The sequence below is a fragment of the Equus asinus genome, chromosome 27 (genome assembly GCF_041296235.1).
Source record: "Equus asinus isolate D_3611 breed Donkey chromosome 27, EquAss-T2T_v2, whole genome shotgun sequence".
NCBI lineage: Eukaryota > Metazoa > Chordata > Mammalia > Perissodactyla > Equidae > Equus > Equus asinus.
In genome coordinates this window covers 6373319-6439482 of record NC_091816.1, presented here as the reverse complement: position 1 = coordinate 6439482, position 66164 = coordinate 6373319, and the positions used below count along the sequence as shown (strand labels likewise).

Genomic DNA, 66164 nt, shown 5'->3' with positions numbered 1-66164 from the left:
GCAGAAAGCTCATTTATACAAGACCTCTCTCTCCCTAGGCTCCAAAGATGAGTGTTCCTGTGGAATCACCTGCTTCGCCTGAATCTAAAGAGAATGTGGTAGACTTAGCCCCTCAACTGAAGGGAACTAAGGTCAGACAATCACTTTCATTTGGTTAATTAGGTTAAAAAATGAAAATAACAATGAGTTAATTTTTCTATTTTTAACTCCCTTAATGAAACTGAATTTCAATATAATGCTGTTCTTTCGTAAGGAATCTTTATTGTACTATTTGATCTGCTTCTAAGAAACTTCGGTATTTGTCTATGTGTAATTAGCTTCCAGATTTTCCCTCTTGAATCCTGTGCCAGAACATGAAGTAGTTGTTATGAGTTCCTGGTAGTCATGCTAGTGTGACTATAGATCTAATACACATTTTATTTTAAATCAGTAACACAACTCTCAGTTCTGATGTTTAAGGATGAAGAAGTTATAAAACTACCACCAGTTACATCATCACCCATCACACCATCAACACCTGTTTCGTTACCTAAAGGATCCATCACTTCTGCTAAAGAAGCTGTAAGTATCTAAAAAGAGAAAACCCTTTCCCTCTAGTTATCTTTAAGGGCAGTAAGAATCTAGAGTTGTAACTATTGCAAAACACTGCACAGTTCTTCCTGTCATCCAAACAGGAAGTTGTAGGCTGAACCTTAGTCATCTTATAACCACTACATTTTTTAAACTCAATTATCCAAAAGCGAAAAAAAAATTATCAACCAATGCAACCGTGGATCAGACCTAAACATGTTAAGTCTAGAAGCTAATTACAATATAGGCAGATTCTTATTTTCTTTTGCACCAGATGGAAATAGTTCCCATATGTTGTGTATTTCACACAGGCTTCTGATGTCAGGAAATACTAGCAGGAAAGCAATTTAAATCTTAAGAAAAATGCATGTAAATAAGAAATTACTTATCTATCCACTTTTTCCATTTGGGTGAAGGAATTTGGGGCAAGAACAGAGAGCACAACACAAGTAAACAGTAGGGGTCATGGGAGAGCTGAACTATGGGTTGGCTCTGCTGGCTCCCAAGGACCAAAGAAGAAACCTGTGAACATGCAGATGGGGTAACCAGCCGGGGGCCTTATTTGTGTGTCTTCTTTATTTTTATTACCAACATAAATTATAAACTGAGACTTGACTTTGTAGAATGTCATTATTTTGATTAAGAAAACAAAAGAGGGTCTCCTGAAGAACTTACACATCTAATTGTGACCAGTGCCTAAAGTCTTTATATTTTCTACCTAGACACTCCAGGCCAAATCACAAAAGACAACCCAGAACAGCCAGGCTAGTTCAAAAGGAGCATAAGGACTACTGGAGGATGAAGCTCACTCTCTCCGGCTTCCTGCCCTCAGCAGTGGCATCCGTGAAAGACCTCCCAGCTAAGACTGTCTGTGTCTGGTTTGAGATAGAGGATCAGCCATTTAGTCCTTGAGGAGTCTTTTGAGGCCTCGCAGCCATTCCAGATGATGTCAGCAGTGAGACCAAGTTCAGACCACTTAGGAAAATATAATTGCAAAGTCCATTTCCTCTGTACCATTATGTCATCCCGCCAAAGTTTGTGTAAAGCCCACCCCCCATGCTGTTTTTAAACAGCTCCATATTTGTGTGCATGTCCTTTAAAAGAGGAAATTTTTTGCATAATGGAACCAGCTTGGCACCTTAGCTACCTATGCCTCCTGTAGCTTGGTAACCCAAGTAAGAACTTGGAAACTCCAAAAACCATTGTAACAGCACCTAACCAACTTTTTCAGAGTGATCCATCAGTAAGAATAGCACCCTGGAAACAGAGTACCTTATGAGATGGAATGGATATAATCCCCGGCAAGGTCTTTCTGGTAAAAAGAAGAAAAAGCTTCTTGGAGGAGAAAACGGGGAGTTAACCAGACTGGCAATCGAAAAGGTTTGGCTGCTGCTTGGCTGTTGTGAGACATCCCCCTCTTGGGCCTGCAGAGGCTGCAGGAATCTGGGAGGCTGCCACTATTCTAGCACACATGGCTTTCATTAGCCACCATTTTGCTAGGAAACATAATTAAGGGTTTAAGACTTAACCATTTGTTTGTGCTGGGTGTGTTTTTTTCTGGTCTGTTTGTCTTTCACAAACAAGACTATTTGTTAGTCACAGGGGTTGTTAAAGTCTGGTATAATCCCTATGCTATCCAGTAACAAGTATTATGTTCAGATATTTATGCTCAGTGTTTTCAGTATTGTCAATACTGAAAAAACATAATAAATCGATTGCCATGCACCTGACCAACAGCTTTTTTTCCTTGGGGAGCGCTTAGAAGGGAAAAGGTATTTCAGCCTGCGGGTGACAAAATTAGATTTCTTTACTTGCTGGGAAATTGAAAGCAGTTAGATGGGAGTCAATTAAACCAAGTGAAACTCAAATCTCCCTGTCTGGGGTCACCTAAATGAGGAATGCCATCAGCACTTCACAGCAAGGATGTGCACTTTAAAACGCTTCCTAACTCTCCTCTCCACCAGAGGACAAGCCTCACCATGTCTTGTTAAAGAATTCCAGTTCCTCGAGAATGATGAATCCCTACTATGCAGCATTCCATGGATCTCGCCATTGGCCTAGCAAGGTGATTCACAATAAATTTTCCCATTTTTAAAATGATGGGTGTTTATTTTAATGAGTTCACATTTCAGATGTTGAATGTGGGAAAGAGATTAGTTAGTTAGCTTGCTCAATCCTGTTTGAGCTCAATGATTCATATGAGCTGTTGGGCTGCTCTACAGTTCTTTCTGGCACCGCCCTTGAGCAGAGTGAGAATGGTCAGGTCAAGGAGCCTTGGTCGCTTTTGGCCCCAGCTGGCCTTCACCCCTTTTTGCTTCATTAATAGGTATCTAATACACTTGACACACCTCTCTTCCCATTCTTATGATACTAACTCAGAGAAGCCAAGGTTGTTTCTTTGTTCTTATCACTTAGAGCCTTGGCTGTTGGGTTTCATGGTTGTCAGATGTAGCCCTGTGCTGAAACAGAGCTAGTGGTCTTCTGGTAAATTATTAACAATCAACTCGGTGGGAGTGGGGTGGCCGATTTGTAGCATTTACAGATTCTAGTGATGTAAATACTCCCACATGGCTGATTTCAAGCTACCAACAGGAGATCACTTAACAACACAGAGTTGGGAAGAGATGTACACAATCAGCTCAAGAGCCAGCTCCAGCAGGCCACTGACCCGAGCCTTCCTGGAGTAACAAGAGAATTTGTGTTTATTAAATGTATCACTTCTATGCGCCAATACGAACATCTGGGAGGCAGTGCAGTATAAACGATCCTGAATATCGTTAGGTGCCAACCTAGAGAGAACTTGTTCCAGACTGAGTCTTCCTGAACATCTGGGTTCTTGCTGACCTTCCCTCTCCCTGGCTCTTATCAGCTGAGGGAGTGGGTCTATGCCAGGTTGCTACAAAGCTTTCTCCTTTCCCTGCTCTCTGCTCTTCCTACAGATGCATCAACCTTAGCTGTGCCAGTTGCTAATAATCTCATTGAATATAATTTTAGGCATTTTCTAAAACCCAACCTCAGTGGGGATGTCAGACTCGGCCTGTATCTTAGACATTGAGGATCCTGCTACAGCACAGAGGTGTTGGTGGCTCTTGACATCTGTGGACCTGCACTTGTGCCATGTCTGATTCTGTACTTCAGTCATTACAAGTCATATTGGTGGTATTGAATAAATGCTCTGTGATGCTAAAACCGAGGCTAAAGATTTGAGTCACCACCAGTACACACCTGTAGGTAAGGTCAGACTAATGGGGCTGTTAAGGTAGATTGGCACATTACCAAGTGTTGACTGAGACTTTGACCTGCTGGCTCCTCCCAGTGGTGGTTGATAAACACAGCGACTTCACTGTCATTGAGATGGATTTCTTGCTTCATCTGAGGTTCAATCTTACTTACCTGAGATCAATATATTACATTAGCTGTGCCAAGGGAGTGATGGTCCCCAGCCTATGCCAATTAGAAAAGGCAGAAAGACAGTATTGATTAATGCTATGGTGATCCCAGGCCCCAATCTTTTAACCCTCAGGAAACCAGACAGATCCAGTGCCTTGACAGCATGACGTCTTCATTAGATAAACTGGATTCTTTTCCTCAGGAGACCCAGTCTGGTCATTGAAGTAAAATGCCCATTTCATTTTCTCTCAGGTCAATTTCACTATCTTTTATTTGACAGCCAGCTCAGTCTCTGGGGAAATTCGTGGATGATTTGAGTACTAACAGCAAGGACATCACTGTTATAATAATAGTGCCTTCTATTTCTCCAGCACCTCTTCTGAAGGCCTATAAAGCCCGTTACAGATCCTCTCTCCATTCAGACAACACTGCTTCAAGGGCAGGCCAAGGCAAAAATTATCATCACGATTTTATAAGGAAAGACACCACTATAAGGTCTCAGAGCAAATGGTTTTAAGAGCTAAAATTCATTACCTGGCTCTGTTGACCAAATCATGCCTTCTTTAAACATAAACACAAACTGTAATATGTTGACAGTTGCATATTTACAGAGAGACACAAGGATAAGTGAGAACTTTACAATAGTGGCCAACACTGCAGCGGCCAAAAATAGCTAGCTCAGAAAGGAAACTTAAAGCAGCAATCCCATCTTCCCTACAGAAATGAAAGCACATTGAACTTTCTTTTGTATTCGAAAATAACCCAGCAGAAAGTAAGCTTTCGGTACGGAGGACAAGTCCTGGTCGCCTGAGCACTTAAGGTTCTGAGGAGCCAGGACCCGCCTGGTGAGCACAGTGATAACCAGCAGATGGCAGAGGAAGTAACTTTCCAAGCAGCAGAAAAACAAACATTCAGAGAATTTTTTTCCCTTTCCTGAGGGACAGGGTGGAAGAACTCTAGGAGGCCAAGATCTGTGATGGTCCCAACACACGCAGTCTGGTCACACGGATAAAGAAAGAATGGCGTGGGGAGGATCAGAGTAGGTTGGGAAACATGAAGGGACCTGAATGTGAACGGAGTCTGAGGTGACAAGTTTCCCTCATGTGGAAGCACGGGCAAAACCACCCACACAGAGGGGGTAGGCACATATCTGGGTTTGAGTTTGTAGAAAACTCCTTAGCTTTCCTCTTAATCACTAACTCTACCCCTTGGCTATTCCGAGGTAGGCCTCCAGCTCCCCCTGTGACCCCCGACCCCGCCAGTTTCCCCTGAGGAAGCAATCTGTGGTTGAGAGTGACTGGGCCTTGGCTCTAGGCCCAGAGCCTCTGCTGCACGAACAGGTGGTCCCTGCCCATTACACAGACGTCTTCTTTTCCTGCCTTTCCAAAAGCATCGGAGAGGTGGGAGGTTTGTCCCAGAGGTCTTAGTGCAGGACCCAAGAGGAAGAGGTCAGGAGGAAACCGCAGGGCGCGTGCAGTCCCCTCTGGACAGACAGCCCCAGGGCCCATTAGTCTCGCTCCTTTTCAGTTGACATTCTCTCCCTTGTCACACAGCCCATATAAAAATGAAGCAGCAGCAATTTTTATTGAGGGACCTAAACTGAAAATAGGTTTAGAACATAATTTAAAAAAATAAAACAGCAAAAGTAGCAAAAAATATATGACCTTTTTAAAAACATTTTCCTTTTTTTTCTTTTTTCTTTGTTTTTAATATATAGCAACTGATGCCTCCCAGCCACCAGGAGCATCTTACCCAACGGGTAAATCTCTGGTAACGACCCTTTTAAAAAGACATGTAAATATATACTCAGATTTATACACTTTGTGTTTTCTTCATAGCTATGTACAAAGCCCCCGGTTCGGGGCTGGGCCCCAGGGCCGCGACACTGCTCCCAGCCGTTGCCTCCCCATCCTCTGGTACCAGGTATTTGGTCAGCAAAGCAAATTAGTATCGGAATTAATAAGCCACTGGCACCATCGATCTGGAGCAGAGGTGGCCTTCAAGGAGGCCCAAAGCACTGGCCTCCCCTCACTACTGCTGTAGCCCTAAGGGCGAGGCACCCGCCACCAGAACACAGGGGCTTATGGGTTATGGCGAAGCAGACAAAACCAACACAGAAAAGCTCTGTCGGCTCTCACTTGCATGCCTGCTCACCTCCCACTCCCCAAGCCTCCAGGCAGTGCCAAGTGGCAGGGAGGGGTCTTGGTCCAACATCTGGGAGGGAACAAAGTGGCCATCAGCAAGTCCTGCCTCTCTGCTCCCCTCTCTCACAAGCAGGCTGACAGGAGGAAGAGGAAGAGAGGTGAGCTTAGTGGGGTGAAGGCAGGCCGCATGGGAAGGCCTCACGTGGGCAGCTGGCTCCTGCCAGCAGGAAAGGGGCAAAGGGGAAGGCAGTGAGTCCAGCACAGAGTGGTGGGTGAAGGTTACAGCTGATGATGGAGTTTGGGGAGGGGGAGTGCTGGGGTGCTAGTCAGCGTCGTTTGAGTCCGCCATTGGCAAGCTGGGCTGGGTGTCGGGGCAGACAGGGCTCCTCAGGCAACGGCTCATGAGAGAAAACGGAATCCTCCCCTGAGGAACAGGTAGAGCTTCGGGTGTCAGGAAAGCTGGGAGAGTATTGGTCCAGGGGCATTGACAGGTCCAGATACTCCTGTGATAGGAGGACAAAAGAACAGTGATCCAGAACTCTTCTCCCTGGGGCAGTATTAACTCACAGAGATGGACCCCACTGATGATTGCTGAAGGTCTAGGATTGGACAGCCTCACCTGGTTGGAGGTCAAGGCCACAATGCGGTCCAGGTCTTCCACCAGCTGCTTGAAGGTAGGTCTCTGAGAGGGTACTGCATGCCAACAATCCCGCATCATCATGTACCTGGGTGGGGTTGTCAGGTTGGGGAGGAGGAACATAAGCAGATAGATTCAAAAGCTCATGGTGGAGGGACTATGGGAGGAATGAGCAGGAAGGGCTGCTTTATCTAGCCAAACACCCCTTTCTTCCTCTACCTGTCAAACCCGTCCCTCCCCCAGGGCCAGGCTCAGGACCTCGGGTATCTTCTCATGCTTACAGCTCGTTGGTGCAGTTACTGGGCTTGTCCATTCGATGACCTTCCTTCAGCAGCTTGAAAAGCTCCTCCACAGGCACGCCAGGATATGGGGAGCCACCCAGAGTGAAGATTTCCCACAGGAGCACCCCAAAAGACCATCTGTGAATGAGCATAGAGCCCCTGAGTCTTATGGGCACAGAGGTAGGCCAGTCTAGAGACCTTTCCATCCCTCTTTCACCAGCATGTCAGATACTCATCCTGGACCCACCCTCCCCCACCACAAATCCTTAATTCCAAGGGGGATACAAGGGGACAGAGCTCAAGAACAGATCAGCCTTTCAACCTCTGGGAACAAAGTGAACAGATACATACAATGTTTTGTATTTTCGCTCCAAGATGGAAAGAGACCCTCATCAACCCGGAGGAGAATACAGGACTCTATTGTACTGGAAATTCTCCATCCCAAGTAACTGCATATTGCAAACTCACACATCACTCTGGTGGGTGTAGATCCGGTCAAACAATGCCTCGGGTGCCATCCACTTCACAGGCAGTCGGCCCTGCAAGCAACACATGGGAGACTGGGGGTGGCCCAGGGCAGGGCAAGAGGAGACAAGTAGGGGTCATGCAGGACTGGACTTGGTGGGGCACATTTTCAGCTCATCCCACCGCACCGTTTCTCAGGCAAAGCATGCTACACTGGGTTACAGCAGAGACAGCAAAGTGGGAGAAAGCCTAGAGGAGCAGAGTCCTGGGCAGAGGACATGCACCTAGTGGCATCGTCTGCACTTACATTGGTTGTCTTTTTATAGTAGTCGATGTGGTGAATGTCCCGAGCTAGGCCAAAATCTGCGATCTTCATCACATTGTCCTCTGTCACCAGGACATTCCTCGCGGCCAGGTCTCGGTGTATGCACTGTGGGGAGAGGGGAGGGGATGCCGGGGGAGGGAGAGATGGGAGAGAGGAGGGTGGGATGCAGGGGAGGGGTCAACAGCTGTAAAACGTGCATCAGCATATGTGATTCACCCTGTGCTCCAGCATTCACGTTGGAGCTGGCAGCAGGCCCACTCCCCCTCGCAGGCCTTCTGCCACACCATCCTACCTCCTGAACATTCTAGTTCCCTGCTAGGATGTTCCCTCTCCTCCACTTCAAACCCAGCCATCCAAACACCTGTAGCTCCAAACCTCTCAGTTACTTCAGCGAACCCTCCATATCTGCCTCCTTTCCTGGTCCTCCCAACTGTGAGCTTTGGATCCACACCCAGAAAAGCTGACCCTTCTGCTGCTGTGCAGTCTGTGTGGCGTGTGCTTTGGAGCCAGGGCTCCCTCGGCACAGCACGTCCACACTGGGCTGAGGCTCACACAAAGCCAATATGTCCTGGGCACTCACAACTGTACTTCTACTCTCACAACTTCATCTCACTCCCATACCCACTCATTTTACATGTGAAGAAATACAAGATGTTAAGTAGCCGCCTGAGTCTATGCAGAAAGTGTCAGCACACAGATTTGGACCTAATCCAGTCTGACTCCACGGCCAATAGGTCACACTGGCTCTCCTGACTCTGATGTCCCCTGAGAGCATCTGACAGCACATGTTGTCAGTGCTCAGTATGTCAACGACTCCACCAAAGGATTAAAAGCCAGAAACTGGAGAGCGAGGAGGGCTCTGCTGCCACCCCGACTTCACCCAGGGGAATGTCAGGTGCCACACCTTCTTAGAGGCAAGATATTCCATGCCTCGGGCCACCTGATAGGCACAGGATACCAGGTCCTTGGAGGAGAGCTGCTCTTCGGGGTTGTGGCTGGGGTTGTAACAGTATTCCAGCCCAGGAGGCCTCCGGGCCTGCAGGTACTCCCGTAGGTTGCCCTTGGAGGCATACTCCACGATGACATACAAAGGACCTGGGAGGTGAAGATGAAGAGGCCATCAGATCAGGCAGGCAGGCATGCAGATTTAGCTTCATCCCAAGGAAACCCCACCCCCAAAGGCATGCCACGCATTTGTTCCCCAACCCCAGCTTACCCTTTAGAGAACCAGGGAAACTCACTCCACTACTCAAAGAAAGTCAGGGAAATAATTCTGAGCAAAGTTGGGGGTAACAGCCCTAATCTAAACCACAATTACTCACCTGTTCCTATCCACACTGTGTATGTGAATCTAGGTACCTGTGTTTCAGATGAACACCAATGGGCATCAACCCAGACCCTGAGAAATACATTCCAACTATTGCTAAACCTGCCTCTCTTCTTACCCCACTTCCCTAAGCGTGGCTGAGAGATGACTGGTCACTGACAGCCCTACTCATTACTGTCTTCCTATGTTATTTGAGCAGGAGGCCCAAGTTCCTGTCTGAGACCCTAACCCAGATGGGGTGGGCAAGCCCGTCTGGCTTAGTGCCTACCATCCTGCGTGCAGGCCCCCAGCAGGTTGATGATGTTCTTGTGCTTCCCGATCATCTTCATCATCTCCATTTCTGAGATCAGGTCTGACAGGTCTTTCTCGGTTGCATCCGCTTTACACACAAACCAGAGAAGGAGATGCGACTCATTTACTTTGGAAGGGAGGGGCCAGGAGAAAGGCTAAGGGAGAAGGGATGAGGTCCATGCCCGAGGAGTCCCTTTTCTCCCAGATGTGCTTCTTTCCTCCATTTTCACTTCCAAGTTTATTTTCCCTTTCCTGTCATGAGAGCCGTTTTTGTGATACAGTAGTCCCCCTTATCTGTGGGGGACACATCCAAGACTCCCAGAGGGTGCCTGAAACCATGGACAGTACTGAACTCTATATATAGTACGTTTTTTCCTGTACATACATATTTGAGGTGTGACAGCAAAACTAGCATGAATTTTTTAGTTCTTTATAATTTCGCAGCTAGAAGATTCATTCTTACTGTAGATCTTTGCAACCTTAGCATATGATTTTTTTCCTTTCCTTATTAAATTGAGAACTTTCACTTTTTCACTTAAAGGAAGTACTATATGGTCTCTTTGGCATATCCGAATTGCCAGCATCACTACTCTTGTGCTTTGGGGCCATATTAAGTAAAATAAGGGTTATTTGAACACAAGCACTGTGCTACCGCTACAGTTGATCTGATAACCAAGATGGCTACTAAGTGACTAACAGGGCCGGTGGTGTATACAGCATGGATAAGTAATTCAAGTCCCAGGAGGGATGGAGTGGAACAGTGCGGGATTTCATCATGCTACTCAGAACAGCACACAATTGAAAACTTGACCACCGGTAACTGAAACCACGGAAAGTGAAACTGTGGATAAGGTAGGAGCACTGTACGTGGTAACGAGTGGGGCAGAGGACCTGGTAAGGCAAATCAGCTAGCAGTGGGATCTAGAACAAACACCTCACCCCAATCCAGGCTGACACCAGGGAACAAAGTGAGATTATGGCAGTGTCCGGGTGCACAGTGGCCCCTCTACTCCCAGGCAACCCCAAGCAGGCCATGTAGCAGGTATGGGCAATGAAAGAGCACCAGAGAGGGTGTTATACTTGGCATGAGGCCCACAGTTTGGTTGGAAAGGGAAGGGACCGTTTTTGCAAGGACAGAAACATCACTTACATTTCAGCATCTTCACAGCCACTTTGGTCACACGGTTGGGTTTGTCCTTGTCCAGCCCAATGGCCTCCGCCAACACCACCTGCCCAAAGCAGCCCTCTCCCAGGGGTTTGCCTAAAACCAGTCTTTTGGGGAAACAAAGGATGGTATAAGTTGGGCTGGTGAAGTTCAAACCTTGAGAGGACATCCCATCTCCACCTCTCCATATTTGACCCAACTGAGAGCAGAAAGTGGAAATTATGATTTCTGGACGCATATGGTGCACCTTCACTCCCCTGAAGGTCCTAGTGCAGACAATGTCCACCATCAGGATCAAAGCAGGGGCTCTCCCAGAAGCTGAGAGAGTATTACCTGTCTCGAGGCAGCTCCCAGCGAGGGTCTTCAGGAAGCTCATATTCAGAGACCCCAGCCAGCATGGGGGTTCCGCTGGAGGAGAGACGTGAGGGCCGAACCAGCAGAACCCCAGAGTTCATGGACGCGCTGGAGTCGGCTGACACCTGCAGGGAAGCGTGGGGTCACCTTTCTAGCGAGGATGGGGGAAAGCAGTTTAGATTCCTCCAGTTCCTAGTCAGGGCTTTTCACCAGTGGTGGAGGGATGTATCTGTTATCTGATGTTCCTTCCCCAACAGACTGTCAGAAGGACCACAAGAGGTCAGAAGACCTAAGTTCTAAAGCTGATGTATTTTTACCACCAACTAGCCTTTCTGAGCTTCAGTTCACTCACCTTTAACATAAGCAGACCAAATGTACCTCCTTCCAGGCTCACATTTTATAACTTACTGCAATAACAACTCTATTCTTGTCCTGATTCTTTGGAAAACCGTGCCTCAGATTATAGATTCTTAACTCCCAAAGCCCCTCCAGAATTAGTACAGTTCTGAGTGAATGTTCTCTCATTCCATGTGCCTTCACCTTCTGTTCCATTTCCTTGGACCAGGAGAGGGTGGGCACCCAGGAGAGTTGGGTCTGACTCAGGTCCTAGACTGTATCTTTGCACTTGTAACTGGCCCTTGAGGACAGTTCAAATGCGAAATATCAGCTGCAAATTCAGCCCAGCTAGGGTTTCCCCCGTGCACATGCCAGGACAGCAGGTGACTTGCAGTTGGGGTATGGTGGGTGTATGAAATTTATGGGCTAGAACAGCTTGGAATCTGACTCTGGAGCTCTGGGGTCAGGACAGTCCACTGCCCCCAGGCCAGAAGCCAGAAAGCAAGGCCAGAAGCTGTCGGCTGGGGGCAGTGGAGAGGGCAGGGCATTAGAGGGTCCTGGGGAAGCCCCTGGGCACACAGGGAGGGAAGGTGAGGCAGAGCGTGCAAATCCCCTATCTACTTTCTGTTACCTGTCTGCGCAGAGGGATGCTCTTGGCCAGCTTGTGCACGGCCATCTGGCTGTGGAAGTCACTCTTCTTGGTGCCACTCTTCATCTTGTAGATGATGACAGAGCCCACCATGCAGGAGATGAGGAAGGCCCCCGTGCAATAGATGATGATCTCCAGGTACAGGGGCGAGGTCATCACCGCGGGTCTCTCTTCCAGGGCTGAGTCAGTGTGAACAGGGTGTTAGCAGGCTCTGGGGGCCCAGTCCACTAGGGTCCCAGCTCCATAAGAAAAACAATACCCATCTCTTTTCCTCTGGGAATCTTTAGGGCAGAGAAGAACCAAACCAGGTCCTAGCTAGGATTGGGGTTCCGGCACTGAGTGGATCAGACACCTGGGGTCTTTGAGGCTTCCTGATCCTTACTTGAACCCCTCAAGAGGGATGAATAGAACTATGCTGCTACACGAGGCTCATCCTCATTAATTCAGGAGGCCTCCTTGCCCAGCTGCACTGCTGGGCTAGACAGGCCCCAGGTGCCCTGCAGGGGCCTTTCCCAGTCTCTTCACTGACACATGGCTCTTCTCTGCAGTGTGTCAGCACTGTGTGCATACACCTGTCACATGGGGACAATGAACTGTTTATGAGTATTTTGTCCCTAATAGTCCCTAAGTGCCTTGAGGGTGGGGATGGGGCCTTATTCATTTCCCTAGGCCACAGCGCCTGGCATATAGTGGCACTCACAGAATGAGGGCAAATGAGGGAGGGAAGAAAAGAAGTGTCTGTGTCCTAACTTAATATCTCACCTTTCACATATGTCATCTGTGTCACGTCAGACATGTAAATATTTACACCAAGCCAAACCACAGGCAAAACTGACAATTTCCAAGCATGTCTGGACTGTTCTAGATGAAAATGTAAACTTTTCTGCAGTTCTTAAGAATTCTACTCACAGGCCCTAACTCCTAAAACTGAAGAAGGAAATGTGTGTGTGGGGGGGGTTGTTTTATTCTCATCTCCCACCTTCCAACTAGAATTCACCCCATTCCCACAGGAGCCCATCCAGTTCAGTCCACCTTTCCCTCCCACACAAGACACCAGCAGGGTTTACATCCAACACTGGCAGCGCCAGCTGCACACAACACGCCTTCCCCACCAGTGCCAACGCCCCTCTTCCTTCCACAGCTCTCCTCCCAATCCTTCCCTTCAGAAGACACCAGCCACAGAGGCAGGCATCCCGGGACTTCCCCAGAGAGGCCCCAGGTATGACCCGTCTGAGCCCCAAGACCAGTTCCCGAGGCCTGACAAGGAGGCGGCAGAGCTGATAACAAAGAGAAGTGTTTCTGTTTTTCTCTTTCCCCAGTTATGAGAAACGAAGACAAGTGACTGGGAGCACACACGAGACAGAGACAGTGACAGTGACAAAAACAGAACGCTTCTCAGCCTCAAGCAGGGGCGTTATCAGACCCTGTTGGGCAAGCAGGACAGAGGAGGAGAGAGAAGAGGACAGTGTCAGCAGTGACAAGGACAGCACAGCACCCAGACCCACATGCAGGACACTCAGAGACGCAGCAACAACCAGCTCCAGCCCTGCAGTCACCGGCCCACCACCCTGAGCAGGCTGCAGGCTCCTTCCTTCCTTCCTGGCCCGACACACAGACCTCCCCTCCTGGGAGAGGAGAAATGCCAGTAGCCAAAGAGGATAAAGGGGCACCACCAAGGCCCCCGTGGCTGCCTGAGACAGGCCCCACTTGAAGCAGCTCAAGTTCACTGTCTAGAGGAACCTCTCCTCCTCCGAGGTTAGAGGACAGCAGTATGGGATGGTGGACCAACACTGTTCCTTGCAAGCAGTGAGTCCCTCCTTACAGAGTGCCTACATTCAGCTAGAGGAGGAGTGGGGGCCCTTCCTGAGACTTTGGGGGCTGGCAAAAAGGATCCAACAAGTTAAGGCAGGCTGCTGGACCGAAGGATGGAAGGAGCCTGCCTGGAGGACAGCCCGGCTGCAGGTTAAATCCAGATCCCAGGCATGCATTGCACTGGCTAAGGGGAGAGCGAGATGCAGGTGTGCAGGTGGAGGCCTCCGTGTTCCTGCAAAACGAGGAAAGCTCCCGTGTGAGCCGAGGGGATTCGACCCTCCAGGCTGGACAAACTGCCGGAGCCACCTGCGGGCCCATGGAGCCCATCCATCTACCTCTCCCGGCTCTGTCTCCCGCAGCCCTGCAATGCATGCTCCCCCCGTGCCCGTGGTGAGGGCAGGACACCGAGAGGAGAAGTACAGTGTATACCTTCCAGAACGGTCAACCATGCAGAGTGATGGGAGAGTCCGATAGAGTTACCCGCCAAGCACGTATACTCCCCCGCGTCCTCAAAGGAGACATTCCTTAAGTGAAGCACTTCCATCTCTTTGTCGGTGGTATTAACTCCGGCAGTCTAGAAGAGACAACGGAAGCAAAATGGACAAGCACAGGACATGAGACCTCTCAGAGACACAGAGAAAGGGAGAGAGAAAGAGAAGGGGGAAAAAAACCAGAGGAAGAAATGCTCCCCAGCGTCTCCTTTGCAACAACGAACAGACAAAACCCACCAGGCAGCGAGACCTGTTAGAGGAAGAGAGTGAGACCCTGAGGGAGGAACTCCGGCAGACCTGAGATGAGACGACGATGGCAGGTTACGACCCTTCACCAGCTTCTGGCAGCCCCTGGCCCATCCAAGCATGCGGGCAGTGGGCAGCATGGAGAAATGGGGCCCGGCAGGTAGGGGAGCTGTTTGGTTTCAGGTAAAGAAAGTCAGAAGGCACACACAGAAGGGATGGAAGGGTGCTTCAGTCACACTCACCCACACACACACACACACTCACACACAGCCTGCACACACTTAGTTTGCAAGAGACTGCCTGGTTCCTTCTCTCATCCACCACTCCACCTTCAGTCTGCAGAATCATTCATAACGCAGCAAGACTGTCCCCACAGTGCACACGCAGCCAAGGAAGACACAGAAGGCACAGAGGGAGCAGACACCAACACAGTACCAAACCAAACCAGCCTCCCAGGCCGGGGATTTTTCCATGGCTCTGGGCTCTAGGAACACAGCAGGATAACGGAGAGTTGGGCGCTGGCTCCCCCACCTGCCCCAGCAGCATGGGGCCTAAATCAAACTCCCAGCACAGGGCCCCCTCCAGCTCCCCATTACCTTTCGCCACAGGTCTGGTGACAGTGAGCCACGCAGACTGGTTAGCTTCACCAATATAATTGGAAACCTTACACACATACTCCCCGCTCTGGGCCTCTGTCACATTGAACAGGGTCAGCACCTCCGCATCCGAGCTATTAATCCCCGAATGCTGGAACAAACCAACGACACGCCAATCAGTTGGGGAAACACTGAGATGTGGCCATACTTTGCTCTTGTGTAACATTAAGGCAGGCCCAGGGAGTGAAAGCAAGGGAGTCGTTAAGTGAGATTTATCACCCTTCCCTTTTTACTAGGACAAAACACGCCAACTTCAAACGTCCAAAGCATGTGACTGGAAAATAAACTTAAGAAAAAAATCTCTGCCCCCATCAACTGTTCTGTTTGTGTTAAACCTACTCCTCCAGCACTAGAGGAGGGATTGTGAATGGAGACAGTGGCCAAGGCCCAAGGCCACGGCCCCATTTCCTACACAGCAGTTTCAGCACCAGTAGCAAAGAGAAGGGATGGGCAGTAAATCTTTGGGACAGCCAAGCCAGGGGAGGATGAGTTCTGACTCTGGGACCTGGAGGTAAACAACTTTCCCAGCTTCTGGTTACTTCCTGTTGCAAGATCCACTGGAGAATTAGGCAATTACCTTCCCTGGATTAATGGAGCATTCAGGGACAATCAAAGTCTGGGAGTGAGAGGAAAAAGGAAGAAAATGCCATTACTCCTGTTACTGCTTAGAATTTACCGGTGGCATTTGCTTTTCCAAGGCTACCTAAGCTGTGCCTTTATCATTCGCCCCACTTGCCAGAAAGAACGTGACCTGGGAAGCAGGGCAGTGACTGATAGACGCTTGCTGGAAAGGCTTTGGTGCTGGCAGTGGAAAAGCAGGAGTCCAAAGGCCTTCCTTGAACAGTTGACCCCAAAGCCCAAGCAAAGTCACTCTCAAAGCTCTTTAGAAACCAGCAATGCCCACCCCTAGCCCTCTGTTCCCATTGCACCTCTACTCTGTGACCTGTCACTAGTCTTGAAGAATGTGGCTCGGTCCCTAGTTAAGACAGAGCATGTGCCTGAAGGGTAGGGGATGAGTCCTAGTCGCGGGCGCTGAGCCTGACCACAGCACCTTGGGCCCCGGGAGATCCAGCTCTCCTTCTCAGCACCCAGCCCATGGAGACCGGGGCCAAGATTACCTTCAAGATCTGGACATACGGAAGGTTGTCCGGGCCAATCTTACTCCCATTCACCTCGATGTGCTTTAGCCACTGGATGTGGGGCTGTGGGTCACTGTACACCTTACACATGAACTCCACATTACTGCCCAGGGCCACTGTCTTGTTGGCAGGCAACCCTGCCTGCAGGATGGGCCGGTGAGGAGACCGCTCTGTGGAGGAAGGGAGAGGAGAGGCTCATCAGGCCCTGCTGTGGCCTGCTCCTGGCTGGGATGCTGAGTGAGGGCATCCCAAAGACCACCAAAGAGAAGTACGCTCCCCCTTGGCTTTCCTAGCGATGGGCGTGCACTTTTCCTGGGGCCTCTGCTGAGCTGTACCCCCTCACACCTGAGCTGGAGAAGGGACACTCTCCTCAGGTCCTAAGCTATTAGGAACCTCTTCCTCAAGGCCATGGTCCATGTTCACAGACATAAGAAGTCTCTCCTGCCTCAGTGGAGAACCCTATAACGTAGTCACACTCCCAGACCTCAGCTCAGCCTACCTCTCCCTAACTAAAAGGACAGTCACTTAGACTCTTGCTGTTCAAAGCGTGGTCCAAAAGCAGTAGCACCAGCATCTCCTGGGAGCTTGCTGGAAATGCCGAATCTCAGACCCTATTCCACAGCTCCTGGACCAGGAGCTCCTTTCACACCATATCCTCAAAACCAAGAAAGAATGCTAGCTGTGCAACTCTTTACCTAAAGATTTCTAGAGAACGAGATTCAGACCCTCTAGAAAGAACAGGCTGCAGGAACAGCAGCTAGAAGTGTGATGTTCTTCTTAGTGTCTCATACGACGCGGTGGAATCAGCACGAGCCTGGAGTTCTGCATTAACTCATGTCTGACCTCTCTGAGACTCAGTTTGCTCTTCTGTATAGTGGGAATAATAGTGCCCACCTTGCAGGGGTGTGTACGCATTGCTGGTGAGTGGCGTACTTAAAGCACCTTGCATACTACGGGCATTCACAAAGCAATAGCTATTATTACGCTAAATTCAACATCACGCATCCGGCCACGTTTTGCAGGAGACTGTCACAGCATCTTTCACTTTATGAGGAGTGGCAGTACTGTCTGATCCTCTCAATTCTATTTAAAGGTGAGAAAAGCCAGGCACACAAGAGGAAGGTGACAGAGCTCATCAATGTCATCACCCTCTTGACGCTATCCCTAAGTAAACCTGGACCCCATGGCTGTTTCTTAAAGTCCCTGCTCTGTCCTCTAAGCTCCTTGTCCCTGCGCCTTCATACCCACGACGTCGAGCTGGTAGGTGTGGTTAATGCTGCCATACTCGTTCTCCACGATGCAGGTATAGTTGCCCTTGTCAGAGGGCACCACCGAGTCCATTATGATGCTCCACGTGGCATAACGGACCTGAGGAGAAACATGACAAGGGCTCCATTGAGGGTGCGTAGGAAAACGAGGCTGAAGCCTTGTGACAGCATTGGCATCCTGTGGCACTTACCCTCCAATCAGAGCAGAGAGCGTTGGTGCCCTGTGGCACTCATCCTCCAATCAGAGCAGAGAGCGTTGGCGCCCTGTGGCACTCATCCTCCAATCAGAGCAGAGAGAGTGGGTGCCCTGTGGCACTCACCCTCCAATCAGAGCAGAGAGCGTTGGCGCCCTGTGGCACTTACCCTCCCATCAGAGTACAGAGTAGGCGGCCCCTGCTGCACAATGAGTCCAGCCTGCCCGCCCCTAGCCCATTCACACTCTGAAAAACCACCTCAGGAAACTGGCAGACAGGTGTGAGGAACTCTGAAGTCTGCCCACAACAGCCAAGGCTGCCTGTGATCTGGACAAACATGCCGCTGCACTCTCCCAAGTACAGCGGGGACTCTCCCAGCTCTGCACCGCTGTCCACGCCGTTCCTGTGCTGGAACAGCTCCTGCCGAGAGTCTGGCCCTGTCTGCCTTTGACATCTCATTCCCAAAACCATCTCCTCCGGCCCCATCTCCAGTCTGAACTGTCCTCCTGTCCCTCCCTCCCCCTGATGAAGCACTGATCACAGGCTGCTCCTCATGGCAGTGCTCAGGGACGTCTCCCTCCCAGGAGACTGGAAATGATTAGGGCAGGAGGGCTGCCTCCTACCCTCATAACAGTGCCTGGCATACAGTAAGTGTTTGGTGAATTAATTTAAAATGTTTCCCTGTTTCTACTGATTTCCCCTGCTTTTCTCATACAAGATTAATGAGAAAAGAGCAGCTAAGTGTTTGGTGAATTAACTTAAAATGTTTCCCTATTTTTTCTGATCTCCTCTGCTTTTCTTATACAAGATTAATGAGAAAAGAGCAGTTGGGTGAGATGGGAGAGGAAGAAGGATTATAAGGCTGATCAGAGACTCTAAAGAAGGGATTACAATGAAGGTGTTCTTCCTAGAAATGTACATGGGCAAAGGACATGAACAGACAATGGACATAATAGGAAATCAAAATCACTTATTAACACACGAAAATTCTAAGTTTGTTAATAAGCAAAATAACACACAAGAGAACAATGAGATACTTTCATCTATCAAATTTGTTGGCAAAGGTATAGTGAGCTTGTCATTCCCATATTCTGCCAAGGGAGGGCAAATTAATTTTCCCTTTTAAGAAAGTAATTGTTATCATGATAAAATCACACCCCAACTCATTACCCACATCATCCTCCCTTAGAGCAAACAGCACAGTGAGATTTTATGTCATCCTGTTGTACTTTGAACTCTACTGCCTAGTATACTTCCTGGAAAGACGTGTTCAAGAAATGGCCAGGTAATAAATGAATAGGTAAATGAATGAACAAAATTACCTAATTACCAGGGGGAAAAAAATTAAGTAATACTCATCAAAGGCTTAAAAAATGCTTATACTTAGATCCAGTAACTTCACTTCTAGCAATGTTTCCTAAGGAAGAATGTTTAAAAATGCTGACAGAGATTTGAGTACACAGATATTCATGGCAACGTTATTTGAAAATAGTGAAAAATTAGAAAATAACTAATATCCCCAAATTGTTTATTAAATTATGGGACATTGAGATAATAGAATATTATGCAGCCATGAAAAATTATCTTTCAAACGCTTGGCAAAAGACTCATGTTTTAATGTTAAGGACTGACAAGAAATTATATATACAATGTGATCGACTATGTAAAAACCACATACATATAAAAAAGACTGAAAAAAATTTCACATTATTTGCACTTTTTTTGTATTTCAAAATTTTCTAAAATGCATTACTTTTATTTTATTTTTATATTTTATAAAATTATATAAAATATATATTTGTTTTATATTATTACTTTTAGAAAGCATTATTTAAAACAATTAACGGCGCACAATAAGGATTTTCTAAGTCACCCTCTCCTGTTTCTCTTACTCTAACTTTCACATATACACGTACCTTGTAGCCTCCGATCCTGTGGTCAGGTTTGAATTCTTTGCCATTTTTCAGCCAGCGCAGTGTAGGGTTAGGAGTCCCACTGGAAGGGCACTTGAACTTCACTGTCTTAGCAGCTGGCACTGCATGCAATTTCTTTTCCATCTTTTCCGGGGACGTCCAATATGGAGCCACGGCTGCCCAGGGAAAGCCAAGAGAGACAGGCAGGGGGGCTGGTCAGACTCAGGAGGGAGGGCCCAGGCCAGGGCCTGGAGGCACCTCGCCCACCTGCCCAACACCTGTGAAGGATGCCTGCACTCATCCAGATGTCTGAAGGATCCCATGGCCAAGCATCATGACCTCACCTGCCCACTCCTCCTCCCATTCTCCAAGCCTCCCCCTTCCCACTCAAACCCAACGCCCAGGCCCAAGGGCAGTAAGGTAGGAAACAGCGTCTCACGCATACGGTTTGGTTTGGTGTTATCTGTCTCCTTCTCCTCTGAAGAGGAGTCATCATCATCATCGTCGTCCTCCGAGGAAGGGAGAGCATCTATGGGAAGGAGAAGGGGGCACTGAGGTCCCTTCAAGGGAAAAGGGGCTCTCTACATTTCCATCCGTATCAACAGCCACCCCATGAACATCAAGGCCAGTCCAGTGATAGATGAATGCAGACACTCCTCCCCATACTGACTCCCAGTCCCATTCCTCCCTCAGTGACTGTCTCTGTGGGATAGAAATGGTTTATTTAGGAACTGCATGCTCTGTGCTTGTCCTCTTCCTTCCCCAACCCAATGCACTGGCCCTCTCTGTCCAGAAGCTTTTACACCAGGCAGTTCCATCAGGGGCAGTGGGTCGTCTTTAATTCCTCCCTGCATTCACTGGCTCTCTCATGGTACCACCCGGATGCGCTGGGTCTCAACCAGCACCCAGGGAACCTGCATCCTTCTTTGGACTGCCAACCTTTGGCCAAACACACTGCGGCCAGAAGCTATTTCCAAAGCCATGAGCTGAACAACTGTCAGCCAGAATTTTTCTAGCACTTGTCTGCTAAGGTTTGGGAGCTGCCCTTCTTAACCAGAGCAGATAGGGAGACCATCACAGAGTCTGCAGCTGTCAACACGTCTCCCCAAAAGCATCCACCCTTTTTAAGAGGAGGCTTGACACACACGTGGTCACCAATCAGGGTTTATGCCAGGCGTTCTCCCAGTCCTTCCTAGTGCTTTTGGGGGTCTGGAGGGAAACAGAGGAGGCAAGTCCCTCAGTTAGGGGCAGGTCCTAAATCACGCCTGAGGGGAGGAGCTGCCAAGCCCACACCCCGGGATGCACAAATGGCATAAAGAAAATTTCGTCTCTACTTCGCTTAATCCTAGTTTTGTGAAAGTTGCATTCTAAAAGTGGCAGATTTCCAAAGTCACAGCGCTCTAGGTTCCCTGGCTGCCCTAACGCAGCTCCGGAAGCTGCAGGGCAGATGTTTTCCATAAAGCTGTGGACATGGCGGTGCACCTGGATCCTTCCCCACCGCAGGAGGGACCTCACCACGTACTCTGGGGCTCTAATCATTAAGCTGAGTACCAAGTCCAAATGGCAAGAGAATACAGGATGGAGCTGAGTCCTGTGGAGCGCTCTGGAGACCTGGGCAAACTGAGGGAGAGAAGTCACAGTGACTTACTGCCCCAAGAGTATCAGCCATCATCACCTCCGAGGTAGATCCTGGAAGCCCCAGAACTCTGGCCTGGGGCCCGCACACCTGGTCACCCCTCTGAGAGCTAAGCCACGCGGCGGGCAGGGAGCGATGTTAGTGGGCAGCAGTTTCTGAAGCAGAGTGGGGGCAGATCACGGAAGGGGAGGAGGCTCACCTCCCCCTGAAACTGGCAGAGAGGTTTGGAGAGGTGGGTCCAGGGAGAGGGTGAGGGCGGGGCTTTGCTACCAACCTGAGACATTGACGGAGAAGTAGGTGGTGTCGCTGCCTGAGGGGCTGCTGGTCACGCAAGCGTAGAGGCCGGAGTCAGCGGGCACGGAATCCCGCACCTCCACCTCCTCCCCCGTGATGCGGGTACGGTTGCTTTCCACCAGCTGTACCCCGTCCCGCAGCCAGTTGATGCTCTGGACATCGTCCCGCAGCCGACAGCGAAGCTGCAGCAGGTCACCAGGGTGGACCAGGAAGGACTCCACTTCCACAGGGGCTCCCCAGGGCTGGGCTGCAGCCACCCACAGGGCCGGGAAGAGGAACCAAGGAATGGGAGAGGAAGAGTGGGAGAGGGAAGAAGGAGAGAGACAAAGGGAATTACGCTAGCCGCACTGAGCTGCAACATCCCAGGGCCTACAGAGCTGGGGAGGTGGGAATTGGAATATGGGTCAGTGGGGAAACGGCTGGCTACCTGGGCACCCCCATCTCTTCTTCTCTACCCCACTCCTCCAAAGGTCAAAGGAAGAAAGAGGCAAAGTTAGGAAGCAGCTGTAGCAGCATTAAGCGGTTCACATTGCACTTCCCTCCATCCTGGGGGGGAAGGACGCCCCTCCCCAGGACTTCTGTGTGTCCAGAGTGCCCCTCCCCACATACTCAGTTCTTTGCCAAGAATGGCCACTTCCCAGAGAAACACCCCATTTCCTTTGGCCTACGTCAGCCTTGCCCCTTTCCCCAATAACAGTTAAACAAACTCCACCCCTCAAAAATCCAGCAGCCCCAGGCCAAGTTGAGAGAAGGCAATTTGTCAACCAGGGCTCTCAGTTCAAGTGATTCAGCAGGGAGGGGTGGCCCCCCAGTGAGTCAGATGCATAAGATGCATATGTGGGAGAGACAGCCCAAGGAGAGGTCAGCTCAGGGGAACCTCCAGCTAACAGGTGTCAGGCCAGAGGCTTTGGAGCTTTTGACTATATTAGGAACGGCGGCCTGCAGCTGCCACAAAACCCACACTTGCTCTGGCAGCATAAGCCGCTGCACACAAAGCTCCTTTCTCCTCGTCCCACTGCAGGGCTCCCCTCTCAAGCCCCCCACGTTCCTCTCCCCTCTCCTCTAGCAATGCACTATCACACACATCCACTCCCCCTCACCTCTCTTTCTCCAGACCCCGGGTGGTTCACCAGCTCACAAAATCTGATCTCGCACATCCATCCCTCTCACCACCAGGAACTCTGTACTCACTCTAGTAAGAAGGCCTGGAGCTGCCACACCACCATCTCGGGCTGTTACCCACCTCCTGAGCATGCCCCTCTTCACTAATGAGGAGGAAATTTCTATTTCCCCCCAGGATGTTCAAACATGCTCCCAGCATCTTCTGCCAACTGTCCATCCCTTACCAGAAGAATGCACTTGTTGCAGCTCCCATCCACCACCTGACTCATGTCTCCACTGCCTTGGGGGCTTTTTTTCTTTCTCACCAGCGGTTCACCACCAGAGGCTCACACAGGTTTCCCTGCAGGTCCCTGACGCACCAGGCTCTGAAACACACATGCTCACCCCCTCACCCCACCATTGCTCTGCAGGGCTCTCTCCACTCACCCTCCAGTTCTCAGCCTGGCTGCTAATTCTGCCTCAAAGCCTTTTCTCACTCCCAGTTTGGGTCAGGTGCCCTCCTACCACTCTTGTCACACTGCAAGAAAGTCCCCTTTCTTGACTGAGTTGTGAGGGTGGGGACGTGTCATATTTATCTTTAAACCCCCCAGCACCTAGAAGGATGCCTGGTACACAAGAGTTGCTCAATAAATGCTTGCTGAATAACGCAATAATGACATATGCAGAGTCACACTTCTCTCTTCATTGTCTCCCTTTCTAAACTCCCTTTTGTCCCTCAGCTTCCTCATTTTAAGGAACTCTTTCCGAAGTGCCAAACAAGTTTCTGCCAGAAACCTTACAAAAGAAGAAATGGGTGTCCTGGGCATCAGATGGCAGCAGGGACTAACAGTAATTTTCCTCAGAGGGGCCTCAGATGAGGCTCAAGGGCCACGGTCCTGACCCACTTCAATCCAAGGGCTCTGTCTCAGATATTGCGTAAATATTGAGTCACCAGAAGGGGGGTGCTGCTGTCAAAGGGTCTGGAAACCACTAGGCTGGCACTCATTTATTTTTGTGAATCAGGTCAAGAGGAACACCACAAAGGTGAGCAGACCACACAACTCATTAAAAATAAGCTTTTGTGGGTCTTAAAAAAAGTTATTCTTTCCATTTTTAATAGTTTGTGGTTTTGCCAAAAGAAGGTAGGAGAAAAGCAGTTCAGACTTGATGCTTAAGGAAAACAGCAGACACTCCTATTGATCAAATCTCATTTCCCTCCAATGACCTCACTGATTAAATATTTTGCAGCTCATGATCTGTACCAGCCACTGGTCAAACAGTAAACTCAGGACGCTCAAATTCTTAGCCTCTGGCATCACAGCCTATGTTGACAGATCCCCGAGACAAAAAGGTGGCAAGGAGAACAGGGCATTTGCTGGGCATTTCCCCCAGAGAAAGCAGCAGAGGGGCCCTGGCTGTGCTGCAACCAGCTCAGGCTGAGTCTAACTTGGATCCATAACTTCCCACTCATCCTAACCAGGATGCGCAAACAAAATTCTTCTATGTGATGGGGCTGGCGCCGCGGCCGAGTGGTTAAGTTCTCCTGCTCCGCTGCAGGCAGCCCAGTGTTTCGTTGGTTCGAATCCTGGGCGCGGACATGGCACTGCTCATCAAACCATGCTGAGGCGGCATCCCACGTGCCACAACTAGAAGGACCCACAACAAAGAATGTACAATTATTTACCAGGGGGCTTTGGGGAGAAAAAGGAAAAAAATAAAATCTTAAAAAAAAAATTTCTTCTATGTGATCTATATAAAAAGCCTCAAGAACCAGCTTTCTTTTCCCTGCCCTTGGAGTTGCAACTCACCCTGATGCTCCAGGCCTTGCTGCACTTTGTCCCATTATTCTCCTACTCACTGTGAAGAGGATAAAATCTAACCCCCTGCTTGGCAATCAAGGCTCCTCACAATCTGTTCCCACCCTCCATGTAACCTCCTTCTACCTTCCACTCCAAGTCTGGCTGTTCTCCACAACAATTGCATTCTCCCCCCACAACAAAACACACTTCTGCTCAAGACTGTCAGCCATCTCTCTGGAGTCGTCCTACCCTGCATGTCTCAAAGTGCACCATCAAGATGTCCAGGCAGCCTTCTATTGGCACTAGTGTCTTTACTCTAATTTTATGCAAAACAGCTACTGACTGAACCACACAAATTCGCCCTCACATACCATCTTGTATTGTTTCTTTCTTTAACCTCTTTATTCAGATACAATTCACATGCCATAAAATTCACCCATGTACAATATATAATTCAGTGTTTTTTAGTATATTCAGAGTTATGCAACCATGACCACAATCTAACTTTAGAACATTTTTATCACCCCCAAAAGAAACCACATACACATTAGCCATCATCCGCCACCCTCTTTCCCTCCCCTCAGTCCAGGCAACCACTGATTTGCTTTCTGTCTCTATAGATTTGCCTATACTGGATATTTCATATCAATGGAATCATATACTGTATGGTCTTTTGTGACCGGCTTCTTTCATTTAGCATAATGTTTTCAAGGTTCTTCCATGCTGTCACATGTCTCATTACTTCACTCCTTTTAACGGCTGAATAGTATTCCATTGTATGGATATACCAGATTTATTTATCCATTCATTGGTTGATGGACATGTGGGTGTACTGTTTCCTGTCAAAAGCGTCCCTGTCTTGCCTCGCCTAAGGAATAGCAAGCAACTCAGAGCAGAATTGCCTACAATTTTCCCACAGTGCTAACGATGTCAGAAACACTGAAAATATTCAATAGGTCTTGAACTGAATTTAGCATCTGGCAAAGGCTAATCTTCAGAGGAACCAAAAATCACCCTATGGCTCCTGGCTTATAGTGAATTTTTTCGTGGCTAATAGGGCTCTTGGATATGTGTTGAAGGCTCCATTTACGAAGCAGGGATAATGCCACTTTCTTCTAGGAGGTGATGGAGAGGTAACCAACCACTTGCTGGTTTACTAGGTCCTGCCTGTCTGCATCACTACCCTGAATAGAGGTCCTGGCCTTGGGGAGTCCGATGTAAGCTGGCTGATGCGAGGACATCGCTGCTCACTGGTAGCCTGCAACAATCAAGCCACTACTCTTCATTCTCTTTTTTTCTTTTTTATATTTTTAATTTTTTTGCTGGGAAAGATTCACCCTGAACTAACATCTGTTGCCAATATTTCTCTCTTTTTTTTTCTCCCCAAAGCCCCAGTACGTAGTTGTATATTCTAGTCATAAGTCCTTCTAGTCCTTCTATGTGAGCCACCACCAGAGCATGGCTACTGAAGAGTGGTGTGGTTCTGAGCCTGGGCTGCAGACGTGGACCACATCAAACTTTATGCACTAGGCCATCAGGGCTGGCTCTACTCTTCAATCTCTTTTGGACTTTTCAGTGTCCCCCATTTATGTTCTCATTAGAAATGTCCTTATAGCTGTGGTTTCACCTCCTCTGAGCTGGCCTTTCTCTGATCAAAACCAACAGGCCAGACCACACTAGTTGTTAGGTGTCAGTTAGCAAGAAAAGGAGCTAACTGACACCTTTATTGAGCTGGCAATGAAAGAGGAAGAAAAGAAAGCCAGTTTATTGCTCAGCCACTTGAAACCAATGTTCTTTCTCTTGGAGAACCTGATTAATTGGAATGGAGATGCTACGAGGGAAGCGGCAAACCAAAATATTTACTTTATGTATCTTGTATCCTGAGAGATGAGGTAGAAATGGAGACTAAGGACATCTGGTATCTGGATTCTGTGGTGACCTAGCCTGAGGCTGAAAATGTTCGGCATGAGTCAGATTACAGCATTCACTCTCACAGGCCCTAGGTGCAATGTGTTCAGAGTGCATTGTGGAAAAATGGCGCGTTGTGCTCTGATGCCCACAGCACAGAGTCACTACTACCATCCGCAAGAGCGGGAAGGTTAGAGTTAGGGCTTGACTTGAACGTCCCCAGAGGACTAAGGCTGCCAACACCTTGGCCAACTCTCCAGAAAACAGGAGCACAAAGGCTCCTGTTTAGCTGCCTGAATCTGAGACTGAGGTCTCTGGTCCTGAGGCAGGTTCCCAGCATGGTGCACACGGCAGGTGGACCACGGAAGGCTGTGCAGGCTGGATCTGGTACCCAATTTGGTGGGAGAGAAAGGGATTCATACACCAATCAACAATCCCATCCTGCTTCTTTGACAGAGCCTCTTTAATCCCCCAGGGGAAACTAGGAGCAGATCGGGGACCCACACTTTTTAGTAATCCACAAGGAAGCAGCTAGAAAGACAGAGAGGTGAGGGGCACTGTTTCCCATGGTGCTCTCAGGTCTAGGAACATGACCAATGTTAATGGAGTCTTACTGAGTCCCTCTCCCTTCCTACTTGTCTCCAAAATACCAGGGTGTTGTAATTCCCAAAAAGCCAACAGAAGGTATGGCAGGACTGGCCAGAAACCTGCCACTGTCATGTAGCAGGCAGTTCGGTCCTGGGTACATCACATCAGATCCAAGTTCTTGATTATAAATCTCTGAGTCTTCCGCCAGCCCTGGGCACTGTATAGGGCAGGGGACTGGAGCCCTGAGGAGGCCTAAACCATATGAACCTTGTCATTCTTATAAGGAGATGAGACCCCGAGTTCCCAAAATCCAAGGAGAAGACAGGGAGCTTTCTTCAAAACAGCTATCATTAGGTGCCTCCGTGAACTCTTGTTACTGCGCGAGGAGAAGAAATGGACTAAACAGAGGAGCAGAAAACCTATGCCTTGCCCTAACCAGGGTGATGAGATTTACATAACACCTTAATGTGTACGAAGCACTATGACATGAGGCAACTGAAGAATATGAGAATCCAACACAGGCTCTGCCGTTACAGAACTTAAAAGTACCAGTGGTCGGAGCAGGTAGCAGGATTCACGGCAGAGTCTGGACACAATGGTAGAAAAAGGGGAGGAAGCAAATAAGGATTTAGGTTGCGACTGAAAACTTTGGAGGGAGCAGAAAAGGATGAGGTGCTTATAGCAGGGTTGTGCCTTGGGATGAAGGGGAGTGGGAGATGAGGTCAGTCTGTATGGCCTGCTTGGAACAGAAGGTTCATGGTAGAAAATAGCAAAAAAATAATGATTTCAACTTGAAAGGCGTGGACTAGAACAGAACCACTAACAGAGTCCCAGGGAACACATTTCTCTGCAGAGATGATGAATGCTGGCCTTTCATGCCCCATGGACAAATATACCTGAAAATGTATTTTGAAATACCACTTACCAGCCCCGGTCCCATAAGAGCCAATTTGGTCTGGAAGTTATCCATCCCCAAACCCCACAACTTAACATGAACCTGGTGCAGAATAACAACATATTTGCATAGCACTTTGCAAATTACCATGTGCCTTCCCATATATTATCTTGGGATCCTTAAACAACTCTGAAAACGGTAATACTAATATTGGCCAATATTTACAGCATGCTTACTAATATCCCATACATTGTGAAAGCTTTTAACACAGACTATCATTTAGTCCTCACAGCAATGCTATGAGGTTGACACTATTATTATCTCCACCCTAACGGACTCAGAAGCTTACCGTATGTTGAGCACAACTGGTTCACAACAACCCTGTGAAGCAGGCACTATGACACTGAGGCACAAAGAGGTTTGTATTTGTCTAAGACAGCCCACCTAGTTAGTGAGTAGCTGAGCTGGGACTCAAACCCAGGTGGCCTGGCTCTCCGGAATCCACACACATCCAGAGCCAGGTCTACCGCTTTGAAACACAGCCCGTACCCTCGCTGTCTTCACAATCTTTGACTCCCAAAAAGTGACTGAAACCCTCTCTGTCCAGCCCCTTGATCCCATCCAATGGCACCCATGTCTCCCACCTCATCGCGTGAGATTCTGAAATTGGTTGTTTTGGCCTTACCCTCCCTTTCTCTTTCCCCCAGCCCCACAGCCTGAAAATTTAGTGCTTTTAATTTGTAAGTGCACTTTCCCATGCATGCTCATCTACCGTTGAAAGTCGAGTGGGTATGACGGTGCACATCTGGCAGGTGAGGAAGTGGGGGGGGGGGCGCGCTGTGATAACAGCAGGCACAGGACTCATAACAACGCCCCATTTTGGTATAGGACTTGGAACTCTACAAGGCATGTTCATTCATGTTCATGTTATTTATGTTCATTCTCATCTAAATACGAGAAAATGAAAGTTGATGGACTTCTCCCAGTCACAAAACGGGTCAGCATTGGCTCTGGATGCTGGGTCTGCTGGGCCCCTCCAGAGCATCTCACTTCTCACCCAGCACAGGAGACGATGAGAAGTGACCCACTCAAGGTGAGAGGTACATACAGCTCTGCCCTGGCCACAGGTAGACAGCACAGCCCCTCCCTCTCTCCGTGTCCCCGGCTCAATCCTGGATCAGTCACCTGACACCTTCTCCTGTCCCAAGCCCCTCACTCTTGATTACAGCTTACAGCTGAGTTGATGACCTCTGATGACCCCTGCCTGACTCCACTGAGAAGATTAAAAACATTGGGCAAAGGGGCTCAAAAACCTTTTCCCTCAGCCAGCTCTCCTGATGGCACATCCTCAGACCGTCTGAGCTCTCGAGCCCTGCCCGCTCTGCACAGGCACTGTGCATCTACCCCATGCCCTCACACTCCTGAGGGCCTCTATTTATTTCCTACTCCTCCAGAACCTGGAGACTCTGCACTACCTCCCCTCCCCCACCTCAGCGGTCCAGTCTCCCAGCTCCGCCTCTTCAGCTGAGCCAATACCCTGCCTGCCCCTTTTATTTTGCTTTCTCCTACAATGCCCTTCTCCTCCCATCTCCCCATCACTTCCCTAGACATTAAAACTCATTCTCCAACTATCTTCTTCATCCCATTCTTAGTGTGACTTACAAACGTTCATGGCTTTATCCTGCACTTATTCACGCTGCTTGGCTGTGGCTTGGTCCTGTCTGCCCTCTCAGGTCAGGAGCGGTGTCATCTACATTCTACACTCCAAAGGGCGCAGGACTGGAATAACTGGCCCCCGACACAATCCAGGCAGATGTCTCAGGGTCGCGATTTCTGTCATCCCTACGAAATGTTTTTGATTTTGGATTTCTGGGTTAAGAAAATTAGGGGAGAGTGGCCACCCTCTTCAGTAACGGAGGGGAACTGGTGGTCCAGGAATGTTTACAGTCTTGGTACAAACTCCCCAGAGATAAATGAGGGGGCAATTGTGGGTGGGGGAGGAGCTCGGGGTGGCATTAAAAACAACTTAAAAGGAACACAGAACAGCACAGCAGGGCTCCAGGAGCCCTCTGCAGAGGTTTTTTCTTAAGTTATTTTGGCTTTGAAATGGAACTGAAAACTTAGTTTGGCAAGGCCAGGCCAGGCCAGAGAGGGATCTCACCAAAATCCTGGGGAACAACTATTACCAAGCAAGGATTGGGGCCCAGAGAGGAAGCCCTAATGATACGTGATTCTCTGAACCCACGATGTACCAAGATACGGGGCAAGCTGCGGAAATGGGGAGCACAGGCATGTGCCATGTGTGGTAGGGGAGACAGGAGCCCCAAGTCAATTAGTGGGGTCTGACACCCAGATCCGGCGGCAGTCACCAGTCCCCCGACCCAGGGGATTTGGAGGGTAGAGTTTTTTTAAATAGAAAAAGGGAAAGAAGTAAGAAGGACCATTTTGCATGCAAATGGACAACTGCCAGAAGAGCCCATTAAAATGTAAAAACCCCACATTCAGCCTGACAAAACAGTGCAAACTGCTGTGTTTGCCAGAGGGGCAGCAATACAGCTCCCGACAAAGGGGCTGAGGAACAATGGCGGGCTGAATGGCCTCTGTCAGCAGGTCCCCTCGTGCGTTGCCATGGGGACCCCACCGGGGCTCACTAAAGGTATTTCCTGAGGAGAAAGGCAGTGCACACTGCCCAGGCAGCCCGGCTAATCCTGACAGGAAGCCATCGCCATTCACCAGCCCAGGGGCTTGGGCCCGAGTTTTGTTTTGTTTTTATTAAAAAAAGATTTCGGTCTTTTGTGTGTCTCACCTCGTCACTGTAATTTAGTGCAGAGCCGCCTGCGCTGGCCCAAGCCACAGCCAGGGCCCTGTGCCTGGCCCAAGACCCCCCAAAAGGAGCTCGTGAGGAGCAGGGCAGGAGGAGGCCCAGGCACGCAGCACCCCTCTCAGGAGAGCCAGGCTGAGAGCGCGCGGGCCGAGTTTGGTGTAAACCTTCAAACAGATGTTGCGAGGGCAGCACAGCATCACACTGGAGCCTGGGGTTCAAGCCCCTGTGCCTGCTTCTACTGGCTGCTCCTCCATACCTGTACTTTTTCCCACCCGGGGATGGTGGCCCTGATCAGCACCAGGTCCCCCACCTCCCCATTGCCTCCCACCACGGGGAGAGCCTGCTCAGGCCTGGAGAAGGGCTGTAATTAAGTGATTAACAAAGGAATGCGCCCAGGAGTTGTCTTAAAAGAAATTTCCCTTCTCTCTCCCCAGCAAAAGCTCTCACCCCAACTGTTTACTGACACCCTATGGACAGAGGCGAAAGAAACCTCTTCCTACACCCGTTTCCTGAAACTGTTCCCAGACACCCTGCTTCTCTCCGCCTACCTGCCCAGGAAGGCAGAGTTGCTCAGGGGAGAGGAAAGGTCACGGAAGACGAGCAGGAAGCGCCGAGCCCCTCGCCCGGAAGATACCCAAGATGGATGCACTGCAGCCGCGGGCAAGGGTGGTCTGAGCTCCCAGTTCCTAGAAGTTCGTGTCACCGTTCCACATTTGGCACCAGGGGAATCCGGCCTTGGCAGATTCAGGGAAGAAAGCCAAGAACACAGCTGGCAGTGGAGACAGAAACTCCTGTGTGACAAGTGCCCCCCTAGGACACAGTTTAGGGTAAACTAACATTTCCTGAGCAAACATGTATGTGGAAGGAGACGGCCCCAGTAAAGACGGAAAAGGGAAGGAGGCTCTCCCTACCCACTCATTACGATTTGAACCCAGGTCTCTGTGTTTGCAAAGCCGTGCTCTTGCATCTAGGCCTCCACCCAAAACAGGTTTTGAACCTGAGATTTTTGACAGAATCATAAGGAGGAAAGTTGATGGTTTCAGAGGTATAAGACTGCCCAGCAACTCCCCTGGACAGGCGGGAGGCTTCTGAAGCCACGGTGGCGGGTCCTATTTTGCAGAAAGGACCTAGAGAGCCTCTGTTCAAAGAGGAAAACCTTCCCCAAAGAACCCAGTAAGGACCACTATGTGGGCTGTAAGCTGAGCGGGTCTAGACACTCAGCTGACGGTCTTCTCCTGCCTTTACTAAAAAGCGCTTCCTAAACTCAAGGCAAAAGTACAAGTGACCACCAACCGTTCGAACACAGAGGGATAACACCTTCCTCTAAGTTGTAAGGGAAAAGCTGGGCAACTAGCTGAAGCGGTGTATGTGTGTGCACGCACACGTGTGTGTGTGTGTGTAGGGGTCCCGCTGCTAGAAGGGGAGCTCAGACCCTCCCACCACTGGCCCGGAGCCCAGGCCTCCCAGCCATGTGTCTGCAGCTGCGACCTGTCATGCACTTCCTGGTCTGGGTTCTGTAATGGAAAGATCATTAAGAGTGGGGGAGGGAGGAGAGGGAGATGAATCAACAGCGGGGAGGTGCCCCCGCAGCTCCCACTCCACTGCGCTCTGACCTTAAAGTCCGGTCAGGTTCCTTAAAGGAAAGAATGCACTGCCCTCCCCCCACCCCACCCCCACTAGGGCCTCTGGGCACCCCCTCCCCCATGCTCAGCAGAGCTGTTGGGGAAGGAAACACCAGCAGCTGGGCAGGAAAAAGTTGCCGCTCCCTAAACTTGCTGATGAATTAGCAGAGGGCTCAGCTGTTTTGGAATTTGCCTTTGGGCCCCCCAAACCTCAAAGGGTGCTTAAGAGCACAACTCACCAGAGCTCTCAGCACCCCAACATGCCTGCCATCTCCCCTACCTGTCCAGTCCCACTGATGCAATGGTGGGTCTGGGTCACAGAGCCCTGGGCAAGGAGCGTCCCTGCCCACTGCAGTGGGGAAAGGAATGGGCTCCTCATAAAGTTAATTTTTTTTCAATGTTAAAGAAATGCCCCTTATTTTTACATTATGAGAATAAAATCAATAAGCATCCTTTTAAAATGAAATGATGTAGCAGCCGCCCCCGACCCCGTGGCCAAGTAGTTAAGTTCGTGCGCTCCGCTTCGGCGGCCCAGGGTTTCACTGGTTCGAATCCTGGGCATGGACATGGCACCACTCATCAGGCCATGCTGAGGCGGCGTCCCACATGCCACAACTAGAAGGACTCACAACTAAAAAATATGCAACTACGTACTGGGGGGATTTGGGGAGAAAAAAAGCAGGAAAAAAAAAAGATTGGCAACAGTTAGTTCAAGTGCCAATCTTAAAAAAAAAAAAAAAGAAATGGTGTAGAAAGTTGGTTGCCAGGGGCTGGGGGGGGCGGGTGGGGAGATTGGGGAGTTAGCGTTTAAAGGGTACTGAGTTTCAGTCAGGGAAGGTGAAGAAGCTCTGGAGATGGATGGTGGTGATGGCTGCACAAGTGTGAATATACTTAACGCCATTGAACTGTACACTTAAAAATGGCCAATTTTATGTTATGTATATTTACCACAATAAAAAAAAATGGTAATGGTAGTAGACAGCGTTGGTTTTTAAAAAATGTTCTTACATGGCAAAACAAGTTGTCAACCTCATGTAGGTTCCGAAGAATTGGAGGGAAATTTGGCCCATGAAATCTAAAAATCTGGGACCACTGGTCTGTGCCACAGATTTACAGGATAGCAAGGACCCAGAGGATCCACTGATGCACCACGTAGTCATTCTTCAATCTCTCCTTCATGCGTTCCATGAAAGTTGAGCATTTAGTTCTCTCTTTGTTTTAAGAAATTAAAATAACATGGTTTAGGGATTTTTCTACCTGCGATGGCCTAGCTCTCAGGTAGAGAGCAGGAGGAAGAAGCAGGATGAAAGGCTTGGGGGAAGGAAAGGGCAATATCAACACTGGGGCCTCCTCTGTTCAGAGGACCTAGGGGATCTTGAACAATTAGAATCCTAAGGGAGAGACGCCTACTCTGGGCAATGTCAACATTCCAGATAGCCTAAAGGATGACAGCCTAGTTTGAAATCCTTGTAAAAATCACTTGGTCCTAAGCTCTTCTTGAGCCACAGGTGGTTGTAACTGGCCGGGTGCAGCAAAAAGAGCATCTGAGTGGAAATCACTCAGAAGACAGGCCCTACCCCGAACTGCGTGACCCTGGACAAGTCACCTCCCCTCTTGGGCTTCAGTTTCCTCAACTGTGAAATGGGAAGGCTGATTGGCTTGACAAGCTCTAGGCCCCCTTCAGCTCTAACCAATATTCTAAGTTTCAATTGGGCTTACAAGTTGAGCATCACTCACTCCCCTCGCCTTCTGCCCCCAAGAGCACAGGGCTCCCTCTGGTTTGAGAGAAGACAGCAGCCCTCAAGTTAATTTTCCTTAAGAAGAGGGGATTCTGTTGTCTACACACAGCTCTGGCCACCGGCACCTTCAATAAATGCTTCTCTTCATCCCTTTTCTCTGGCTCGCGACGTTCTGGTCAGAAGCCTTAGAATGTGGAGCAGCCGAGAGGCTGTGCCCAGCAGAAAGCTGGGAGCCCAGGTATTCTAGAAGGATTTCAATGTCTTTTTTTGATGCTCATGATATATTCTCCCATAAGAACTAGCTAGGCAAATCAATTTTAAAAACAGACTGGGAGTCTGAGGGTAGTGGAGAAGCGGAACATTATAAAATAAATACCACTTCCAAATGTACCCTTTGGGCATTAATAAAGTTTTGATTGCACAAATAACATTGATAAAAGTTTTGAATGCCAAAGGGAGAACTTCGTTCAGTAGTTAGTTAAGGAACCTGACTCTTCCAAGGCTCAAAAGCTAGCTAACTCCTAAAACCTAAGGAAAATAAACCTTAATTCCAAAGGTAAACTCTGAAGTTTGACAATAAAGGAGCAGAGATTTCTGAATGCAAAAGGACTCTTCTAACTGGCTGGAGAGCTGATCAGCATTCCAAAGGCGGGAGTAATTGACTTAAAGCCCCAAGCTTCAGCGAAGCCTGAGGGTGAGCAGGCTCTAGGAAGAGGGTCTCCATCTTTCCAAGAAAGCTTCTAGACCCACTTCCCACTCCCTGTCGTTCCTCCCCCCCAACACCCCCAGGCAAACTGACTCAGCGCTCTTCCACCTTTCCCAGCTCCCTCCCTGCTTAATTTGTCTTTCTTTTCCTAGACTCTGATATTCCACCTTCCTCACCTCTCACCCCTCCCAGTACAGTGGGTAGAGCTATAGGCATTGATTTCAGATAGACCTGACTGTGAACTCCAGCTCTACCATTTATTAGCTGTTTAACCTTGACGGGTTCTTGTTTGACCTCCCTGAGTCAGTGTCCTAAACTGCTAAATGGAAATAACACCTAAACTTTTTTGGGCGAGAATTTATTGCTATCAGAGATTCTCAAAGTGCAGTGCCGGACCGGCAGCTTCAGCATCCTCTGGGAACTTGTTAGGATCCCCAAGCGCAGACCTCGCTTCAGAACGAAGAGCTCTGTGAGTGGAGAGCGGCACTGGGTTTTAACAGGCCTGCCAAGTGATGTCTGTGCCCCGAAAACCAGAGAACCACTGCATTTGATGATGCAACAGCTCAATACAAGGTAACAATAACAATTTCTCACCTATTTCCCTTACCTTCCTTTGAAAAGGATTTTATTCCTATCTTCTTTTTAAAACTAGAAAATTTCAGTATCTTTTTGAAAAAGAAAATGTATTGTTACCTGTGTGTTCACGCATGCATTCATTTATTCAAAAAGTGTCAACTGAGCACCTAATATGTATCAGCCATTGTTCTAAGGTGCTGGAGTGAACAAAAGACAAAAGCTCTGCCTTCATGCTGTATGTGGATATGTAGACATGTGCACGCACACACATCACAGCCCACAGATGATGGTCAATTTGTCTCTTCACTTCAGAGAAGAGGACCTCTCCTGTGGTTTCAGATGTCCTCATAACCTGGGTTTTATGTCCTCATTTGATGTTGTCTTAGGATGACACTTAAATGAGTCTCATATTGTGTAGTCAACGTAAAACCTGTGGATACCGGGGGTCCTACTGTGGTCATTGCACTACGCCATTTATATAAGGGACTTAAGCATCCTGCAGGCAGTGGGGGGGGGGGGGGGGGGGGAGGGCGGCCCTGGAATCAACCCCCATGGAGATGAGGGATGACTGTATTTGCATATGTCTAGTGAGAGTAATCTGGCCCTAACCCATGGTGAAGCTAGGGGTAGGGATGGCATGTATCCTGGGCCTCCCATTCAAGAGGGGCCTCCAAGAGTTTTGGTGTTTTTTCCCCCAAAAGTCTACACAGGTAGTTACTGACAGACTGGAAGAAAATATTTACCACACAACTTTCAGTAGATCTGTGTTCTATTTCTGGGGCACACTTCAGACAGTACACCACAAATTAATATATATTTTTAAAATCCTGTAATTATTCTGTGACTAGCCCAACTACATTGTAATATATATTTTTGTTTAAAACATTAGTTTGTTAAATGTAAACACTAAGAAAAACAAAATTTCAGGACACCCCCCCCCCTTCTTTTGCATGTTTTAAAAATATATATACTGGTAGCCTCAAAACAATGCTAACGCTGCAGCCTCTCTGAACCTTCTGACACGTTTGTTTCCATCCATCAGACACTGTTGGACCACAGCCCTTTCAGAAGCAATCTAGGTGGTGCACGTGTCTGGACAATACCATTGCATTCTAGAATAAGTATGACCTACAAAGAAGACTCAGGTGTGGTATCTGACACTTTGCAGACCTCTGATCCTAGACCTTTTCCAAGTAGGAGGTCTCAGCTACAGTGGAAAAGGCACAATAGGGTTTTTGTTCTATTGATTATTCTAGGCTAGGGAACCACCCTCATTAGGGCAGCTCACAGACCTGTGACCAATGCATAACCTCACAGTAAAGAGCAGAAAGTCACTCAAGAAACGGCACAGCTGCCCTTACCCCACTCACACACATGCACACACCACCCCAGAAGGGAGGTGAAGGCTGACTTCCGTGAGATAAAGGGGACAGACTCAGCAATGTTTAAATTCAAATGTTGGTCTGCCTGAATTTTGGGGGGAAACCCAATTTTATATAAGGACACAGCATAATACACTGGAAAAAATACTGGAGTCAAACCTGAGTCTGAATCCCAGTTCCACTTCTCACCAACTATAAGACCTTATTAGACAGTTATTTAACTCCTTGATCTTCAGTTTCCTCATCTGATTACAGGAATAAAACCTATGGCTACGTGATCAGTGTAAAGATGTAAAAATGGAAAGTATGCAGAGTGTAAAGACGCATTAAATAGTATCTATTATTACTTTACTTATTAACTTATTTTTGTTGTTGTTTTTGAGGAAGATTAGCCCTGAGCTAACATCTGCTGCCAATCTTCCTCTTTTTGCTGAGGAAGGCTGGCCCTGAGCTAACATCCGTGCCCATCTTCCTCCACTTTATATGTGGGACGCCTGCCACAGCATGGCTTGCCAAGTGATGCCATGTCCACACCCGGGATCCGAACCGGTGAACATAGGGCTGCCAAAGCAGAACGTGTGCACTTAACCACTGCGCCACTGGGCTGGCCCCTGATTATGACTTTAAAAGACCCTTACTGGTATAACCTTTCTGGGGCAATTTGGCACAATGTAATTAAAACTTTTAGAAAGTAAATAGCCTTGGATACAAGGACTAATTTTATTTGTAAAAATATGTTTACATAAGTGCAAACTATTGAAAATAACTTAAATGCCCAACAGAAGACGAGGTAAATAAATTTTGCATACCCACACAGCGGAATACTATGTAGCTATTAGACATGATAAAAAATTTTCTCTGCATGGCAATAAATACATGATTAAGTTATAAACCAGTGTACAGTCATGCAACGTATAATGATGTTTCAGTCAATGACGGACCACATATGTGATGGTGGTCCCATAAGATGAGTACCACATAGCCTAGGTGTGTAGTAGGCTAGACCATCTGGGTATGCATAAGTACACTCTATATGACGTTCACACAACAACGAAATCGCTTAACGACATATTTCTCAGAATGTATATTCCCATTGTTAAGTGACGCATGGTATACTGTATAAATCCCATTTATGAAAAGTCACGTTTGTACAAATGCAAGACAAAAGTTTAAATGAATAGATTCACAGTTAACAGTGATTATTTTTAAATGATGGGGATATAAGTTTTTCTTTTTCTCTTTACAAGTCTATATTTTCCAAATTTTCTTTGATGAACCTAGATTACATATCAAAATATCCATGTTTTAAAAGAACAAAAAAAAATTCTTTCTGATTGCATAGAACTTTGCTCTAGTGGAAGAAACAGCCATATATTAAAAACCCCATAAAATGTAAGGCAGAGTAAAATAAGAGCTAGATTGTAAGTTAAACAGGAAGGGAAAAAGGAGTGATTAATGTGAAGACAGAGGAAGTCTTCAAGAGGGAGGTGGCCCTTAAGCTGAGCCTTAAGCTAAACCTTAAACTAAGAGTAGGAATTTTAAAAAGGGAAAAGAGGAAAGGATAAGGATGGACATTTCCGGCTTAGGGACCAGGATAAACAATGGTTATATATGGAATGTATAGGTTGTTTTCAACCAGGAATAAGGAAGAGTCTTGTTTGGCCAGATGGATGGAGGGATGGATGGATGGATGGATGGATGAATGGATGGCGGGGAAAGAGAGACAGACAGACAGACAGAGGCAGAGAAAGACAGAGAGAGAGAGAGAGGGAGAGAGAAGGAAGGAAAGAAGAAAGAAGGAAAGAAAAGAACCGAAGAAAGAAAATTAAATCAGCAAATGAATGGTGAAGGGACCGTTAGCCAGAGGCTAGTTTTTGATCTTGAAGAGAACCCAGGAAGGGCTAAGCTCTAAATTCATCTTTCTTTGTTGGTATTTGAAACTTCAGTGTTGATGGTTTTAACCTATATCTCTGCCCAAGCTCATACCCACTACGGTCCACTCTTTGCCGAACTCCTTGACCCTCTTACCCACTTGAGACTCAATGTGCCTACACAACCAGAGCCTGGGAAACACAGCTGCAATCACTCAAATGGCAGGGCCCACTGGCCCAACATTCACCTCCTTTTACACAACCCATCCCAGGAGACTGGGCCACGCCACAACTTGTGCGATAAGGACGTTGAGTTCCAAGCTCCGCCCGAACTGAACTTTCTCAGTTGCCTGGATCTAACTGGACTGTCTCCTCACCCTAGCATTCCTTGGTTTGCAAAGAGGAAAGCCTTTAAACAAAGGCACTGGGCACCTCATTTGGCAAGCGGAAAGGTGAGAGTCGGCCTGAACTGAGAACCAGGAGAGGGGAATTCTGAGGGCAGGAGCTCAGCATCTTGTGCCATACTATGGCCCCACTAAGGGGCAACAAGCCTGCCATGGGGACTTCGGGCAACTTCCCCTCTTGTTGGCCATCGCCAGCTGGAAGTCAGAGCAAACACCAAGTTCAGGGGCAGCCCCGACTCCAGAAGGCTTCTCCTAAGAGGGAACAGGGATTTACTCCAGGCCCTTAAGAGCCCAGGTAGAGCAGTTAACTTTCAGCTGATCACTTGGGGCCTGGGGAGGGGGAAGGGTGGGCGGAGAGAAGAGAATGTTTGCAGTAAGTCTGTGAATGAGGCATCCTCCAGAATGAATAGGGAGGCCTGGGCAGCTGAACTGGGGAGACGAGCAGCGCCAGAGCAGCTGGACCTTCCCCGGTCAGCAGGGAAACAGTTGTCTCATTTCCAGGCTTCGGGGAAGGAAGGAAGAGGCAAAGGTGGTGTCTACAGGGTGAGCTGGAGCCCCCAGCGGCCCCAGAGGAATGAGGCACTGTAAAAACAGGGCGCAGCTGCTGGTCAGGCTCTCTGACCCTGGACCTCGCCCTCCCGGATAATGACTCCCCAGAACTCACTTCTCCCAAAGTCATCCATCACCGCCCCAGACACAAGCCATCACTCACTGCTTCTGCCTGACCAGCAGCAGGCACCTGGCAGAGCCCTGCTGATCCACCTCTGAGCTGGGGCCACAGGCTCCAAAGGAATCCCTGATATGCTCTCTCCAGTTCCTGCCCACCCTAGACTCCAGGTAGTGACAGAAACCAGGTGACAGAATCCTGGCCTGATTCTTTGTTTGGGCTCCCTCCCCTCCCCCACTGGAGCCATTTGTTCTTCCCTGAGAAATTCCTCCTCCCTGACTTCGGGGAGCTGGCTGGCAAAGCCAGAGTGGAAAATCAGTGAAGCTAATGGTGTAGCAATGCAGAAGCCAGAGCCAAGAACACAGCCCTGGAGTGGCTTTGCTGCACTTGCCCAGTGTGGTCAAGCAGGACACGTGAGCGCTCCTCCCTCACATTCCCTCACATGCTGAGATGGGTCCTCCCTGCCCCCACCCCGCTCAGCTCAGCTCCGGGAACACTTGCAAACACACCCTTTCAAAGGCACCCTAGTCACTTCTCTCTGGGGAGGGGGTTGTGGGGCCGAGCAGATCCTCTGGGGAGACTCAGTAGCTAAGCACCCTGAGATTTCCACAGACCTAAATCCTCCACCCTGGTCTCCAGTGGGTCATCCAATAGCACCTTTTGCTCCATGTAATTCCACTCGCCTTCTGGCAGAGGGTGACGAAACTCCCCTTAAATGTTCAGTGTGAATTAGAAGTCAACGGGTTCTTTTCACAAGAAGAAATTACACTGGGGATGGGTGGGGCAGAGGAACACTCCTGCATATGTCCCAGGGCAGCCATCAACACTGCTCCTGCCGCCACAACCAATCGGCTGCAGCCAGTGGGATCACAGCCTGTCTGAGGCTGGTAGTGGATACCCTCTGGCACCTATTTGAGGCTCCCCTATAGCCAGGCTGAAATGCATACCCCTTTGGGCCAAAGACGGCTGCAGGAGCCCTTGGGGGGCTTGCCTGGGGCAGCCAGGGCCCTACAACTTGAAGCTGGGGCAATGTCTCTAGCACCACTGGCAGCCTCTCCCCCATGGGCGCAGGTTTCTGCAGAACACAAAGACAAAGCCTTGCTTTGTGGCGCCCGGCATCCAGGGGGCTTGCAGCCAGAAATGGAATCGTGCGGCTTTTCCATTAAGTGTAACCTCTCCCCCTTCAACCGGCCACCAGACTCCTTCAAATCTGGGTAGGTGGGAGGAGCTGTAAAACCTCAGCCCATTAAATCGCTTATTAGTTGCAGGTTTCTGAGCATGTAGGCAAGTATTTTGAGACTGCCAGTCTCATACTGTCCTCTCGACCAAGGAGTCTGGGGTGTTTAACCCACATGACTGCTGAAAAGGAGGCAGGACCCCGACTCCCAACAGCAAGAAGTGGCCTTGCAAGCAGTTTCAGATTCACCTACTTGCTTTTCCCCAAGACTTATTCAAAAAGAGAGAAAAATAGTAGAAACAGCCCCCCCCAAGCTCAAAATGTCTTTCAAGTTGGTGCTTATCTTTTCAAAGGCGCATTCTACCCCTCAGCCCCTGACCCAGCTTCAGTCTATCCACACACAACTCCCTTCTCCCTCAAAGCCTGATCTGAAACAAGCTTAGCCTCTTTAAGATCCCAAACCAGAGAAGGGAAAGGAGAGCGAGGGAAGGCGGGAGGCTGGTTTTCCTGGAACCCTTATTAACTCAACTTTCCAAGGACAGCCAGAAACTCCAGGCCCTCCCCACTCCCTCAGGAGCATTTGCAGACTGGGGGAAGGGCTCCCAACACACACACACACACACACACACACACTCTCTGCAAAGCCTTTCTAAAGGCGAAAAGCTCTCAGTGTGGGCAGGATTTGGGGTAGTTTGCTTTAAACTTTTAGACAAACTTTTTGTACACAAATTATGGTCTTTTCTGAAGAGAACAGCAGCATTATTATTTAACAATCAGCAGGGCCAAGACTATACAATAATGCCTTACATTTGTGAGATACCTTGTGGCTTACAAAGCCTGGAGATAGATTCTCCCTGTGACTTCGCAGCAGTTCCCTGAACATGGCAGGGCACGTGTTCTGCAGTCACAAAACTCAGCAGGGAGAGGAGAGGGACCTAACCAAACAGAGAGCCCGGACTTGATCTCCAAGTCCAGTGGATTTCCATTTCTGTGTCTGAAGGCATTCCAAGTCTCCCCATGAAGCAAGAAGCCCCTCAGCATGTGGTGTCTTCTGTGGGGTCCCAGGAAAAGGGATCCACAACCGCCATTTGTCACTCATTGACTATGTACCAGGCACTGTTCTAAGAGCTTTGCATATGTTCTCATTTGATATTCACAATGACCTTAGGAGCAGACGTTCATTATCGATATATTTTAAAGAGCATAGAGAGGAACTTTCCAAAGAGCCAACAGTCAGCAAAAAGCGGAGCCAAAATCAAAGCCAAGGAACTCCAGGGAAAACACACGCCCACACAAAGACACGTACACGAATGGTCACAGGCGTTTTAGTAATAACAGCCCAAACTGTTAACAACCCAAATGGCCATCAACAGGTGAATGGATACACATTCACCATATAATTCTGTTATATGAAATTCTGGAATAGGCAAAACGAATCTATCGTGACAGAAAGTGGATCAGCGGTTGCCTGGGGTCAGTGCTGTGAAGGGGACTGATGCAAGGGGCATGAGGGAAGTTTTGGGGGTGATGAAAATGTCCCATATCCTGACTGGGGTGGTAGTTACATGGGACATTACATTTACCAGAACCTACTGAATTGTCACTTGAAATTGGTGTACTTAATAGAATGCAAATTATACCTCAGTTAAGTTGATTTTCTTTTTAAATGGCAGTCTAGCTTCCATCTTCGCGGCCGCACAGCCTCCTAACAGCCCCGTCCACCTGGCCTACTCCCGCCCTGTCCTTCACAGAGCCGGTACTTCATCCTCATCAAGTCCTTCAGCCCCTGGCTCCACCCTCCATCACTGCCTCAGCTTCCTTTCCCAGTTTGCAACCAGCAGCTTCAATGACACCCTCCGCCCCCATCCCCTAGATTCCTTATGCTCGTGCCCTCAGACATCCCCTTCCTGCTTACAAGTGTCCAGGCCTGGGTTCCATACTGTTTACTTTCTCCACCCTCCATTCTCGGGCTGCAAGAGTTTGTCAGACAAAGTTTAAAAATAAAAAAGTACTTTCGGGTCCATCATAAATCCATCTTCTCAAACTGCATCCAAGCCCTCATTGCTTTTGGACTCCCATCACCGTCTACACCGTGGCTGATCCGAAGCTTCCCCATTCCTCACAGACCTCCCGCCCCAATTCACTCCCTTTCCTCTCATCTCATCCTGTCTTTGTCTCTATTCACCCAGAGTTGATACCCAACTTACTTAAAGATTCTATTTCTATAGTATCTCTGCTATTCTTCCTTCCTTTACACTCTCACTGCTCCCATCCTAGTTCATTCCTTACTTCCTCTTGCTAGACGTTCAAAACAACTGTCTAAAGCCTTTCTGGCAATAATGGTAGCAGCAGAAATAATCACTAACACTTTACTGTAAGTGCCTCTCTGGATTATCTCATTTAATCTTGTATTATTGACATCATTTTAAGGATGAGCTTAGTGGGTTTGAGTAATTTGTCAAAGCAAGTAATGCAGCTATGAAGTGGCCGAGCGGTATTCAAACACAGATCCATCTGACTTCTTCCTCCCATCCACCCAAATTCAGCTGTCAGATTAATTTTCTGAAAGCTGGATCATGTCACCACCTGCTCAAAACTTTTCAAGATTCCCAGTGTCGGTCCATTTAAGTGTAGCTCCCTTAGCAGGACGTTGAGACCTTTCATGTGCTAACTCTACCCAATTTTCCACTCAATCCAGAATTTTCCAATCCAATTCTTCTCACAACTACCTACTCATCAGGCAAATCATTCTCTATATACCTTATACATCCTGCCTCAGTATCTTCATTCATGCTGTTCCACATGGAATGCCCTTCATTTCTCCCTTCCAGACCCCTCCCCCTCCTTCTAGACTCATCTCAGATGTTCTCTGCTCCCCTCTTCCTCCGCATTCCCACTTATTTTGTTAGAACTCCACTGTGTGGTTTACACACTGTCTATCTTGTATTTTGTTACCTCTGTACTTGTCTCCCCCTACCTGATGGTGAACTCCCTCTGGGCAGAGATGGTCTCTCCCTCTTCGGGTCTCCAGTATGCTCTAGCTCAGGTCTTGCCTTCAGTTCTGTTACTGAATGAAACAGAAACCTGCCTGCTCCAGCCAGTGCACCTTCTAGAAAATCTCACACACCCTTCCCTCCTCCTTCTCCATCACCACAGAAGTGGACAAATATTCTGACTCATCATTCAAACAGGTCCTGATAGCCGAGACTGATGGCCCTTTAAATGCAGCTACCACGTCACATGCACACCTGAGCCTTCCACCCACTGCCTGCCAACCCTCTCTATTTATGTGATCAGCCACTGAGTCACGAGCCACACTGCCCTTTGGCAGCAGAAATGCCCAAGTATTAGTTCTCAAAGCCTCAAAAACCACCAGGTGTGCTGTACCCCTAATTTCGATGAAGTATCTTCAAACTACAGCAAATCCCATAAACAATGTGGCCAGTCCCTCCTGTTACTAATAATCTCTCTGAATTCCCAACAAGATACAGATCTCTACCAGCTCCACACCCCATAATGCTCCCTGGTTCTCAACCTCTTCCAAATCCCTCCAGCAGGACACATCCAAAGCAAACCGCCGCTCAGCAGGCCTCGCAACAGGGCCTGTGAGATGTGGGAAAGGAAGGCAGAACGGCAGGCATGTGGCCATGACTGCCGACCCTCCTAGAAGACATGTCCTTGAAACAATTTTCCAGAAGCCAGAGGTCTTTCTCAAGCTCCCACATCCCTCAACATCTCCTGTAGTCTGATCTCCAAGTTCTAAACGCAAATTCATTGGTCACTCGCTCCCCATTGTATCACCCAACCCCATTTTATACATAATTGAGGTTAGGGAGCCAGCTCTTGGGTCCCAGTCAGAAGTTCTTTTTTCAGGAAGAGAAAAGCATAAACTCACCCTGAGTATATCACCTCTAGCAAACAGATGTCACCAGCATTCATGACCCAAACTCTGATGAAGTTGGTGACATTTATAAGCAGGCCCAAACCAGCCCAGGTATCTTGGGAGTCTCTCCTACAGGAAAGGACCCTTTGCTTGACCTGGGATGGTTTACCACATGACCTCCAATCACATCACCTCCATCCCAGCCTGCCCTGTTTCCAAGGACCAGGAGTCCAGGCCAGGAGTCCGGGCTGACCCTCAGATCATGCTGTACCTTGTTCAGGCAAAGTTGGGGCCGGCCTGGCGGTGCAGAGTGTGGCTGTGACCAGCACAGCCCAGAAGAGGAGGCACTTCCAGCTCCACATCCCAGTTCTGCAGTTAGAGGTGGGTGACAAGGCTCCACACCTCCATGGAGACTCCGCCTTGAGCCTGATCCTCCTTTTCAAGCAGACTCTGAGGAAGAAGAAAACCAAAAAGTTAGGAGGGTCTTCACAGGGATGGAAGACAAGGAAAAAAAGAAGGCACAGCATGTCGCAGAGTCGCCCTGTCCAGAAGGGTGCTTGAAGCAATAACTGACTCAGGCCCTAATTAGACAAAGGAGAGCTTTAGCTCAGTTCTACAACTATTGATTGCGTGTGGACCATGTGGAAGCCTTGCTGGGAAAACCATCACGAGGTTCTCCAAGGCACAAGCCCCAAGATCACTTGTGCTGGGAAAGCAAACGGCCTCATAAAGTCGCAAACAGTTGTACCTCGTTGTGCGCAAGGGCATCAGAGCGTGGTGGGACTGCAGGAGGCTCGAGCACGCTGACAATCCCCCAGTAGAAGACTGCACTCACTCTAGGGCAAACCCCGCCTTAGGTGAGGGATAAAGAGAGAGGACTTATGGAACAAGCCAAGGACAAGGAAATGGGAGCCAAGTAAGAGCCTGACCCTCCTGGACCTATGTGATGAGGAAGCTATGAAATAAGTGATCTCGGCAGCTCTTTCTCTTTGTCTCTAAAACTGGATGCATCACAGGGATCTGTGGTTCTACCAGCTTCCCTCACAGATAGAACACAACTCGCACCAACTGCTTAAAAAGGGCCTTGGAGTGTGGAACCAGGAGGTGGCCCCCGCTCTCCTCTCACGCTGAAAGGTGACAGCTGACGTCCAACAGAAATGAGTCCAGAAGTGGGGAAAAAGGTCAGAGTCAAAGGGCTCTTGCAAAGGCTGACTGGAAGATGGCTCATGCCAGGCCCGGCTAAAAGGACAGCCCTTTACCCTTCTCAGTCTGAGTGGTAACATCAAAGACAATTCCCTAGGGTGTCAAGGAACAACAGATCCTCACTGCTAAACATTTACCAAGTGATAAGACTTTCTCAGCACCGTTTGGGCTACGTGGGGGTGACCATCTCTGTCTTCCAGGTGGCTTTTGTCCTAAATACTCCAGGGAACCATCCAAGTTATTCAGAGAATCCACTTCCCCGGAACATGCCCTAATGTGGAGCTTCAGCCCGGCCTCCCCCGGAGCCAGACAGGGCCCCTGTGAGTGAGTCAGCCCTGGCTGGCAGAAACCCCCAGATTCCTGGCTTCGTTCACATGTGCTTGCCAGCAGGAACAGGCATGCACTGCCACTAGCTCCCTCCTAAGGCTTTCCTAAAATTTTTTAATGATTTCAAATCAAAGAAAAACTAAACATTTCTCTTTTATTTTTTTAAATTTAGAAAAGGGATTAGAAGAGACAGAATAGAACGACTATTTACCGAACACCTATGTGCCAAGCATCTACTAGGTAAAATTTATAACTATAAAACTTGATTTCTTCCTCACTATAAACTTATGAGGAGTAGGAATTATTATTCCCCGTTAAGCAATGGGGAAACTGAGCCTCACAGAGGTTAAGTACTCTGCCCAAGCACCTGCAGCCGTAAGCAGCTGCCTGGGACTCTCACCACCTGGGTTTTCAGATGCTAGAGGACAGGGTGGGAGGAAGCAAATACCAGGCTGATCAAGCCTGGCTCTATCTGACACAAACTCATTGTCTCCAAAGGGCATCCCTGTGCCATAAAGAAACCAAGCAGAAAAGGACAGATCCGAGGTAACCCTGGAAATGGGAGAGTCTCAATTCTCAGTTCCTTTGGTTGAGGGAAAAGATCCTTGGAAGCAGCTCACAGATGTGCCATCTAGGATATGATTCCTGGTGTGGGACAGAAGCAATGCTTGCCATGGGACATCCCTAAACCACAACCCACATCTCATTACATCCCAAAGATACACCAAACGGATGCAGGCCTGTCACCCAGAAAGGTACACCTGCCGAAGAGCCTAAGTCCCACAGGAATCACCACAGTAATGAATGCATTTTTAGTATCCAATGGGCAAGGGTGGTGTCATCTTGAGATGACTGAGCTTGTTTCCAAATGAGGCAGACAGACAGCTTCCACCACCACTCAGTGTACTTCAAACTAATCTGGAAGCTTCCCTGCAAGAACCTCTTCCTCTCCTTGCATTCTTGGCCTCAAGCCCCACATCTGTAAAACCAAGGATGTTAAGAAATCCCTCCTCCTGGCACCAGCTCCTGGAATGAGAAGGTAAGTGGGCACACAATCCATTGCAGAAAACACAGTGACATAAACCACTAGTCCACACGCTGTCCGGGACCCTAAGGACGGACACCTCCTCCTTCACCTCACCTTCTCATTCGACTAATTAATGCATTCTTAAAATCCCCAGGGAACCGTCTCCTTCCTTCACTGCTTGACAGGTGTGACCTGCAGCCCCGCAGGTGTACACAGCAGCTTCCTCACAGAGCCTGCGGCTGGCTCGACATCGACCTCTCCCGCATCAGTCAGGCCTCCTGGGACTGGCAGCCCAACTCCACCTGGGTGCATTTCCCTCACTGGGAATCAGGGGCACGCACACACAGCATCTCAGTTTCCCACTTGTCAGAGCTAAAATATTTGTCCTGCCTACAACACAGGTGGTCGTGAGGCTCGAACAGGCAGCATGGGTGAAAGTGCCTGCTGTCTCCTCTCTAAAGCACTAATCAAATGTAAGGAATCACGAACACTGTGCTCGAGGCACTCCTCGACAGCACTCTCGGGAGACTGTGGTAATGACGGTGGGAAGACACGAACTTCCTCCCTTTAGGAAGGATTGCTCACTATCCGTCTTTAAGCCCTATACTCCAGACTTCGCTGCCCCATATGGTGGCCACTAGCCACTTGTGGCTATTGAGTTCTTGAAGCGTGGCTAGTACAAACTGGGATGTGCTAGAAATGAAAAACACACACCAGATTTTGAAAGTCTGGTATGAAAAGAAGAATGTAAAGTATCTCAATTGTTACATTGATTACATGTTCAAATGATAATATTTTGGAGACATTGGGCTCAATCAAATATATTATTAAAATCTAAATAAATGAATTAATAAAAAAGAATTTCACTTGTTTCTTTTTACGTAATTTCAAACACGGGGACTGGAAAATCTAAGATTACATGTGGCTTGTGTTATATTTCTATGGAACAGCACAGCTCCAGGCAACCTCTATGGCTGACCAAGCGCTGCTTCTTTGCCCTTCCTCCATCTTCAGTGGTCCAAGCTTTCCTACTCCCTGAGCCTCACCTAAAAAAGCCGCCTCTTCCACAAGTCTTTCTTGAGGTTTCTAGATGAGGATCTCATCCCTCTGAATTTCCAAAACACCATGGGACTGCAAGCTCCTTAAGAGCGGAGTCTACACCTGAACTAACCTTTGTTAATACCCTTAGCACGTAATAGGCACACAGCAGATGCTGATATATTTGTTAATTGGATGAATAAATGAATGAAAGAAAGAAAGGCTGATTGAAAAGAAACCCATATACATCCTCTTGCAGAAAAGAGGCTGAAAATGCCAGAGAAAAGCAATAGTCAAGGGCTCCTTGTTCCCCAGCCACCTCTATTTCAAAGCAAATCAACTGAGACATTTTCTAAACATCTTAATTTCTTAGAATTGAGGAAGTAACAACAAAACATTAATTCCTTTAGACGGGAATAAGACTTACTTCTTAATAGAAATGGTCGCTTTCCCCAAAAATGAGTGTCCTCTACTCACTGTTGAGAGTTGACAGGGTAAGTACTTAATAAACATCTAAAAAAGTTATGCAGCTCAGCTTGCAAAATTTTAGTTGGTCCAAGGGATAATGCTAATTATTAAATTTTGAGTCCCTGTAAAAAAAGTTTCCAAATGTCCTTGAGGGTGAGGTATATAAAAAATTAGTAATGATAAATGAAACACTAACTGATCCAACACAATCTAGGAACCTTTGCTTTTGAAGACTGGATGGGCTAGTGGACCACTACCACATTCTTGGAGTTGTTCACCCAGGTGAGTGCTACTTACTTGGGGACCAGATGTAGCTTCTTTAATCGCAAGGGGAGAGGCGGTGAGGAGAGAATTTCTGTTTAAGGTAGATGCAACCTTACGGAAAAAAGCAAATATCTTAGCCGAAGTCTGGTATTTAATCCCTCTGGAAACCCAGAATCTTCTCTAAAGCTCTACATCTGGACTCCCACAAGTCCCTGGTGCATTCAGACCTTTTGCAAAGCTCTTGGGAAGACAAATGCAAGACAAATTTCCCAAGAGGAAATTAAACTCATCTCAAGTGAGGCCTTTTCAGAACAAGACGTTTGAATTTTTTCTACCTCCTTTTCCTCCAGCAGCAACAGGCTCAAACTTATCTAGGAAGCTCTTAACTAAGAGCCATTTTGATACAAGAGATTTAAAAAGTGGAGGTAAGGGGGCCAGCCTGGTGGCCCAGCGGTTAGGTTCACACGTTTTGCTTAGGCAGCCTGGGGTTCACTCGTTCGAATCCCGGGTGAGGACCTACGCACCACTTGTCAAGCCATGCTGTGGCAGGCGTCCCACATATAAAATAGAGGAAGGTGGGCACGGATGATAGCTTAGGGGCAGTCTTCCTCAGCAAGAAGAGGAGGATTGGCTGCAGATGTTAGCTCAGGACTAATCTCCCTCAAACCCCGCCCCCCCAAAAAAACAAAAAAAAAAATGGAGGCAAGAAGAAAGCATTCAGAGAAGCTGGTTGTTAAAACCCCAAGCTCACAGGAGCAAATCTCCTATTTTAGGAGTCTTGTTTCAGGTCAACACCCAAAACAAGCAAAAAGCATACAACTAAAAGCAAAAACCCATGGACTTTTCTTGGTCTCCATGGCTGGAGTCTGCCTACTCAATGCTCAACTCGATTTTCCTGCCCTCTGGAGTCCGTCAGGAATAAAGCTAGCCCAGGCTGAGGGATGCCTGGACATATTCTAATCCTCTCCCTCAGTAGGGGTGGGACCATAGCATCTGCGATGCTCTTCTTCATGTCTTCCTGTGTGTTGCTTCACTTGCTATTCTAAGGAGGCCTAACGGAACTTTCTAACATCCTCCATGGCCAGAGGCCAAGGAAAAGAAGCACTCAAGACTGTCTACTTTGGAACCAAAGGAAGTAGTGCCCACTCTGGCGGAAATCCCATTTGTGAAAAGGCCTCCGAAAAGGACATTTCTACTGGCATGGTAAAAGCAGGCAGTGAAAGTACACATGTCCAAGTGGCTCTCCATCTGGATGGCCCTCATTAAAAAGCTGACCCTCAGCTATGACTAAGAGTCAGTGCAACAGATATTTCAAGGAGCTCCTCACTGATGCAGTACCCAACCATCCCAGCTGAAGCCAGGCCCCAGCAGCCTCCCCGTCCCCACATACCCTGTGCTCCCCTGGGGGTCAGCAGCAGCCCTGGAGCTTCTCCCAACCACCTGGGGGGAAATATGTAAACGAGTCATTAGGGAGGCAAGTCATGGGGACAGAAGGCTGGCAATGGCTCTCCCTCGGTCACTGAAAGGAAGGGAGATGACCCAGGCGTGGGGGTAATTAGCCAGACAGAGGCACCTCCCATGGAGCCCTGCTACTTTGCTTTAAACAAGCCTCAGAGAGGAAACTGGGAGCCTGGGTCAATGGGGGAAAATGGCCACCTTCTGTTAAACAGTCTCAAGGCTAGGGTTCTACAATTTAGACGGTATTCCAAAAAAAGCGCTGGTCCGGAGGTGCAAAGGGCAGGGCACATGTGGGAGGAAACAGGCACCTTAATTACCATGTCTAGAGAAAGTGCGATTTCATTACAGCCTCCAAAACTACCGCCCAAAGGAGGAAACCAGAGAAGTGTTTTCAATTTGAAAGAGACTGGACAGGAGAAGGTGAGAAAGACCAACTCTCCCCACCTCCCGCACCTTTGGACCAGAAGGGGCTTTCCTACCTCAAAGCATTTTACCAAAAAATCCAACCCCTGCTTTCAAACCTGGAGCCGTTATTTAAATGGTAAACTGTCCCACTTTAGTTTCCGGGGACTGCAGCCCAAATAACTCCTTAAAAATGCACAAGGAGCGTCTCTGGTAGCAACAGCCCCCGCCGCCCCCCGCCCCCCCCCGCTGCGCCCCGGGCTCGCTCCAGGGAGGGTGGAAAAGGGACGCGTGACGCCACCGCCGGGCGGCCGGAGACCGGACGGCGGGCTCCGGACAGGGTCAGACGCTCCCGCTGCTCCAGCTATAACTGAAGGGACGAAAAAGCAACGCTTTGGTTCCAGAAACTTCCGTCAGGGCCAGTTCTGGGTCAGACCCATGGCCAGAGGCCACCCCTGACAGATGAACCATTCGCAAGTGCCACCCCCAAGATCTTGGCCCCAGCTCCGACGATCCTGCATACGATGCCTCTTTTCCGCACAAGCTAGAAAACACCACCACCCTCCGATCCTAAGTAACTTGAGATCTAGGGTAACTTTCTTTTCTCCCCAAATCCCAAAGCCTCATCTCCACGTCTTAAGAAATTTTAAAGAGGGAGGTGGTAAGGACAAGTTGAAGAACCCCAGTCTTAATGAGGGGGAGAGGGAAGGGAGGAAGAGGGATGCTAACAATGTGACTGCGGTGTACCCGTGTGGGGAGAAACGGAACCAGATGCGACCGCTACATCTGGAAAATGGGGGGGAAAGTGTTGGGGGTGAAAGACACCACAGAAACTTTTAAATGGGCTAATAGCTTCTGGGCCCAGAAAGGAGAAGCTGGTTTCACACCGCCCCCCCGCCCCCAAGGCGTCTGGCTGCCTTCAGAGGATATGTGTTAAATTAACTCCATCTATAACGTCAATAAATTCCTCTGCACATGAGGGTTCTAGCCCCTCTTCTCCCAACCCCAAACATAATGGGAGAGGGGAGCGGGGGGCAGAGGGGTCTGGGCCAGAGAACCAACATGCATTGCTGCCGAGTGAACCGCACCGGACAAAACCCTCATCCCTTCCCCCACCTCCTAGAACCAGATTGGAACTGAACATTCCCCTCCCCCCGACCCCATAATGGGGCTTAACATCACCCGCTGGGCGCCCTCCCCTTCCCCAAACTTCCGACCCTTTCTGAGATGGAGCAAGTAGAAGATAACCCCCTCTGGAAAAGGGAATTCCTTTCTCGCTCTCCGCTAAAGCAGATTCAGCCATTTGGTGACGACACCTCCTTAAGTCCTCTTCGGAGAGAGGCTAACCTACCCCCCCCCCCACTTCCTTCCCTCATCCTACCCCCACCTACCCACCCACTCCCAACCCCGACCCCAGACTCTCCCGGAGGTGGACAAGGACTTAGAAATACCCCGGATTTTGAGCGTTCCGCCCAAAGCTACCTGCTGAATTGGGGTGAGTCCCCACGAGTGGACTAAAAAGAGATGGAGTGGAATGCAACACACACACACACGCACGCACTCCTCGCTGCCCACTCCCACCCTCCTCCCCAGTCCGAGGAGACCGAGGGCCGCCGCCGCCTTCGCCCCGGCCCTGTCCCTCCCGGACTCACCGCGGAGCCGCCGCCGCCTCGCCAGCTCCCCGGCGCGAGTTGGCGGAAAAGTTGGGCGGCAGGAGGAGCGGCGGGACGGGCGCGGGGAGGGGGCGCAGAAGGCGACGCGAGCGGAGCGCAGGGAGGGGAGACAAAAGGGGGGCGCAGAGCGCTGGGGGGAGTCTGGAGGTGGAGGGGGGCGGGTAGCGAGTAGAGGGAGGCGCCGGATACGACTGGGCTTCGGTGCCGAGAGCGCGCAGCCAGGAGGCTCCGGCGCCGGGGGCCGCTCGGGACGCCAAGCCCGCCCCGGATCCGGGGGCGCCGCGGCTCTTACCTCACTCGGCGCTGCGGTTCCGCCTCTGGAGAGTCCGCCGTGGCTTGTGCGGGCGGGCGGGCGCCCGCGTCCCCGGCTCCGGCCCGCCGCCCCCGGGCTCCGCTCGGGTCCTGGCTGGGCCGCGAGAGCCCGGCGGCAGGCGCTCGAGTCCCAGTGGCGCTCGGTGCGCGGCGCCTCCAGCCCGGGCGGGAACAATGGAGCCGAGGCTGGTGCCCCGGAGGCGGGGCGGGGGGAGGGCTCCGGTCCGCCGCCCGGGGTCTCCAGACCCTGCGGCCCCCTCTCCAGAACCGGGCGGCGGCGCCTCACGCTTCTTGCAGACTGGGCTCCATCGCCCCGGCGCCGCGGCGCGCCCGACTGCAGCACTGGTGCGGTGCGCCCTGCGGGGCGCCCCTTGGAGCAGAGAAAAGTCCTCGGTCTCCGCTGCTCTTCCAGCTGCGGCGCGCGCTCGCGGCCGGGGAAGGCGAGGTCGCCGCAATGCGCTAAGCAGAGTAGCGGTGCTGTCCGGACGTTGCCGCCCAGCGCCGGGCACAGCCCGGGCTCCTCCGCGCGCTGCGGCCGCCCCAGAGTTCGGGCTCCCGCTCGCCGCCGCCGCTGCCGAGGCCGCCGCACCAGTGCCCGCAGGAGCGCTCCGAGCGCTGTGCGCCGGCGAGGCGCGAGGGCTCGCTCTCTCGCTCCCACCCCGCGCTAGTCCCACCTCCTCCTCCTCCCCCTGCAGCGGCCTGCTGGGCCTTGTAGTTCCTGAGCCGCGGCCCCCGAGAAGGGGGGAGCCGGCTGAGTTGCCCCGAGCTCTGCCGCTCCTCTCCTGCAGGCTGGTCTCCTTGGGCGCGCGTGCCCCTCCATCTGAGCACCGCCAGAGGGGCGCCCGAATTTCAGGCCGTGGACAGATGAGCAGTTTGGGGGGGTGAGGTGAGGCTGTAGCCCTGAGGTTGCCCATGGTGGCACGGGAGTCTTTGGAGGCTGACTGTGTGCCTTGGAGAAATGATTCTCGCTCTTCATCTCAGTTTTCTCATCTGTAAAAGGGGGATAATAGTACTTTCCGTATAGAGTTGAGGATTAAGTGAGGAAGGAACTGGCACATAGTTACTCAATAAATACAAGCTATTTTTATTCGTGAGAAGCTCGATCCCCCGTTCCTCAGACCCTTTCCTTCCATCTCACTTTCCCCACCTCGTAGTTTAGGTTTGGGGGTCCACGGGAGCTGGGTCCTGTGAGTTCTACAGCGTCCTTCTTGGCCTCCGGAAGTCTCCAGCCTGCAGTGAATGTTTCGAAAGCAAAGAGTGAGCGGGGGCAGCTGCGGGTTGTTGTTGGGCTAGAAATTAGTAAGAGCCCACCCAGAGCACTCTCCAGTGCTCTATGGGACTCGAGGAAAAGTGGCTAAAATGCTCTCTCCCCTGGGTCCCTCCATAGCGTAGTATAATCAAGCAGTTCCCTAATTCAAATGGACACGAGTCCTCAGGAGAACTTCTGAAAAACACAAATTCTTGGCCTGCTCGAGGCTGAGGAATCAGTCTGTCCCAGGAAGGAGCAAAGAGTCTGTATTTTTTTAAGCTCCCATAGTGCCACTGGTAGGGTGAGAAGGATGCCACACTAGGTCTGAAAGATACCTCCATTCTGGTCCCTTTACTTATGAACTGTTTGATTTTGCAGAAGTCTTGCATCTGAAAACATCAAGACCTGTCCACACATTTCCCCCAGTTGATTGGGAGTCCCTTACAAGGTTGTCATGAGACTCAAACACAACAGGGATGTCAGGGCACCAAGAGTGTTACACAAACAGAAGTCACTATGTAAGTTAACGGTGGGGCCTGTTCCCTCATCCTCACCCCACCCAAACCCACTGGTTGTGGAAGCTCCAACACCGAAGGAGATACCCCCGCCCCCCCAGTTTAAGGAAAGAGTCCCTAAGTTACTTCTCTATTTGATCAGCAGGAAAGAATAGTGACCAACACAGTGTCATTCACATAGTAAGAGCTCAATAAATTTCTATGGCCTGACTGAAGAATATGTGTTTAATAAATATTGAGTAAATTTAAAACTAAATAAAAAGCAGAAACTCACATATTTGTGAAATAAATGAACTTCAGCCATTGGTTATAGGGTTAGTCTGCCTATAAGCTTCTCTCTTCACCCTGAAACCCTTCAGCTCCTGATCAGGATCTATTTATCCTGCCATATAAGCTGCCCACACATTAGGCCTCCTTTATTTTAAATAACACTCATTCCAGGCCTATAAGAAGGCCAAACTCACACCCCTCCCTCTTGGAGAGGCCTTCCCTGCCAATCCCAGCTCTGTGAGTCCCTGGAGCCCTGGTGTACCCCACTGATTTGATACTTAACTTTGTTAGTTGTCTTTTTCACTCTTTCTCTCTAACTAGCTCCTAAACTATACTATGGCAAGGATCCCATCTATGTATCTGATGTAGCTCAGGACTCTACTCAGGAGGTATCTCATTTGTATTTGTTGTTGATGGACTTGATGAGGATGACAAACCTGGGTGACCAGAGGAGGCAAATACAATTGGAGGGAATGTGATTGGGAAGTCAAGCTATGGAAAACCCAGCATTTAACGCCAACAGCCAGTTACTATTTTCCTACTTTATTACTAAAAGAGAATATATCACCCTTCCTCTCTATGATTCTTCTAATACAGGGGGTCTTAAATCCAGTCCTTTTTTCTTTTGATTTGGAAACATTTTAGGAGCGTCTTGAACCCCAAAGAGGAGGCTGAAGGATGCGTCCTTGATTTAAACAGAAGGAGAAAGATCTAGATGTCTGTCTGTTTGGCATCGAGGGGCATAGACGCTGCTGAACAAATCTCCTTATAGACTTAGCAAGAAACCAAAATGAAAGCAAGTGGCCAACGGATAGCTCTCCCTGCCCCAATTGTCCAGGAAACAGCCAAAGACAGCGGAACAGAGAAGGTGAGAAACCCAGGAAAGGAACGGGCGATCCACGGACCACAGACATGGCTCCAGAATAATTGAGAGCTGGCTGCTCTTATCCGTCCAGCCCAGCTCCCCGTCCGTGCTCTTCCTCCCCACCCCTCTTTCTGAAATGCAGACCCTCCACTTCAGGGCAGGCCCCAGGCCAGTGGAAGGAGAGCATCCCCAGGGCAGCCCTCAGCAGCTCCAGGCGAAGGGGGTCAGCCAGCCACTCTGCCTGCTTCTGTCCCACTCGGCGGACTCCTGGCACCTTGCCTCCCCACACAGAAATGTAATCTTCCCTCCGAGATAACAAAGAGCTGGGAGGGTCAGCGAGGATTTGTAGGCCCCTGGCCCTGCCAGCTAGTTGTCTGAGGGGGAGACAAAGGCCCTCACACTGGAGGACCTGATAACCAGTTGGGGGCCTGTTGCCTCCTGGCTTTGTGGGAGGAGGGGAACAGTGCTGAATGGAACAGAGGGAAACAGAGCTCTCCCCAAAACCTGATCAGTTCTCTTTGTTTGGGAACACTGCAGAAAATCCCCCTCTGTTCCTCCAGCTTCTTGTGTGTCTTCAGAGTTCTACGGATGGACAAGGGAGCTCTACCTCTCTTTCCAGTGCTCCCCTGCTCTATCCAAGTTTAGTTATTTCAGGGCTCAGCTGTGCCCACCAGGGATGAGCACCCCTACTATGCAGGATTGGTCCTGCAGAGTTAGCACCTCCCTGTTGCAGAAGTGGGGGGAGGCAAGCAACATCTATGCTGGGGCGAGGTTGGGCCATAGAGCTGCTCCAGCCAGCTTTGGGGGTCCCTCAGTCTGGTTGCACACGGCAGAGGTTCCACTCTGGGGGCTGATTGGAGGAGGGGATTCAGGAGGAGGGAACTGTCTGGGTTTTTCCCTACAAAGTGGATGTTCACAGGTCCCTGAGAGCAGGTGGGTGGCCAGGCCTTTTGCCCCAGGCCCCTGGAGTTAGGGAGCAGCAGTCAGTTACCATCTGGCTGCCATTTGTTGACCCCTGGCTGTTCTCAGCACAGCCATAGCATATCAGGGAAGGGAGGGTCTTGTTTGGCTTGGCGTTTTTGTAAATAACATTTCACTCTCTCCTACCAACTGAGAGTGGGAAAGGGAGCCTGCAGTGGTGGCAGCTCAGCTAGTCTGGCCCTAAGGCAACATTTATTCACTGAGCATTGTGGGGGCCACTTCTCATGTGTCAGGCACTGTGCTGGACACAGTGGATCCAAAGATGAAAGAGACGAGGGTGCAGCCTCAGGGAGCTCAGTCTTGGAGGGGAGACCAAACATTACATGTAGTCCACACCGCGGGCACCTGCAGGGTGTTTGGGGTGGAGAGATCAGGAAAGGAGCTGACTCAGGGGAAGTGATGCCTGAATTTTAAGGATGACAAACAGCATGCGAAAATCCACAAACCCGCCTGGGATCATTGAGGACGGCAAGACTGGAGTACATGTGGGGGGCTTGAAGGTTCTGTACTATCTTGCTCTGAAGGGGTGAACGCAGTGCCTGGCACACAGTAAGTCCTCAATAAATGGCAGCCATTGTTTTTATATTTTAGCACAGAAACTTTCCTTTGACCCAGGACACCTCTTTTGGAGCCTATTTTCCAGGTGTCTTTGTGGTGTTACTATCCAATCACCATCACCACCCTTAGATTCTCTATCCCTCAAGACCCGCTGCAGAAAAGGATATATTTTTCCCATAATCTCCTCCTTCCTTGCTGACCCTCCAAGATAAGCAACCCTTTTGCTATAGGTTTTATTGTGAAACAGGAAGAAAACAACAAGAACGCATATGGAGAAATTAACAAGGCATATAAAACCTCAGCAGATCCTTACAGCCACAGTCCCTGGTCTAGCTTTCAGACTCCCTTCAGAATGCTTACTGCAAACCAGCTGGCCTTTTCCCCTCTGCTTTGCTTCAGAGCTCCCTCAACTCCCCCCTCTTTCTGACCCCAACTCACAAACCCTCTCCCAGTACAAGCGGGCTCATCCACAGCACTGTGCTGGGAACTGGAGAGGTGACAGTGGGGGCAGAAGAAGAAGAGTGGACAATTTGCATTTCTGAGGACTCCCCAGGAGTGAGGACCTGGGTCCTTAGGATTCTGCCCTGCCCAGGGACAAAGATCAAAGTTGCAGGGTTGGACTGGGATTCTAGAGGACTCAACTTTGAAGTGGATTCCATCCAAGGATATGCTAACCAAGTTGCAGACGCCTCCTCCTGTGTTGTTAAGAACTTTTGGTGATATTAGGATGGGTGGGGTCAGAGAAAGAGAATTGAAAAGTAGACAGTGTTCTCCCAGATAGCTTAAAAAAGATAGATATGCATTTTAAAAGACTGGAAGATAAAGGTGAGGGTGTGGGGAAATGAGCACTAAAAACCATTGTTGGTGGGAATGCTGATCGAATAGCCACTTTGAGGGACCAAATGATAATGTTTATCAACATTTAATAGGTATGTACTTTACATGTTCTTTGACCCAATAATTCTTCTTCTAGGAATTTCATATACAGATGTCCTTTAATATGCATAGAAAGACTGTATATATAATAATAGATATACAGTGATTATCATTGCTGTATTGTTTGTGGCTGCAAAACAATGTACATGTCCACCATCTGACTGGTCCTTAGGGGGCTTGGTGAAATAAATCATGGTACACCTGTGAATGCAAAATCGCACATCTGTTAAAAGGAATAAGACGGATCTAGATTTACTAACATGGAGGAAAAAGAACAAGAAGCTTTTACCTATGTAGATAAGAATCACTTGTGTAAAAAAAGACAGGGCCACACGCACGCTCACACATAGAGATACCTACATACATATATGCTCATCCATCTGTAGATTACCTGGAAGGAAACTCGTACGTACACAACTGGTGAATTGAATGACTAGGGGTTCAGAGGTGGGAAGGGGACTTTTAGACTATGCCCTTGGCACTATTTTAAAGTTCATCAAGTACCTATATTTTTGGCCTCTAATTTTATTATTTTGTTTAAAACAAAACACAGGTCTATTAACCAAACTTTTAATAGCGGTTTTCTTTGGGATGTGATTATAGGAGGCTTACACGTTCTTTTTTACATAACTCTGTATTGTTTGAGTTTTCTGCAGAGAGTGTGTGTACAGGGTCATCTGTGTGGTTGAACAGGTGGTGTCCAGAGTTGCAGGGGCTGAAGTTCTGTGAAGTTCAGTTACATCTGCCCAGAGGAAGCGACCCTTTCTTCCAACTTGCTCAAAGACACCCTGGCCCGGACCATGTACTTTTTTTTTTTTAAAGATTTAATTTTTTCCTTTTTCTCCCCAAAGCCCCCCGCTACATAGTTGTATATTCTTCGTTGTGGGTCCTTCTATGTGGGACGCTGCCTCAGCGTGGTTTGATGAGCAGTGCCATGTCCGCGCCCAGGATTCGAACCAACGAAACACTGGGCCGCCAGCAGCGGAGAGCGCGAACTTAACCACTCGCCACGGGGCCAGCCCCCCGGACCATGTACTTTTATAATCAGCAAAATAATGATAATAATTGCATATTTAGGAAAAGCAACATACACTGAGTGACATGATTTTATCTTCAGGCAAGAAGGGAGATCAGGAAGAAATGCCCTGCCGGGTGCAAGTCCATTTGGACAGCATTTAAGTGACCACTCTCGAGCCTTCACAGACCCCCAGAATCCTCACCCATAGGGACCCCAACCCCAACCCCCTGCACAATGACCCCTCCTGTGAAGAGAGGGGGAGAGAGACAACACGAAAGCTGATCTGAAATCTCACATGACTGAAGGATGCTTTGGGTTGAGGAGGGGCTGGAGACCCCTCTGATCATTACTCTTTCCAGAAATCTGCTTTCCTCCATGCCAGCAAGTGCAGAGCCCTTGCAAGGCACCCCTGTGAGGCCTGCCTGAGTCAGCAGCCGGGCCGTCTCCCACAGTGCCTTGTAGCCCCTATGTGGCTTTGGTCAGCAGCTGAAGGAGGGATCCACAGGCATTTCTCTGCTGAGTCAGCTGGGTGGATTTCTGTTCCCTATCTAGAAAGCAATCTGGATGGGTGCTGGGTCCTCTTGGGTCTTCCAGGAAGTTTTTACCAAGGCTAGATAGAGGCTGATAATTCACTGCTATGTTCCTGAAGCCACTTGTTTGATAACTTTCCAAGCATGTGAGCTTCTTTTCTAAGAAGTGTAGAGAAAATACAAAGAGCAGTGTTAGATTTTATCTCTCTGCTCGAGGCTTTTTAAAAAATGTTTTCTTTTGAGGCCATAATAGCTAATATTTAATGAATGCTTACTATGAGCAGGCACCTTGCGGAACACTCTTACCTGGGTCATCTCATTTAAACCTCACAAGAATGAGATAGATGCTACTGTTGGCTCCCGTTTCACAGGTGAGCAAACTGAGGCTTACAGAGGCTAAACAGAGCCCCAAGCAGCTAGGTAAGGAAGCAAGGCTCCAAACCCGGAGAGTCTGACTCCAGAGCCTTTGTTGCCAGCCATTTCACCTCGGGAGAAGGGGCTGCTCTTGATTAACAGTGTCTGCAGAAGGGAATTTAAAACTGCTCTTTCTTTAAAAATTTAATTATTAAAAAAACAGGTTCAACCACACCAAACAGAATTGTAACAGTGTGTGTTTTAAAGAGAACTTGTTACTAATCTGTTTGAATCAACACCAGTGCCATTTTTCTGAAGCAGCTCTGCCTTGTCGGATCTTGTGACTCGTGTGTGTGTGTGTGTGTGTGTGTGTGTGTGTGTGTGTGTGTGTACTGAGGATAGGGAGTGGGGTGGTAGGGAAAAGACTGAAATCTGATACCTATGGGCCCAAGTCTCAGTGTCACTTAGGGGTGTCCCTCAGTTTCAGAATCACTGTGTTTGCTCAAGTTCGACTGGTCCTACTGGAGGCGTTGTTGTGCGGGAATTATGAGTTAATGCTGAAGCAGGGGTGAGTGAAACTATGGAAGGCATTTTTAAGGAGACTCAACCAGCCAATGTAGAAACTGTATCTCTGTTATGAATAGGCCCACAGAGAATTGAGATGGAAAGAATCTTTCAAATCAAATGTGCTTTCTGCTAGGTATGTTTCAAGTTTATTTTCCATTTTAATCTTTTTTTCAAACCCCTACCTCTGCCCGCTTATAATTCCACCTCCTTCTGTCTTTCAGAGTTTCGAGCAGAGGAGCAGGGGCAGTATTTTGAGGAGAGAAATGGTTTAGCCTTCTACTCCACAGCCAGCTTAGCTTCACTAGAAACTCTTGTTTGGCCCTCGTGTTTCCTCACCTCTATAAAAGATTCCAGAAACAGCCCCCGCCCCCACCTCCCACCTCCCCGAGAGTGTAATTTCGGCCCCTAGTTGCCCAAATTAGAGCTGTGCTTACAATACTAGGACTCCAAACCAAGGTTTTAAATGCAGGAAACATTATTAAAACAGTCAGGGAGAAAGTGTGTTATGGCAAAAAGGCAAATATAGGAGTGAAGAAAGACAGCAATCCAGGAAGAGACGTACCCAACTCATGCTTGGTGTCCCCATCTGTCACTAAGCCTGTCCCTCCACCAGAAGGGCCACCCTCCACAGCAGCACCCTGGCAATCCGCACTGGAGCTACAAAGTCCTCTCTTAATGACTTAATGGAGATCCAGGGAAGACTTGCTGATGCGGCCTCAGCTCTGTGACTTCTTCCTTCCTGCGTTTTTATTGAAGCTCCGGGAAGGGAGCCAGGACATTTGATGAGGTTTGTTTCTACAGATTCTCCACTCTCTTTTTTTCCTTCCAGATCAGATTATCGTGTGTTGGTGGCAGCAAAAAACAGAGTATTGATGACAGGTGGGGACTTGCTGGGAACACCCGGGGACAATGAATGCACGCCCGACTTTATCCAGACCACAGGTCGTGTTGCTCCTGGCCCTGGTTGAAGGCTCTTTGTCCTGGGACTGTGGGCAGTCATGCCCCCTTCCTGCCCTCCTTTTCCTGTTTCTGCTTCAGGTGGCCTTTTATTTAAACTCTAAAGCCCATTGGAGGATCTAAATGAGACTTTCTCTAGCCTTGATCAAAAATACAGAATAGCCAGAGAACTCCTTATCCTTTTGCTTCGCTGACTTTCCACTATTGCCCTGTGGCTAGGTAAGCGTTGGTCTATTTTTAATTTTGTCACCTTGGCAAGTTTAGCACCCTCTCTGGCCTCAGTTTCCTCAACTATAAAATGGATATATAGGGTCTTGAGGATATAAAAAACCATCCGTTGAGCCCTGTGCATGGTGACTGACACACAGATGGTGCTCATTAAATGTGGACTGTCTTTTCCTGAGCACAGTGTCCTAGGAGTCACCCATGGGCCAGAAGCCCTGAACAACGCTCTAGCTTACAGTTCAGACCTTTAGGGAGTGGGCATCAGGCTTGCTCCCCCACTGAGCAATTCTAAAGCTATCGCCCAGATTTATCCCAGTTTGGGTCAAAAGAGGCGGGGGACTTCTCCTTTCCTTTGCCTTCCTTATTCTGGCTTACCACCATCAGTGGTCTTTATCTGTCCCCATCCCCTCTCAGCGTTTCATCCTGAAACGCACCTGCAGCGCCTAGCTTTCATAAAGACGCATCTTAAAGACAAAGTGACTGAGACAGAGAAGAAAAGGTGAATAATCAAGGAGAATGGAACAGATTGGTGATTCTCAAATTCCTTTTTCTCAATAACCTCCTTGGCAATCTCTCTCTCTCTCTCTTTCTCTGGCCTCAGATTCTCCTTCTCTTCGTGCCTCACAGCCAGGTTTTAAATGAATGATGTAAAGCTAAAGATTTATGGAGTGTCCACAAGGTTCCCGGCCCTGGCTCCCGCCTTCTGCCTCCCTTCTCCCCTCTGGATGGAACCTGCTGCCCTGCTTCTTTTGGAAGGCCCCTTTCCATCCCTCCTTGATCGCATTATCCTCCTCCAGGGAGCCCGCTGGTGAACTAAGGAGGACCCTCAGTATTTCCTGACCATGATTTGTAAAACACAGAGCCCCACGATCCCCATTCATCAAGACTGACTTTTCCACAGCTCTGGTTCCCGAGAGGTGCTATGGTGGTGAGGAGCGCAGGCAGAGGGATGAATGGTGAAGGAAAGCCGGCAGTGGCAGAGGCTGACCCTCCCCAGCAGCGGGGCTTCTTACAGCCCCTTTGGCTGCCCCAAGCCAGACAGCCAGGCTGGAGGGAAGGCACCCAGGGGAGGCCCTAAATGTGACCTCGTGCCCATGGTTGGTCAGCCACAGCTGCACGGGGTCTTGTTCACTGCAAATCAAGGAGGTGAGAGCAGGAAGGCAAATGTACCCCACTGTGCACCTTCTGGATCAGACCTTTCCAATTTTTCCTAATATCAGAGAAAAAGAGGCTGTCTTGCTCCTTTCTAGGGGAACTTCAACTTGGGGGAATGGCAGCACTTATGATGAACTTACCTTACAGGTTCTTTTTATTTTCAATCACTAAAGCTTGCTGACTCCCCCACACCTCCAGCAGCAGGGAAAGCAAGATTTAAAAGCAGCCTCCTTGGGGTGGAAGGGCAGGGAAGGGAGAGCCGTGTGATCCAGGAGCGGGGTGGCCACATGGCATAGGGAAGGGTGATCTGGGGTCGAAGAGGGCATGACAGAAGACAGAGCAGAAATAGGGGGTGTGGAGGAGAAGGAAGAGGTCAAAAAGGAACAAGAGAATTAAAGTAGCTAAGAGACAAAGAGGACAAGAAAGCAAGGAAAGGAGGGGAGAGGAGAGCAGGGAGAGAATGAGGGAGGAGGTTGCCACACAGCCACTGTCTGCTGAGAAGAGAGAGATCTATTCAGGGAGCCTCTGCTGCTTGGCCATTGTGGGATTCCAGAAGGGACTCATTAGGGCCTGTCACATGGGCCGCATTGTCTCCAGACAACAGTTCTGCCAGACTGTCCCACCGTGGTTTGTGCAGCCAGGACAGCTGTCCCTCTGCTGGGCCCGGGCTCCTGCGGCTGTGTGGGGAGCTGCTCCCCGAGTTGTTTCTGTTACCAACGTTACAGTTCTGGGGAAGAGCACCTCCCTGACCCCTGGCTGATCTGGTGCTAAATTCCAGAGTCTGTGGCCTCTTTGGGGTGGGGTCTACTAAAACTGTGCACGTACATTCATTTGTGTAGACCCTAGACTCTCTGGACCTCAGGGTACAGGAATTGAATCCATATCTATTAATGGAAAGACTTTGCGTACAAGTCCCTCAAGGGTGTCCAAGATGAGTGAAGCACTGCTCCTGCCCCTGGTGACCTACTGCCTCCAGTGGAAGAGGAAAGGAGGTGTCTCTCAGCTTTCTGCCTGCGGCAGCCCCCCAGGTCCTGTCCCAGTGACAGGACCTCCAGAGGGAGCTTCCTTTGCACCTCAGGAGGCAGGAGAAAGTTGATGGCTAAGGAAGCGGATGAGAACTTGCATTGCAGGTATCAGGGGTCCCCTGCACAGAGCGTAGCAGCCACCATTCATTGAGCATCACTATGCTTCAGGCTTTGGAGAGCACCAAGGATGGGTCAAAGGGAAGTTGGGTAATTTGCCCAGTGTGGATCCAAATCATGGAGTCTTAGGAGCCAGGAAGCTCCTCTGAGTCATCTATTAGTTCCCAAATTCTTGATTTGGTTTCCCTCTGTGATGAGGCTTTCAATAGTCTGCAACGAAATGAGAAAAATGGGATCCTGCAGTGGAGCTTTCCATGTTTCTTTAAAGGGCTCTCCTTAGTATTCTAAGATTATGTCTCTTCTTTTTTAGTACTGAAATGTGCTTTCTTTTCTAAACTGACAGTGAGAGTAGTTGGCGATATTTTAAAAATATTCTTATTTGGCAATATAAAAAGCTTTAGTATGGCGCCGGCTGGGTGGCATAGAGGTTAAGTTCACATGTTCCATTTCAGCGGCCCGGGGTTTGTGGGTTTGGATCCTGGGCGCAGACCTACACATCACTCATCAAACCGTGCTGGGGTGGCATCTCACATACAAAATAGAGGACGATTGGCACAGATGTTAGCTCAGGGACAGTCTTCCTCAGGTAAAAAGAGGAAGACTGGCAATGGATGTTAGCTCTGGGCCAATCTTCCTCACCAAAAAAAAAAAAAAAAAAGTTTTAGTAAACTTTTAGTCAATTGGACTGGTCCAAAATTTAGGAAACATTCATCAGATCCAACCCCCTCCTAATGTAGGTGAGAAAACGGAGCCCCAACAAGCTCAAGGGACTTGTCCAAGGTCACACAACAGGTAAGCAGTCTCTGCCGTGCTCTGCCTATTTTTGTTGTGTTCCCCATCCTGGGGATTTTGTGCAGCTGGGCCTGTGGAATGTGTGACAAACACTGTGTGGTCCCTGAAGTGCAATGACCTCCCTCTGTTAAACCCCCCCCCCCACACCCTTTGAGTCTCATATTAGAGCCTCAGTCTCTCTTTTCTAACCAGCTGCCACCAGCTCTTTGCATTTGTTCCTTTGCGTAGTGCACCTGGTCTCCCCTTATACACCAGACAGCAGCCCAGCACTCCCCTTCACAACAGGTAAGAGTCAGCCTCCTCCACAAAGTCATCCTGAGAAGGTAGAGAGGAAACTCGTCCTCAGCAGTGATCCTGGGTCCCACCTGCACTGGAGGTGCTTTGTGCTACACACTGGCTCATCAATTCTGTATTTAACTGGCTTAGCTTTGTGCTTACCTGATCTAAATTAAACTTCCTGAGGGAAAAAACCGTTTCTTCTCTTTGTTCTGTAACTCTCCACCCTTTCGGGTCTATTATCTATAACAATGCAATGCGCTCTGTTCTGAGTTCCATAAAGGTCAGATGGATTGAATAATATGGCAGACTGGAACTAGGAGGTGGGGGAGGAGGGGAGAAGTGGATGGTCGAAGGAAGGATTCTTGAAGCAAAGCTTGAGATGAGAGAGGAAACCCTGGTCCTAGCAAACCTCAGGGCTTAAAGAGCCCCATTCTTCAGTCCCAGGACAAGGCTGCATTGGGAAGGACCTGAGTCCTGACACTTCTGGACATGAACGAGAGAGTTTGAAGCCCCCCTGAAGTCAGAGAAAGGCTGGTAGAGAGTGGGCACGGCTCCTTCCTATTCTGGAAGCTTCCCAGCTTCTTCTTTCTGGCAAGCCCCTGAACTGGGGAGTGGATTCATCCAGCCCTCCAGCTCCTAAGCAAAAACAAAGATCCTGTTCCACCCCCATCGGCATTGTTACTGTCTAGGGGAACTGTGGCCAGCTTTATGTTTACGTGTCCTAACCAAGGAGGGTGGGGCTCAGACTAAAACAGAAGTTACATTTAGCCTTGGGGCAAAAAAAAAAAAAAAAAAAGTGAAAAGAAGAGCACAGAGCTCTCCTCTCGCTGAGGCTCCTTCCCAGCCAGCTTAAAGGGCTCTCAGCCCAGTCTGC

The 66164-nt window shown here is 49.2% G+C and overlaps 2 protein-coding genes across 15 annotated transcripts in view; one reads left to right on the top strand and one right to left on the bottom strand.

Annotated features, from left to right (window-relative positions):
- LETM2 (leucine zipper and EF-hand containing transmembrane protein 2) overlaps window positions 1-2663 on the top strand; it is a 17256-nt gene extending 14593 nt beyond the window's left edge. For all 3 annotated transcript variants that reach the window (XM_014831095.3, XM_014831096.3, XM_014831099.3), the window contains 3 exons: window positions 39-131; window positions 460-561; window positions 1293-2663. In XM_014831095.3, the coding sequence (XP_014686581.2) occupies window positions 39-131; window positions 460-561; window positions 1293-1355 (258 nt within the window). In that variant the 3' untranslated portion in view covers window positions 1356-2663. The remainder of the gene's footprint in view (window positions 1-38; window positions 132-459; window positions 562-1292) is intronic.
- Window positions 2664-5519: 2856 nt separating this feature from the next.
- On the bottom strand, window positions 5520-53015 carry FGFR1 (fibroblast growth factor receptor 1). 12 transcript variants are annotated; one of them, XM_070500163.1, is made up of 20 exons: window positions 52565-52857; window positions 50443-50492; window positions 49086-49163; window positions 44997-45175; window positions 21564-21830; window positions 20099-20182; window positions 19657-19829; window positions 17523-17646; window positions 16258-16448; window positions 14176-14320; window positions 11917-12113; window positions 10929-11074; window positions 10581-10702; window positions 9408-9518; window positions 8717-8907; window positions 7795-7917; window positions 7491-7561; window positions 7023-7160; window positions 6724-6829; window positions 5520-6607 (listed from the first exon to the last, which is right to left on the bottom strand). In XM_070500163.1, the coding sequence occupies exons 4-20, from the start codon at window positions 45085-45087 to the stop codon at window positions 6431-6433; spliced, it is 2457 nt and encodes an 818-aa protein (XP_070356264.1). In that variant the 5' UTR covers window positions 45088-45175; window positions 49086-49163; window positions 50443-50492; window positions 52565-52857; the 3' UTR covers window positions 5520-6430. The 12 variants fall into 12 exon arrangements, with proteins under 12 accessions (XP_070356264.1, XP_014686572.1, XP_014686574.1 ...); XM_014831086.3 differs by lacking the exons at window positions 49086-49163; window positions 50443-50492; window positions 52565-52857 and adding an exon at window positions 52878-53015 and having other exon boundaries at window positions 11911-12113; window positions 20093-20182; XM_014831088.3 differs by lacking the exons at window positions 49086-49163; window positions 50443-50492; window positions 52565-52857 and adding an exon at window positions 52878-53015 and having other exon boundaries at window positions 20093-20182.
- Window positions 53016-66164: the final 13149 nt, after the last annotated feature.

Coding starts and splice junctions, on each gene's coding strand:
- FGFR1 (XM_014831086.3), bottom strand. CDS start 45,087: ATGTGGAGCTGGAAGTGCCTCCTCTTCTGGGCTGTGCTGGTCACAGCC. Junction 11,075..11,910: donor CTCTGCGCAGACAGGTAACA/GAAAGTAGATAG, acceptor GCTTCCCTGCAG/GTGTCAGCCGACTCCAGCGC. Junction 7,918..8,716: donor AATATCTTGCCTCTAAGAAG/GTGTGGCACCTG, acceptor CTCTCCCCACAG/TGCATACACCGAGACCTGGC.